Source organism: Protomyctophum bolini (genome assembly GCF_963924005.1).
Source record: "Protomyctophum bolini genome assembly, chromosome: 11".
NCBI lineage: Eukaryota > Metazoa > Chordata > Actinopteri > Myctophiformes > Myctophidae > Protomyctophum > Protomyctophum bolini.
The window spans coordinates 19714517-19786605 of NC_137872.1; the positions used below are offsets into that span (position 1 = coordinate 19714517).

Genomic DNA, 72089 nt, shown 5'->3' on the forward strand with positions numbered 1-72089 from the left:
AGTATGCCGTACGATATGGGCTATAGCCCACGGTCCAAAATGATGAGAAACGAGGCTAACTTTTTTTTTCAAAATTTCAAAAAACATGGGCTATAACCCACCGTTTTTTTCATTTTTCATTTTTTTCAAATCCTCAAAAATGATGAAAAACGGCGTACCATAGTATGCCGTACGATATGGGCTATAGCCCACGGTCCAAAATGATGAGAAACGAGGCTAACTTTTTTTTTCAAAATTTCAAAAAACATGGGCTATAACCCACCGTTTTTTTCATTTTTCATTTTTTTCAAATCCTCAAAAATGATGAAAAACGGCGTGCCATAGTATGCCGTACGATATGGGCTATAGCCCACGGTCCAAAATGATGAGAAACGAGGCTAACTTTTTTTTTCAAAATTTCAAAAAACATGGGCTATAACCCACCGTTTTTTTTCATTTTTCATTTTTTTCAAATCCTCAAAAATGATGAAAAACGGCGTGCTATAGTATGCCGTACGATATGGGCTATAGCCCACGGTCCAAAATGATGAGAAACGAGGCTAACTTTTTTTTTCTAAATTTCAAAAAACATGGGCTATAACCCACCGTTTTTTTCATTTTTCATTTTTTTCAAATCCTCAAAAATGATGAAAAACGGTGTGCCATAGTATGCCGTACGATATGGGCTATAGCCCACGGTCCAAAATGATGAGAAACGAGGCTAACTTTTTTTTTCAAAATTTCAAAAAACATGGGCTATAACCCACCGTTTTTTTCATTTTTCATTTTTTTTAAATCCTCAAAAATGATGAAAAACGGCGTGCCATAGTATGCCGTACGATATGGGCTATAGCCCACGGTCCAAAATGATAAGAAACGAGGCTAACTATTTTTTTCAAAATTTCAAAAAACATGGGCTATAACCTACCGTTTTTTTCATTTTTCATTTTTTTCAAATCCTCAAAAATGATGAAAAACGGCGTGCCATAGTATGCCGTACGATATGGGCTATAGCCCACGGTCCAAAATGATGAGAAACGAGGCTAACTTTTTTTTTCAAAATTTCAAAAAACATGGGCTATAACCCACCGTTTTTTTTCATTTTTCATTTTTTTCAAATCCTCAAAAATGATGAAAAACGGCGTGCCATAGTATGCCGTACGATATGGGCTATAGCCCACGGTCCAAAATGATGAGAAACGAGGCTAACTTTTTTTTTCTAAATTTCAAAAAACATGGGCTATAACCCACCGTTTTTTTCATTTTTTTTAAATCCTCAAAAATGATGAAAAACGGCGTGCCATAGTATGCCGTACGATATGGGCTATAGCCCACGGTCCAAAATGATGAGAAACGAGGCTAACTTTTTTTTTCAAAATTTCAAAAAACATGGGCTATAACCCACCGTTTTTTTCATTTTTCATTTTTTTCAAATCCTCAAAAATGATGAAAAACGGCGTACCATAGTATGCCGTACGATATGGGCTATAGCCCACGGTCCAAAATGATGAGAAACGAGGCTAACTTTTTTTTTCAAAATTTCAAAAAACATGGGCTATAACCCACCGTTTTTTTCATTTTTCATTTTTTTCAAATCCTCAAAAATGATGAAAAACGGCGTGCCATAGTATGCCGTACGATATGGGCTATAGCCCACGGTCCAAAATGATGAGAAACGAGGCTAACTTTTTTTTTCAAAATTTCAAAAAACATGGGCTATAACCCACCGTTTTTTTTCATTTTTCATTTTTTTCAAATCCTCAAAAATGATGAAAAACGGCGTGCTATAGTATGCCGTACGATATGGGCTATAGCCCACGGTCCAAAATGATGAGAAACGAGGCTAACTTTTTTTTTCAAAATTTCAAAAAACATGGGCTATAACCCACCGTTTTTTTCATTTTTCATTTTTTTCAAATCCTCAAAAATGATGAAAAACAGCGTGCCATAGTATGCCGTACGATATGGGCTATAGCCCACGGTCCAAAATGATGAGAAACGAGGCTAACTATTTTTTTCAAAATTTCAAAAAACATGGGCTATAACCCACCGTTTTTTTCATTTTTCATTTTTTTCAAATCCTCAAAAATGATGAAAAACGGCGTGCCATAGTATGCCGTACGATATGGGCTATAGCCCACGGTCCAAAATGATGAGAAACGAGGCTAACTTTTTTTTTCAAAATTAAAAAAAACATGGGCTATAACCCACCGTTTTTTTCATTTTTCATTTTTTTCAAATCTTCAAAAATGATCAAAAACGGCACGCTATAGTATGCCGTACGATATGGGCTATAGCCCATGGTCCAAAATGATGAGAAACGAGGCTAACTTTTTTTTTCAAAATTTCAAAAAACATGGGCTATAACCCACCGTTTTTTTCATTTTTCATTTTTTTCAAATCCTCAAAAATGATGAAAAACGGCGTGCCATAGTATGCCGTACGATATGGGCTATAGCCCACGGTCCAAAATGATGAGAAACGAGGCTAACTTTTTTTTTCAAAATTTCAAAAAACATGGGCTATAACCCACCGTTTTTTTTTCATTTTTCATTTTTTTCAAATCCTCAAAAATGATGAAAAACGGCGTGCTATAGTATGCCGTACGATATGGGCTATAGCCCACGGTCCAAAATGATGAGAAACGAGGCTAACTTTTTTTTTCAAAATTTCAAAAAACATGGGCTATAACCCACCGTTTTTTTCATTTTTCATTTTTTTCAAATCCTCAAAAATGATGAAAAACGGCGTGCCATAGTATGCCGTACGATATGGGCTATAGCCCACGGTCCAAAATGATGAGAAACGAGGCTAACTATTTTTTTCAAAATTTCAAAAAACATGGGCTATAACCCACCGTTTTTTTCATTTTTTTCAAATCCTCAAAAATGATGAAAAACGGCGTGCCATAGTATGCCGTACGATATGGGCTATAGCCCACGGTCCAAAATGATGAGAAACGAGGCTAACTTTTTTTTTCAAAATTTCAAAAAACATGGGCTATAACCCACCGTTTTTTTCATTTTTAATTTTTCTAAATCCTCAAAAATGATGAAAAACGGCGTGCCATAGTATGCCGTACGATATGGGCTATAGCCCACGGTCCAAAATGATGAGAAACGAGGCTAACTTATTTTTTCAAAATTTCAAAAAACATGGGCTATAACCCACCGTTTTTTTCATTTTTGCTTTTTTTCAAATCCTCAAAAATGATGAAAAACGGCGTGCCATAGTATGCCGTACGATATGGGCTATAGCCCACGGTCCAAAATGATGAGAAACGAGGCAAATTTTTTTTTCAAAATTTCAAAAAACATGGGCTATAACCCACCGTTTTTTTCATTTTTCATTTTTTTTAAATCCTCAAAAATGATGAAAAACGGCGTGCCATAGTATGCCGTACGATATGGGCTATAGCCCACGGTCCAAAATGATGAGGAACGAGGCTAACTTTTTTTTTCAAAATTTCAAAAAACATGGGCTATTACCCACCGTTTTTTTCATTTTTCATTTTTTTCAAATCCTCAAAAATGATGAAAAACGGTGTGCCATAGTATGCCGTACGATATGGGCTATAGCCCACGGTCCAAAATGATGAGAAACGAGGCTAACTTTTTTTTTCAAAATTTCAAAAAACATGGGCTATAACCCACCGTTTTTTTCATTTTTCATTTTTTTCAAATCCTCAAAAATGATGAAAAACGGCGTGCCATAGTATGCCGTACGATATGGGCTATAGCCCACGGTCCAAAATGATAAGAAACGAGGCTAACTATTTTTTTCAAAATTTCAAAAAACATGGGCTATAACCTACCGTTTTTTTCATTTTTCATTTTTTTCAAATCCTCAAAAATGATGAAAAACGGCGTGCCATAGTATGCCGTACGATATGGGCTATAGCCCACGGTCCAAAATGATGAGAAACGAGGCTAACTTTTTTTTTCAAAATTTCAAAAAACATGGGCTATAACCCACCGTTTTTTTCATTTTTCATTTTTTTCAAATCCTCAAAAATGATGAAAAACGGCGTGCCATAGTATGCCGTACGATATGGGCTATAGCCCACGGTCCAAAATGATGAGAAACTAGGCTAACTTTTTTTTTTCAAAATTTCAAAAAACATGGGCTATAACCCACCGTTTTTTTCATTTTTCATTTTTTTCAAATCCTCAAAAATGATGAAAAACGGCGTGCCATAGTATGCCGTACGATATGGGCTATAGCCCACGGTCCAAAATGATGAGAAACGAGGCTAACTTTTTTTTTCAAAATTTCAAAAAACATGGGCTATAACCCACCGTTTTTTTCATTTTTCATTTTTTTCAAATCCTCAAAAATGATGAAAAACGGCGTGCCATAGTATGCCAGTACGATATGGGCTATAGCCCACGGTCCAAAATGATGAGAAACGAGGCTAACAATTTTTTTCAAAATTTCAAAAAACATGGGCTATAACCCACCGTTTTTTTCATTTTTCATTTTTTTCAAATCCTCAAAAATGATGAAAAACGGCGTGCCATAGTATGCCGTACGATATGGGCTATAGCCCACGGTCCAAAATGATGAGAAACGAGGCTAACTTTTTTTTTCAAAATTTCAAAAAACATGGGCTATAACCCACCGTTTTTTCATTTTTCATTTTTTTCAAATCCTCAAAAATGATGAAAAACGGCGTGCCATAGTATGCCGTACGATATGGGCTATAGCCCACGATCCAAAATGATGAGAAACGAGGCTAACCTTTTTTTTCAAAATTTCAAAAAACATGGGCTATAACCCACCGTTTGTTTCATTTTTCATTTTTTTCAAATCCTCAAAAATGATGAAAAACGGCGTGCCATAGTATGCCGTACGATATGGGCTATAGCCCACGGTCCAAAATGATGAGAAACGAGGCTAACTTTTTTTTTCAAAATTTCAAAAAACATGGGCTATAACCCACCGTTTTTTTCATTTTTCATTTTTTTCAAATCCTCAAAAATGATGAAAAACGGCGTGCCATAGTATGCCGTACGATATGGGCTATAGCCCACGGTCCAAAATGATGAGAAACGAGGCTAACTTTTTTTTCCAAAATTTCAAAAAACATGGGCTATAACCCACCGTTTTTTTCATTTTTCATTTTTTTCAAATCCTCAAAAATGATGAAAAACGGCGTGCCATAGTATGCCGTACGATATGGGCTATAGCCCACGGTCCAAAATGATGAGAAACGAGGCTAACTATTTTTTTCAAAATTTCAAAAAACATGGGCTATAACCCATCGTTTTTTTCATTTTTCATTTTTTTCAAATCCTCAAAAATGATGAAAAACGGCGTGCCATAGTATGCCGTACGATATGGGCTATAGCCCACGGTCCAAAATGATGAGAAACGAGGCTAACTTTTTTTTTCAAAATTTCAAAAAACATGGGCTATAACCCACCGTTTTTTTCATTTTTCATTTTTCTCAAATCCTCAAAAATGATGAAAAACGGCGTGCCATAGTATGCCGTACGATATGGGCTATAGCCCACGGTCCAAAATGATGAGAAACGAGGCTAACTTTTTTTTTCAAAATTTCAAAAAACATGGGCTATAACCCACCGTTTTTTTCATTTTTCATTTTTTTCAAATCCTCAAAAATGATGAAAAACGGCGTGCCATAGTATGCCGTACGATATGGGCTATAGCCCACGGTCCAAAATGATGAGAAACGAGGCTAACTTTTTTTTTCAAAATTTCAAAAAACATGGGCTATAACCCACCGTTTTTTTCATTTTTCATTTTTTTCAAATCCTCAAAAATGATGAAAAACGGCGTGCCATAGTATGCCGTACGATATGGGCTATAGCCCACGGTCCAAAATGATGAGAAACGAGGCTAACTTTTTTTTTTCAAAATTTCAAAAAACATGGGCTATAACCCACCGTCTTTTTCATTTTTCATTTTTTTCAAATCCTCAAAAATGATGAAAAACGGCGTGCCATAGTATGCCGTACGATATGGGCTATAGCCCACGGTCCAAAATGATGAGAAACGAGGCTAACTATTTTTTTCAAAATTTCAAAAAACATGGGCTATAACCCACCGTTTTTTTCATTTTTCATTTTTTTCAAATCCTCAAAAATGATGAAAAACGGCGTGCCATAGTATGCCGTACGATATGGGCTATAGCCCACGGTCCAAAATGATGAGAAACGAGGCTAACTTTTTTTTTCAAAATTTCAAAAAACATGGGCTATAACCCACCGTTTTTTTCATTTTTCATTTTTCTCAAATCCTCAAAAATGATGAAAAACGGCGTGCCATAGTATGCCGTACGATATGGGCTATAGCCCACGGTCCAAAATGATGAGAAACGAGGCTAACTTTTTTTTTCAAAATTTCAAAAAACATGGGCTATAACCCACCGTATTTTTCATTTTTCATTTTTTTCAAATCCTCAAAAATGATGAAAAACGGCGTGCCATAGTATGCCGTACGATATGGGCTATAGCCCACGGTCCAAAATGATGAGAAACGAGGCTAACTTTTTTTTTCAAAATTTCAAAAAACATGGGCTATAACCCACCGTTTTTTTCATTTTTCATTTTTTTCAAATCCTCAAAAATGATGAAAAACGGCGTGCCATAGTATGCCGTACGATATGGGCTATAGCCCACGGTCCAAAATGATAAGAAACGAGGCTAACTATTTTTTTCAAAATTTCAAAAAACATGGGCTATAACCTACCGTTTTTTTCATTTTTCATTTTTTTCAAATCCTCAAAAATGATGAAAAACGGCGTGCCATAGTATGCCGTACGATATGGGCTATAGCCCACGGTCCAAAATGATGAGAAACGAGGCTAACTTTGTTTTTCAAAATTTCAAAAAACATGGGCTATAACCCACCGTTTTTTTTCATTTTTCATTTTTTTCAAATCCTCAAAAATGATGAAAAACGGCGTGCCATAGTATGCCGTACGATATGGGCTATAGCCCACGGTCCAAAATGATGAGAAACGAGGCTAACTTTTTTTTTCTAAATTTCAAAAAACATGGGCTATAACCCACCGTTTTTTTCATTTTTCATTTTTTTCAAATCCTCAAAAATGATGAAAAACGGCGTGCCATAGTATGCCGTACGATATGGGCTATAGCCCACGGTCCAAAATGATGAGAAACGAGGCTAACTATTTTTTTCAAAATTTCAAAAAACATGGGCTATAACCCACCGTTTTTTTCATTTTTCATTTTTTTCAAATCCTCAAAAATGATGAAAAACGGCGTGCCATAGTATGCCGTACGATATGGGCTATAGCCCACGGTCCAAAATGATGAGAAACGAGGCTAACTTTTTTTTTCAAAATTTCAAAAAACATGGGCTATAACCCACCGTTTTTTTCATTTTTCATTTTTCTCAAATCCTCAAAAATGATGAAAAACGGCGTGCCATAGTATGCCGTACGATATGGGCTATAGCCCACGGTCCAAAATGATGAGAAACGAGGCTAACTTTTTTTTTCAAAATTTCAAAAAACATGGGCTATAACCCACCGTTTTTTTCATTTTTCATTTTTTTCAAATCCTCAAAAATGATGAAAAACGGCGTGCCATAGTATGCCGTACGATATGGGCTATAGCCCACGGTCCAAAATGATGAGAAACGAGGCTAACTATTTTTTTCAAAATTTCAAAAAACATGGGCTATAACCCACCGTTTTTTTCATTTTTCATTTTTTTCAAATCCTCAAAAATGATGAAAAACGGCGTGCCATAGTATACCGTACGATATGGGCTATAGCCCACGGTCCAAAATGATGAGAAACGAGGCTAACTTTTTTTTTCAAAATTTCAAAAAACATGGGCTATAACCCACCGTTTTTTTCATTTTTCATTTTTTTTAAATCCTCAAACATGATGAAAAACGGCGTGCCATAGTATGCCGTACGATATGGGCTATAGCCCACGGTCCAAAATGATGAGGAACGAGGCTAACTTTTTTTTTCAAAATTTCAAAAAACATGGGCTATAACCCACCGTTTTTTTCATTTTTCATTTTTTTCAAATCCTCAAAAATGATGAAAAACGGTGTGCCATAGTATGCCGTACGATATGGGCTATAGCCCACGGTCCAAAATGATGAGAAACGAGGCTAACTTTTTTTTTCAAAATTTCAAAAAACATGGGCTATAACCCACCGTTTTTTTCATTTTTCATTTTTTTCAAATCCTCAAAAATGATGAAAAACGGCGTGCCATAGTATGCCGTACGATATGGGCTATAGCCCACGGTCCAAAATGATGAGGAACGAGGCTAACTTTTTTTTTCAAAATTTCAAAAAACATGGGCTATAACCCACCGTTCTTTTCATTTTTCATTTTTTTCAAATCCTCAAAAATGATGAAAAACGGCGTGCCATAGTATGCCGTACGATATGGGCTATAGCCCACGGTCCAAAATGATAAGAAACGAGGCTAACTATTTTTTTCAAAATTTCAAAAAACATGGGCTATAACCTACCGTTTTTTTCATTTTTCATTTTTTTCAAATCCTCAAAAATGATGAAAAACGGCGTGCCATAGTATGCCGTACGATATGGGCTATAGCCCACGGTCCAAAATGATGAGAAACGAGGCTAACTTTTTTTTTCAAAATTTCAAAAAACATGGGCTATAACCCACCGTTTTTTTTCATTTTTCATTTTTTTCAAATCCTCAAAAATGATGAAAAACGGCGTGCCATAGTATGCCGTACGATATGGGCTATAGCCCACGGTCCAAAATGATGAGAAACGAGGCTAACTTTTTTTTTCTAAATTTCAAAAAACATGGGCTATAACCCACCGTTTTTTTCATTTTTCATTTTTTTCAAATCCTCAAAAATGATGAAAAACGGCGTGCCATAGTATGCCGTACGATATGGGCTATAGCCCACGGTCCAAAATGATGAGAAACGAGGCTAACTATTTTTTTCAAAATTTCAAAAAACATGGGCTATAACCCACCGTTTTTTTTCATTTTTCATTTTTTTCAAATCCTCAAAAATGATGAAAAACGGCGTGCCATAGTATGCCGTACGATATGGGCTATAGCCCACGGTCCAAAATGATGAGAAACGAGGCTAACTTTTTTTTTCAAAATTAAAAAAAACATGGGCTATAACCCACCGTTTTTTTCATTTTTCATTTTTCTCAAATCCTCAAAAATGATGAAAAACGGCGTGCCATAGTATGCCGTACGATATGGGCTATAGCCCACGGTCCAAAATGATGAGAAACGAGGCTAACTTTTTTTTTCAAAATTTCAAAAAACATGGGCTATAACCCACCGTTTTTTTCATTTTTCATTTTTTTCAAATCCTCAAAAATGATGAAAAACGGCGTGCCATAGTATGCCGTACGATATGGGCTATAGCCCACGGTCCAAAATGATGAGAAACGAGGCTAACTATTTTTTTCAAAATTTCAAAAAACATGGGCTATAACCCACCGTTTTTTTCATTTTTCATTTTTTTCAAATCCTCAAAAATGATGAAAAACGGCGTGCCATAGTATACCGTACGATATGGGCTATAGCCCACGGTCCAAAATGATGAGAAACGAGGCTAACTTTTTTTTTCAAAATTTCAAAAAACATGGGCTATAACCCACCGTTTTTTTCATTTTTCATTTTTTTCAAATCCTCAAAAATGATGAAAAACGGCGTGCCATAGTATGCCGTATGATATGGGCTATAGCCCACGGTCCAAAATGATGAGAAACGAGGCTAACCTTTTTTTTTCAAAATTTCAAAAAACATGGGCTATAACCCACCGTTTTTTTCATTTTTCATTTTTTTCAAATCCTCAAAAATGATGAAAAACGGCGTGCTATAGTATGCCGTACGATATGGGCTATAGCCCACGGTCCAAAATGATGAGAAACGAGGCTAATTTTTTTTTTTTTAATTCAAAAAACATGGGCTATAACCCACCGTTTTTTTCATTTTTCATTTTTTTTAAATCCTCAAAAATGATGAAAAACGGCGTGCCATAGTATGCCGTACGATATGGGCTATAGCCCACGGTCCAAAATGATGAGGAACGAGGCTAACTTTTTTTTTCAAAATTTCAAAAAACATGGGCTATAACCCACCGTTCTTTTCATTTTTCATTTTTTTCAAATCCTCAAAAATGATGAAAAACGGTGTGCCATAGTATGCCGTACGATATGGGCTATAGCCCACGGTCCAAAATGATGAGAAACGAGGCTAACTTTTTTTTTCAAAATTTCAAAAAACATGGGCTATAACCCACCGTTTTTTTCATTTTTCATTTTTTTCAAATCCTCAAAAATGATGAAAAACGGCGTGCCATAGTATGCCGTACGATATGGGCTATAGCCCACGGTCCAAAATGATGAGGAACGAGGCTAACTTTTTTTTTCAAAATTTCAAAAAACATGGGCTATAACCCACCGTTTTTTTCATTTTTTTAAATCCTCAAAAATGATGAAAAACGGTGTGCCATAGTATGCCGTACGATATGGGCTATAGCCCACGGTCCAAAATGATGAGAAACGAGGCTAACTTTTTTTTTCAAAATTTCAAAAAACATGGGCTATAACCCACCGTTTTTTTCATTTTTCATTTTTTTTAAATCCTCAAAAATGATGAAAAACGGCGTGCCATAGTATGCCGTACGATATGGGCTATAGCCCACGGTCCAAAATGATAAGAAACGAGGCTAACTATTTTTTTCAAAATTTCAAAAAACATGGGCTATAACCTACCGTTTTTTTCATTTTTCATTTTTTTCAAATCCTCAAAAATGATGAAAAACGGCGTGCCATAGTATGCCGTACGATATGGGCTATAGCCCACGGTCCAAAATGATGAGAAACGAGGCTAACTTTTTTTTTCAAAATTTCAAAAAACATGGGCTATAACCCACCGTTTTTTTCATTTTTCATTTTTTTCAAATCCTCAAAAATGATGAAAAACGGCGTGCTATAGTATGCCGTACGATATGGGCTATAGCCCACGGTCCAAAATGATGAGAAACGAGGCTAATTTTTTTTTTTAAATTCAAAAAACATGGGCTATAACCCACCGTTTTTTTCATTTTTCATTTTTTTTAAATCCTCAAAAATGATGAAAAACGGCGTGCCATAGTATGCCGTACGATATGGGCTATAGCCCACGGTCCAAAATGATGAGGAACGAGGCTAACTTTTTTTTTCAAAATTTCAAAAAACATGGGCTATAACCCACCGTTCTTTTCATTTTTCATTTTTTTCAAATCCTCAAAAATGATGAAAAACGGTGTGCCATAGTATGCCGTACGATATGGGCTATAGCCCACGGTCCAAAATGATGAGAAACGAGGCTAACTTTTTTTTTCAAAATTTCAAAAAACATGGGCTATAACCCACCGTTTTTTTCATTTTTCATTTTTTTCAAATCCTCAAAAATTATGAAAAACGGCGTGCCATAGTATGCCGTACGATATGGGCTATAGCCCACGGTCCAAAATGATGAGGAACGAGGCTAACTTTTTTTTTCAAAATTTCAAAAAACATGGGCTATAACCCACCGTTTTTTTCATTTTTCATTTTTTTCAAATCCTCAAAAATGATGAAAAACGGTGTGCCATAGTATGCCGTACGATATGGGCTATAGCCCACGGTCCAAAATGATGAGAAACGAGGCTAACTTTTTTTTTCAAAATTTCAAAAAACATGGGCTATAACCCACCGTTTTTTTCATTTTTCATTTTTTTTAAATCCTCAAAAATGATGAAAAACGGCGTGCCATAGTATGCCGTACGATATGGGCTATAGCCCACGGTCCAAAATGATAAGAAACGAGGCTAACTATTTTTTTCAAAATTTCAAAAAACATGGGCTATAACCTACCGTTTTTTTCATTTTTCATTTTTTTCAAATCCTCAAAAATGATGAAAAACGGCGTGCCATAGTATGCCGTACGATATGGGCTATAGCCCACGGTCCAAAATGATGAGAAACGAGGCTAACTTTTTTTTTCAAAATTTCAAAAAACATGGGCTATAACCCACCGTTTTTTTCATTTTTCATTTTTTTTAAATCCTCAAAAATGATGAAAAACGGCGTGCCATAGTATGCCGTACGATATGGGCTATAGCCCACGGTCCAAAATGATAAGAAACGAGGCTAACTATTTTTTTCAAAATTTCAAAAAACATGGGCTATAACCTACCGTTTTTTTCATTTTTCATTTTTTTCAAATCCTCAAAAATGATGAAAAACGGCGTGCCATAGTATGCCGTACGATATGGGCTATAGCCCACGGTCCAAAATGATGAGAAACGAGGCTAACTTTTTTTTTCTAAATTTCAAAAAACTATACGGTGGGCTATAACCCACCGTTTTTTTCATTTTTTTCAAATCCTCAAAAATGATGAAAAAATGGGCAACGCAATTAAATTAGGCTTTATTGCCATGGATCATAGACATGATAAGAGCATATGTTTTCCTATAATAAAACGGTGAACAGTGCTGAATCTCATATTAAACTTTATTTCCATTCTATTACACAGTAATAATCCCATTCCCAATCAGAGCAAAATGTCCATGTGCATCCGTACAAAAGGGGCACATGTGTAGTTTTAATTGGGAAAACATAATTATTAGCGGTATTTATTTACCGTTTCATCCAAAATAAACAGATTACACCGTGCCATTACAATGCATTCATAATTAATACAAAATAAAACAAGATGATCACAACATAGACCTTGCATAAAATAAGATGGTACATTCCTGATTAGCAATGCATTGTTGATAAAACAGTTAACAACTTCCTATGAAACAGCAATGTTCGCTCTGAACACACACCATGAGTTATAGAGCAAGGGAATTTCAACACAGAACAACAGACTTATAATTTCCAGTGGCTTGATTTCAGTGCAAAACCATACATAAAAACGATTGTTCAGTCAGCTACACATCTATAGAGCGTTGCAGTCCCGCCCACTTTCATGACGACGCCAGGCTCAGGAATTAGTTCCCAATGCATTTTTCTCATTGACATTTCAAAATGTATTTATTTAAAAACCTTATAAGCGTCATACAAAGCCAAGAAAAATTGTGTTTGTTGTCATGATTTGTAACGGCAAGAGTTGGCTTTGTCCGCGGCGCAAACGTATTTAAATAAATACTTTCTGAAAAGTCTATGAGGAAAATGAACGGGGATTTCTTTTCCGGGTCTCTCGGGGGGGGCGGGACTGCGACGCTCTATAGGGCTGCACAGTTATGGCTAAAGTGACCATCCCAATTAATTGGTCTACAATGCCGTTTAGCCCATTAAGACCGGAGGTCAATTCTAAAAATGCCTTCTAAATAAGTAGTTTTCAAGCCGTTTTGTAATTCTAAATCATTCAACATTTTCCAAACACTTTCAAGATTTTTCAAAAATCGTCAAAAATAAGATACGAGCTTGTATAGCTGCTATTTTTGAATAGCCAACGCTAAAACGACACGGATGCTTTCCCAACATGAATGGGTTAGTTCTCCGTACCTCTGGGAAGGTGCTCCCTCAGATCGGCTGAGTCTATCAACAATCACATCTTAAAAAACAAAACAACACCTCAAAATGACTTGCTTTCCTGACTTGCGTTAGATACAACAAAACCCCAGGTTTTGTTGTATCCAACAGAAAACGTATGTTGTTCAGACGCTCGCGTGGCACAATGGTGACGTGCCTGCCCACCACTGGGGAGTCATGGGGGTTCGAATCCACCGCTCTGCATCGGGCTTTGCCGAGCATCTATATTTTACGAACACAATTATCTCGTGTTCGGGAGAGGGAAGCCGGGCGTGGAGGGCGATATTTGTCACACCACATACACAGGGAGTGTAGGGTGCAGGCTCTACGTCCTCTCTGTGGGGGCTCCTCACTGGCAGGTCAGAAGGATACAAGAACAGCAGTGACAACACAGAAGTGTGTGGAGAGTAAATAATTGGCATAACGACTAAATTGGGGAGAAAGTGGGGTATGTAAATGTGCTTCCTGTGCAGCACTTAGTAACTTTGTTTCGGGAAGATCAATAAAAGCTGATACAGCAATGATAGAAGTTGCAACAGCTGACCAAATACAGCATCTCAATTAATTGCCAGCTTTCATGATTACAAACTTTTTTGGTAATAGTGCAGCAAGTTAAAATGAACTTGAGTTGAGGCCCTCCAGAAATAGGCAAACCTGACATTATCAATGTAATTTCCTATCGCAATCCTATTAACCACGTAACCACATATACTTACGTTTGTAGTGGACCAGTGCAGGACTCCCCAGAATAGGGACTCTAGAGTTCTTGTGGTTAAACAATCTAAATAAAGTCAAAACTAAATCACAGACTCTGTGCCTTAAAATTATTTTTTTAAAGGAAAAAAGAAAAGAAAAGAAACAGTATACACTATTAACTGCTACAGCACAAATGGACAAACATGGAGGTGTAACAAGCCTTGCATGAGGGCAGCCATCATGCTCATGCCCCACAGTACATAACTTTACATTAACAAAGAGCACAAGCACCCGATGCTTCCCAGAATCCCATGAAACCCCTCGAGTGTGTATATAAAGTAGTACAGCATGACTGCATGGAATGATTGTACTCATCTACATTCATTTCTTCTGGAGGTGTTTGGCGTAGTTGTTGCAGGCCTTCTGCATGTCCGTCAGGAAACCCGGCACTCCAGTCTTTTTTAAAACACAAGAACGTCTCGTCACCGAGCATCATGGGTAGATAATATCCCGTCACCGTCAGGCGGAAACCTTGTATGTCCAAAACTTCTACTTAAATGTAGGAAGTAAGTCGACAGTAAAGAACCTAGGGGTTATTATCGATTCAGTTCTGAATTTTAATGCGCACATTAATCAAGCTACCAAGACAGCTTTCTTTCATCTCCGAAACATCGCACGTATTAGAGCTTATTTGTCTTTAGATGATGCTAAAACATTGGTCTATGCTTTTGTTTTTTCTCGATTAGACTACTGTAATGCCCTCCTCTCAGGCCTGCCAAAGAAATCAACGGACAGACTCCAACTCGTTCAAAATGCGGCTGCTAGAGTATTAACTAGAACTGAGAAATGAGAGAACACATTACCCCAGTTCTATCATCACTGCATTGGCTCCCAGTGGTTTTTAGAATCGATTTAATTGATTAATTGATCAAATTATTTTACTCGTTTATAAATCCCTAAATGGTCTTGCACCTTCGTACCTCCGTGACTGCCTACCTAGATATGTCCCTAACCGCTCCCTCAGGTCCTCCACTGCTGGCCTGCTTGAAGTGCCTAAAATACGGTAATGTGCACAAAAAAATATGGTGAGGCAGCCTTCTGCTTCTACGGCCCAATAGCCTGGAATAAATGACCATTCCAGCTCAGACACGCACCCTCTGTAGACATTTTTAAATCCCAACTCAAGACTCACCTCTTCACTCTTGCTTTTAGTTGAGTTTTAATATGTGCGTTCCTACCCTGTCCTGACTGATTTGCTGTGTTGCTTGCTCTATGTTTTTATACTCTTATTTTGTTCTTTGCCATTGTTCATTGTCATTTTAACTACTTGTTTTATTGTACTCTATTTTTGTGTCCTGCCCTGTGAAGCACTTTGAGCTGCATTTATGTATGAAAGGTGCTATACAAATAAAGTTTATTATTATTTTCAGAATTGATTGATTGAATACTGTATTAACAGCTTGCAAGTACAAACAGTACAGTAGGTACTACAGTTATACAATAATGCTAAAAGGAAAACTGTAGAAAACTATAATGTTGCATTACTACCTCACGCTGTCAAGTCTGATCTCTCTTTATATTAGTACAGAACATCGGTAGTTTGATCAAAACCATGGACAGCTCCGTATAGATTCAGAGATAATAACAAGGTTTGTTGGGCCGTAAACAAGAAAGTGAATGGCTGCGCGCATGCACATACTGCTATAAATATATTGTATTTTTTGGCTATAGTACGTGAAATAACCTCACAAGCTTGGCAAGCTTCCGCATGTGTCCGTGTGCGTCACAGAAGCTTGCCCTCCCTGTGAGATACAGACGAAGGAGGCGTCTACCTTTCTATGTCTATGGTCGTGACAACCATGAACATGTCGACAGCAGACACACCCAGGAGGGGAAACAAAGAGAGGAACCTCTGACATCACCAAGACACACATCTGCTAGCAATAAGGACAGAGAGATGTGGACCACATCTCACAAACATACACACACCTCTTCAGTCCCTTGCACATAAAGCCTGGTTTAGTCAGTGTGTGCAAAGACAAAAGTCTTGGAACGCAACATATCAGGCCAGTTGCTTGCACAATGCCCTAATCATACATAAAAGATGACTTTTTGCTGCAAGGTGTACACATAAATGCAATAAATAAATCAGTATCTATTTGAACATTTGTCAAGTTGGTCACATGGCCAAAAGATGTGCGCAAAAGATGTGCGGCCCAGCTATTGAAAACCTGTGCGGAAAGATGTGGCAAGCCAATCAGTCACCAGCTCTCAGCCCACACCAGGCCCGCCCCCGGCTCACACGTCACTGCAGCGTTCTCTCTCTCCGTCTCTCCGCTCGCAATCGGCAGCCATCTTGCTTTTTATTTATATGGGCGAGTGGAAAATGAATGCAAATAAATTAATTATAGGTCCAGCAAGCAAATCATGATGGTCTGTTTGTGCTCAATAGGTCACAATAACATTCCGATTTTAGGTGTTGTGTTTTGTATGACATTTTGGCCAGTAGTTTTATATCTATCTCAGTTTTTGCCTAGCACACATGCTAACAGTGGTGACCACAACGTTAGCAGCATTTGATGACAGGTTGCCATAGCAACGTACAGTGTGCGCAGACCTAACGTGAGTTGTTTACCACAGAAACACACAATGTAACATTATAAACTCATGTAACCTTGTGTGCCCGTTTTTTATTTGACCAAGACAGACCATGCTAACGGTGTTAGCGCATTAGCATCACACAGCTTACAGGCTCAGTGTTGCATGTAGAATACTTTCAAACATGACAATCCAAACGTTTTTAATGTGAGATGTTCTGGTGAGTTGGTGATCACAGAGGATTGTGTATTATATCAACCTGGGATTTTATAATAGGCTATAAATTGCATTTTAGATTTATGTTTGTCTCATGAAAAGCGTTGATGACCTGAAAATGAAAAACCATTTATTTTATTTCAATTGAAGTTTGCTTTGGACGAATGCAACTACAACATGCGCGCCGTTACTACATGTGGAGTCAACTCCCGCAATTTCCTTCTTCCCATAGTGCGCGGCAACGTAATCTGGAATAAAAGTCCGCGAAGCGGGCATGAAATTCTAGTTTTAAAACAATCCCCCAGGAGGGGGATTGTTTTAAAAACATGAGGTTTATGGCATTTTCATACAGTAAATGCCATCAATGCTATTGGACCTCTAAGCTTTAGTGTTTTTTACAAAGTAGCAGGTCCAAAAGCTCGAAACATAGCTCAAATTGGGGTGCAAAGTGACGTGTTTCGACTTTTGAATCATGAAAAGTAGAAAAAGAAAGAAAAGGTTTTGGACATTATGAGGTTTCCACTCGACAGAGGTTCTATTTATTTTACATTGCATGTGGATACTTTTCCACACAGTGGACCTTTGCTTTCAGTATTCAACTTATAGATAGGAACATGACAGAAGCACATTGAATGGTCCATACATACCTTAGCTCCCCAGTTCACAAGCCAGGTAGGAATCATGCCCCCGGGGTTATCGAAGTAGTTCAGGAAAACTGAAAGAAAAGTTAATGTTCATATACAGCCATTAAACCAGAATAGTATCTCAATTGCCAATGAGATCCATGGTGCTGAGGGATCAAGGCAGCAGCTCATGTAGCATGCAGTAAAATATTACAGGTCCAACACATATCATAGATATTTCATATAGATGACTGACATCTCATGTCAAGTTAAGTCCTAGATCGAGACATTCCCATGTGGATTCCATGATCCCTGTGAATCAAGTTCGTTTCGGTATCACCAAATGAAGCAAGCCGAGGCGAAAAGCTGAAGCAAAAGGTGACATGTTGCCATTGTGATTTTGTGTTGTACACAAATAAAAGGGTTGGACATCACTATAGCAAGCAGCTACATTGATGGAGTAACTGCAGTGGAAAACAAAGGTGCCTGGTACCAAAAGCAAGGCGAGGGAGTAAACTCCATAAGTAATGAACTCACATCTGAAAGGTTTCGTTAGGCCATGCCCCAATCTGCGATTTGTAAAAACAAACCACCCCTACACATACGCTCTGCTTCCAAAACAACAAATAGTACAATATGTAAAATTAGGTTTGGCATTATGTTCCTGCTGTTCTGCACAGACAACCAACCAGATATCACAAATTGAGTCGTCAACCTTTGTTTTTACTGAAATATCTTGGACCATTAGGGTTTTATGTAAGATGTTTCTGAACATGTATTCTATTGCTAGTTTGACCAATTAAAGTTTTTTCCCACCAGGTTTAAGGTCAAGTCGCTTCTCTGCCACTTCACAAGACACTTGGCTTTATGCTGCGCCACACATCAAAAGTAGCAGCGTTGTTGTGAGCTTGTTCATCAGCTATTTTCTGTGCATGGCACAGGGCATGCCAAATATAAATCATACCTAAAAAGATTGTACATTTGTAATTCCACACGAGTCAAGTGGAATCAAGATGGTAAATGCAGTGGAAAAGCAATGTAAGTCGATTGGAATCCTTTAGAATTCTAACATTTTTGGTTCCTTCGGGGGATCCATATGGACCCTTACAGATCTGCAACTCTGAGTGTCCGAATGGAACCAAATGGACCCATAAGGGTCCAGATCTGTAACTCTGAGTGTCTAAATGGACGCAATAGTCCACTGTACTGACAGTAATAAAACCGCTTCCGGAAACGGTTCCAAAAGTGATGGAACCGATTCCGGTTTCCATCACTGTTGTTTCCGATTCTGGATCCCAACCCCTAAATGGTAAGTGGAGTTTACTTCGAGTGCCACTGTCTCCATCGCTCTCCATGGCCAGACTCTGCTTGTAGTCCTTCACCCTTATGACGCCACTCTTCTCCAGACACGCCGTGCCCGAGGAGCTCCGCGCCAGGACGACCCGGACCTTCCGGTCGCCCACGTCCAGGTCTCGGCGCTCCCTCACATACACATACTGAGGTCGGAAATGTTAAAGCGCAAATAACATGCATTTTAAAACTGCTTTTAATATGTAATATCATATTGTCTATGTCCCTCAACGTTATTTCTAATGGTTTGAGCCTCAATCACCACTGATATAACCAGTTTCTTTCTGGACTTTTTTTTTTCTTCCAATTATCTAATGTGATCCTGGGCTCTACACACCCTCCGCCAACCTAGTCCCCATACATGGGGGACATTCCAACCAGTTCCTTTCCCCTCCATCAGGCGCCCCGGCTGGCCAGGGGGAGGCAGTTTAGAGACCAGGATTACTGCATGTTTTTTGTGAGGGCACCTACCCTAGGGGACACGGGGAGAACATGCAAACTCCACACAGAAAGGCTCTTTCGCCAACCCCGCCTCGGGTATGGGCACTGATGACACGGAGGAGGAAACACGGCGCCAGCACCCACAGCGTCCCGAGCGGGAATCGAACCCAGGACCTTCTAGCTGTGAGGCGACAGCACTACCAACTGTGCCACCGTGCCCCCCCCTTTCTGGACTTTGAAAGCAGTTTTAGCTGCAGTACCACAATGTCCTGAGGTGGTGGTGGGGGTGCTGATATGCAGATTATTTAATATTTGAGTCATTATAATACTGTTGCTAGATAAAACCAGGCTTGTTTCCATTCCATGCGAGCTTGGAAAATCAACAATGGTGGACATTGTAAACAAAGTGGAAATGCAAATTTGGAACTGAAGACTGAGGAATTGATGACATCACGATGTGGACAAAATCAGTTGAGCTGTACCTGAGAGCAATTTCCATTAAAGCACCTGATATGATATGAAAGCCTGATTGTTCAAAATTGAAAAGGTTGAATGTTATTATAGGTCCTTTAAGGGCATCGGTTCTCAAAGTGGGGTGTTCCAGCAAAAGGTGTTTCTATTTTGTTTTGACCTGCATGTTAAAAATAAAGAAAAATCTGATCAAAAAGGTGTGAACTAGTAGATGTGATATACACCTTTAACGATGACATGGCTAAGGCTGTCACAATTACAATAATTTAGCTGACAATTTACTGTCACACACATATTTGCGACCATAGGTTTCACTGCATTTCCAAGTCCACTGTCACCTCCCCATAGAATTCTACACTAAATATAATCAAACAGCAGACATATTTTATCATGGGGTCCCTGCCCCTGGCACACTATGGGGGTCTGGGGCCTAATATGTATCAATTTGGTGGTCCTGGACAGGAAAACGTAATGGAGACGGAGAGATGGAAACATGGTCCGCACCCTCCCCTCAGTGTAAAAGGATCAGTTACCTTACCTCTTGAGGAGACAATCTCACTCCTATATTGATTCAGCCTGTGGGAGCAAGCCTTGGCTCATTGCAAGTCTATAAACCATGCGCTGTCACTTCAATTCACTGTAGCCATTTTAAGAAAGGTAAAGAAAAGGAATAACATGTCAAGTAAATATGATTTTGTGCACAACTGAGGATCTCCTCCCTGTAAGGTTGTATATGGTGCCAATGTCAATACGTGCAAATGATTAGCATAAGAAGGATACATCTCTGTTCGACAGAGGGAACGGGTATTTCACTTCCCAGTAGATCGCTGGGTGCCCATCAAAGTCCTTCTCATACAGCTCTGCGCACACACACACAAACACATGGTTGAAAACAATACAATTGTAACATCAAATGTACAGTCCTTTAATCACGGTATGATTAGAGGCTACACAAAACCGAAAACAGATGGCGAGAACCCAGATTCATTTGAACCTCTTGAGCCCTATATAACTGTCACATTGCTTGAAAAATTTGATTTTTTTTATATATATTTTTAACATAGGTAAGATCTTATTTAATGATAAAAGAAAAGAAAAGAGAGCAGGTTGAACGTTGGTAATAAAGATCAAGGTACAAACAGTCTGGACGTACGCCGAATTAAAAGTGCTTGTCCGTAAGTTGAATAGATTGTTGGCCTTCGTATCCTATGGTCAGCGGGTTTTATGCAATTGGATGCAATCCAGCTCTTGACTACACAACAAACGAAGCCTAAGGCAGCTGACAGGCTGTTCAACTCTCTTTGCTCTCCACGTTCCAAAACAGAGGGTTAAAAAAAAAGAAAAGGAAACTGTAACACGTTTCAGATCTGTCAAATTAAACTGATGCAAGCCTCTTTCAAGTGATTTCAGACATCCAAGAGCTGGAGCCAAAGATGTGCTTCCACTTAGGAAACAAAAAAGATCAACCCCCGCTCACAAGTCAGAGATGTGTGGGGCTGTTAGTCATTTACTACAAATCAGCGTCCCACATGGTTCTACAAAAGGACAGCAGACAGAGTTGGACAAAAGTAGATACTTCGAACGATGGGACTTTTGAGTTCAACACAGATTACGATTTGAGTCCTAGCCAATTCATAATTTGCACGACAAGTGTCGAACGGCATGGTGCAAAGCATAAATTAGCCTAAAAGCAGAGCGTGATGAAGCCAAGGATCGAACCAGGCACCGTCTGAATCAATGGCTTTCCTGATTCCAAGGCAGGCTGCTCTACCTCCTGAGCTATTGCAACCCTACAGCACATGGCAAAATCCTGTTAGTTTAGCTCTTACCCCGTAATGGTCACTCTCAGAGCTAAACGAACACTGGGGATTTAGCACAGTATACAAGCAATTACCAGAATATACAGTAAGAAACAACAAAACTAGGAAAAGACTAAACTAGTGTACACTTTAATCTAAACCAGTGTTAAAATAAGTACTTATTTTTTACTTAATACCACAATGTAGAAATATTGCATCAAAAGTAAATGTCCTGTGCTCAAATTGTAATTGAATAAATGTGCTGGTATCATAATAGTGTATACTTATTACTTACAGTACCAAACCAAACATAAGTATGGTCCACTTCAAAATATTGTAATTAGTAATGCATTAATGTGTTTAACCCTTTAATGTTGTTGCAGCTGGTAAATGTGAGGCTGATTTTAATGACTGTATTAACCTATATAATAAATGAATAATACCTCATGTATCACTCAATGTATGTATTTTTTAATAATTTCACTCTGGAAAGTTGTCATGTAATCAAAAAGTACAATATGTGCAAACTTACTTGGCAAATACCCCAACAACAATTAAAAGAAGTGGACACAGTTATTACTATGCACATGTTATATTTGCCTCCGAGATGTATAATGAAGTATAAGCACCTCGAAATTGTACTATCACTACAGTACTTGTCTTCCACCACTGGTCTAAACCCAAATACATCCTACTCTAGTACTCTAGTGTCTACATGACTACAGACAGCGTCTACATTGTCACTACTGTTACCTTGTGGTTACTGTTGGGATGGAGACAGAGGCACGTTAAGGATGAAGGCAGAACACAAATGAGATGGTTATTTCACACTGTGGTCAAATAGTCTAGAGAAGGGCTGATATAACTTATATGGGTGATATGACTATAAGACAGTACTAATGTCACACATGAGTCATGAAACACTTAAACCCTATACGTGGTTGACCAGAGTCCTGCAGGTCTCTAAACTAGTGACTGGCCATATATGGAGCATGTCGTGAGTGTACAGGGTTTGATGAGTTCAGATCAACATATGGATGGAATGTCAGAACAGGTCAGCTCCATATATGGAGATCGAAGGGTGGCTTGAGTGTCCAGGGTTTGATGAGGTCCCAGGTAGGGTCGGGCCTTAAGTTTCGGGCCTGTTGAGAACTCTACCCTAGGCTACTAATAACTTTGGGGCGGGCCCGTCTGGAGTCAAAAGGGAGACATCAAAGAGGAAGGACGGGTGGGGAGGGATCAACATATGGACAATCAGAACAGGTCAGCTCCATGGAGATCTAAGGGTTTGAGGTCAGATGTAGAGTTGCTGGCCAGCTCCATATATGCAGATTAGGTTATGACGGACAGGTTTTGCAGGTTTTCATATTAATCTGTGACCTACAGTCACAGTTATTACCTTTGACATATGAATCCCATTGTTTGCGGTAGTCCAGGTCCATGTATACATCAGCACACAGCTCTGGGGTGCAGCTGGCCAGAACACCAAATACTTTGTACTCATAAAGGCCAGTTTCCTGCAAACAAGCAAACAGTTTTCGTTCTTTACACACACACCCACGGTATGCAGCTAATCCCTGCACACCACAGAACTGACATTATTATAGTCTGTAGAACAGAACACTCAGGAAACTAGTGCTGGTTCAGATTCTGAGAAGGGTTAATAAAGTTTCCTACAGCTTTAAGTCTAAACAAACTTATGTCTGTCAAGCTGAGCTCACACCGGTTCATAATAAACTACATTTTTATTAGAATAGAAATCAAGACATCAAGTTATTTCAAGTCACGTTACATGTAGAGCAGGTCACACTTTAGAGACGACACACACACACACACACCAAATGTAAACGTTCAAATTGTATCTAATAAAGTCTAATTCATTTCCGCATGTTTCACACAAACTGGCCGCTAGGAGGCCACCACCAGAAAACATAATGAATGATCATTGAAATACATTCCTAGGCCATATTATAAATGAAAGTGATAAGGGGGGACCGAGATGTGGACACTGGACAAAATGGTTTGTTTATTTCCCTGGACACCTATAATTCATAAACCAACTCGTTCCAATCACACACTACGGTAATAAGTGACTACAGCATCGTTTAACTTCGCCCTGTGAGCTTATTGTATCTCGGCTATTTCTGGGCTACGTTCGTTCGGCTGTGTTCCAACAACATTAATAACGCTGTTACCTTGTCTAAAAGCCGGTATATCTGAACGCCCATGGTCTCCGTGAAGAGCTCCCACCCTCCCTCCAGCTGGGGTTCGTCCAGCTCCTTGCACGCATCGTGGAAGTCATCATCTGTGAAGCCACACAGTGACATGTTGGATGTGTTATGTACTCTCTCTCTCTCTGTATCACTGACACTGTGTGATCGAGTCACGTGACCACAGTGCAGCGCAAGTGGTCACGTCACGTGACTGCCTGTGTTCTGCGCGTTCTGCGTCACAGAGACATTCCTGTGTGACTCTGACTGAGTGCTTGTTGTGTGTATGTAATAGCCTGACTGACAGAGCTTTCACTCTGAACTATCACAATTTTATTTTATTTTACGTGCGTGCGTGCGCATGCATGCAAGTGTGCGTGTGCGTGTGCGTGTGTGTGTGTGTGTGTGTGTGTGTGTGTGTGTGTGTCTATGGCCGTTTTTAGCCCAAGGAGGTCTTTTGTGCAAAAGCAAAACTAATGCTTGAAATGGATTCAGAATCATGAAAACCCCCTAGTTTGACATGTCACGTATGCTAGGCCTACTTAAAGCACAAGAAAATCTAGAATTTGCCTTAACTATAGCCTAAGTGCAATTTTGAGGTATGTTTACTTTATTGACTCTGTGTGTCCATACTTTATACATTTACTACTGCATCTCAGAGCGGCAAATATTGTACTCTAAATCAACTACTAGTACTAATTTAAGCTTGTTTGCAGATTAACCAATTAAGCCCTATTTTGTAGTCCAGTGATTCTATAACTATTGTGTATAACCCGAGGCCTAGGTTGACACTGGTGTCTCGTCATAATGGGACACCAGTCTGGTCCCTTTTATTCAAGCTTTTTGCCGCTCAATATTCAGGTCTTGAGAATAAAAACTATACATCACATTATCAGCAGGGTTTCTTATCTTGTCAGCAAAATATATGTTATATGTATAGTGGCAATCCTGATGACAGCCCTGTTATGAATCCACGTGGTATCAGAGTTAAAATTAATTTAATTAATATTAATAATAAAAAGTTGAACCAATCTGGTAATTCTACAGATTTTTGATTGATTGATTATTAATTGATTGAATACTGTACCGTATAGTAACTATACGGTACAGTATTCAATCAATTAATATTATAGTTATAGCCTACTTGCAAACTATACTATAGTTTGCAAGTAGGCTATAACTAGACTCCAGACTTCCCAAAACAAACTGGTCTCTTCCCCCCCCCCCCCCCCCCCCCCCGAACCCACCTCACCCCTGCCCACTTTGACAGGCTGGAATGACTTAGGGTCGACGACAGAGTACAACATCTTGCAATGGGTCTGGTCCACAAGATTCAATACACCACCAAGATTGATAACCCTGTCTAGATATACTTCCTTAATGTTAACGAAGTCCACACCCACAACACCAGAGGGAGTGCAACGAACCATGTACAACCCAGATTCGGCACAAACAAGGGACTAAATAATTTTCGCTCCTATGGCACCAAAATGTGGAACGCCCTACAAACAGTCATTAAGACCTATGCGAATCCCTTGACTCCTTCAAAACTGCTCTCAAGGGGCACCTACGGACGGCTGCAATTCGAAACTGGCCCCTGTAAAATCTGAATCCCCCCCCCACCCCTTTCCCCCCTCACTGTATATGTTTCTTTTCCCTTTTTACCTCCTTTATGATGAATTCCTGTTCTGTTCTTTGACTAGAAGTGTCTATTTGTACTTCTCTAAATGTTTTGATGAATTGAACAATTAAGGTGGACCCTTTTGTAAACAAGTTATAATGCTTAATTGGGTCGTCCACTCACTGTCAACAGTCTTTGTATTGAGTTTGTGCTTGAAATGTAGCCTACTGTAATTCTACAAACTGTTAATACATATTTCAATCAATCAATCAATCAGCATGTAATGTAAGTGCAGTGAGTGGTTGAACATGCAGTTGGTCTCAATTATCAAATTCCGGGCATGCCCATTTCATGACAAATAGCCTATGGATTGTGTTTTTAACACTTAGGATTAAAAACTAAGTGTTTTTTAGTAAGCTTTTCAGTAGCCAGTCTCCAGACTCCAGACTAGCTCTGATCCATAGCTCTAATGCGTTGCATAGAGCTATGGACCAAAGCTAACTCCAGACAAGACTTTGGCGACGCCAACATATGACTCCAGGGGCCCATTCCATTTCCATTCACCATCAATCATCGCACGTTGACTTCAGTGCCTAATTGTCTTAAGGGTTCAAGTTCTTCCCTCCTTTTTCAAATTTAAATGGGCAATAAAATGTTGGACACCGGGTGACGATCAGCTCAGCTGTCACGACCCACCCACCCTACCCCAGGCTATACCCGGTCGGACGCACAGCGCGCACTGCAGCAGGCTGCACTGACTGGCTGCAGACACACTGACACAGACAGTCCTGCTGCTTCCAGCGAAACAGACCCATTCTCTCACACACTTCCAGCAGACCTGCCGATGAATGGGAGTCAAATTCCAGCAGAGAGAGAGAGAGCGAGAGAGAGAGAGACAGAGAGAGAGAGAGAGAGAGAGAGAGAGAGAGAGAGTCCTGAAGACAGTAGCTTCCTTCCTAACCTACCTGCCTTCCTTGGACACTGCCTTGCTTAAAATCAAACCAAACACACATGGCTACACAGACTGTAGTAGACTATATAAATTAATGTTCTGTGTCGTGAGACTTTTGATCATCGGTTGACTTGGATAAACGAGACGAGATCGGCACCTTTTAAAGTTGTGCGGCATGGAGAACGCGCAGTGCGAGGTAAACTAGCTCTTTCTTTCTTTCTTTCTTTCAAAGCCATTGTCTAGCATGTATTTTCCTTCCTTCTGCAAATAACCATACAAACCTTTAGGTTTCATTTACGTATAAAGAAATAGCATTCAGCCGTACATTGTCACGCATGCCGGTTATCAATTATGCATAGCCCGCCCCAATGGAAGTTTAATATTATTAAATTCAACGTTGAGAATGAGAATGCCTGCCTATAGATTGTGTAGGCTAGCCTATATTGACAAACTGAACAAATGAAAGTCCATTCAACCTATATCTCTCTATAAGACCAATTACGTTAAGTAGGAGTTTAATAAAATGCAAAATAATTTGATACAATATGAAATATATAGGATACTATATTTGCTCAATATACTGTTTTAAACTATTAGGGTGTTGCAGGCTACGTTTAGCATATTATTAGTTGTTGGCTGCATGTATACGCAGTAAACTGATCTATACATATAAATACGCTGCGAACTTGCAGACCTGCTATATTCAAAATGTTTGACTATTTTTTCTTTAATGTTTTTGACTATGTTTTCTTTAAAGGGACACTTCACCCTTTTTGCAAAAACATATATGTTAATGACGTTTATAAGCTTTATATCACTTTCCTGGGGGTATTTATGTGTGTAATATGTGGTTTTAGATATTTTAGATTGTAGCAGTGAGCCTGTTGTCTCTGATGTCATGGACACTGGTCTCACTACCTTCCCGGACTACAATTCCCATAATTATTTGGTGCACTGCTCCTCCTCGTGGATAGGGGGGAGAGCTGTCTTACTGAGACAACATGTAGTCCAGGAAGGAAGTGAGCCCAGTGTCCATGACATCAGAGACAACAGGCTCACTGCTACAATCTAAAATATCTAAAACCACATATCACACACATAAAGACCCCCAGGAAAGTGTTCTAAAGCGTCTAAACGTCATTAACATATATTATTTTGCAAAAAGGGTGAAATGTCCCTTTAATGTTTGCCTATAATGACATCCAAATACCGGTATGCAAGTGGATACCTGCTCCACTGAAATGTAATGTAAGATGCATGTACAGTATGATACAATAATGATTTAAATAATCTTTTAGATTTTAAAGTCCTATTCAAAATGGTAAAACTAAAAGTATACAATAGTAGCAAACGAAAAAGTACCTCCTCATTATGCAGAATATGTTCAATTGGACAACCACATGCAGCTGTATGATTTTTCACCCTTCTTTTTAATTGACTAGCCTACTTTATTAGTCAGAAATAATATAAACAGCAACGTGAGACATTAAGGCTAAATGGATAACACAACCAAGTCTTGTCCCTCTCTCCCTCCCCCCCCCCCCCATTGTGGTCTCTCTATATTCAATTCATCAACATAGCATAAAGGCGGGAATGCTGTTTGACCTCATCATTTTACCACTTAATTAATATGTTTTGTAATCATGCAAAGCAGCAGATTAGGGAGATGCTGTGGAGAGTACTATATCCCCCCCCCCCCCCTCCCCCATTCTTTCTAAAATCACAGTTTTGGGGCTGGGTTAAAAGAAGAAATGACTATAGTTGTGAAAGTGCTCATGATTTGGAGCGCTCTCATGTTTCCAGCAGTAGTTTGTTGTAATGGCATAGCCCGGCGCTCTCCTGGGAATGTCTCAGCTCGTGCTGGCTATGAGAGCTCCTGCGTCATTCGCCTCCAAACTCTTGAACCCCATTTACAACCTCGTCGTCGTGGTACGACGGTGTCGTGTCGTCCTCGACGCGCTGTGGGCTCGGCGATCGGGCTGACCAGTAGTAGCCTCTATGTCCCTGCAGGGATTGTGCAAAGAGCCTGGCTGCCTGCCATGGTGTCAATAGTGTTGTTAAAGGCACTGTGTGTGGGGGTTTGAATTGTGAAACACAGCATCAATTCTAACTAGAAACATCTGCCCTTTAACCATTAAAAGCTGCCATCCATGACCCCCCACCCCCCGCCCTTATTTTTTATCAGGCTTTGAAAGAGTGTAGCCACTATATAACCGTGATTCTCAACCTTGTTATATATTTCTTGAACACAGTTTGATATGCATTATGCATTTGATTAAAAATTTATAATAAAATAAAAGGAATAATACCTGGAACCCCAATCTCTATCCTCAGGGCCCGGGGTCCATATGGTTATTTGCCCACTCTCTCAGAACGGTGAGGATTTGACATATTTTTGGTTCAATGTGTTACAGTACAAGTGAGAAACCAGTAAGAGTGAGAAAAACGGAACGGGGGAGGCCGTGGACGGGTCTCTTTGAGGCCGGGCTCCACCAAGAGAAACGAAATGCCCGCCCGGCGATCGCTGGCCGTCACGATCACCGATCGCTGTCTGTCGGCATGCAAGCCCCGGAACTTGTAGATCTGCTATTTCCGCTATTTTGGAACATTTTTGATGCTTGGATGAAGGTGTTTAACAGATTTTTGCTTTTGCGTAAAACTGTGCTGAAAAATTGGGCAACCATTATCAGTGCTGATGTATTCCATTGTTCCCTTGAGTGTTACATAATGCATGGCTTATTTCTCCACATAGGCTGTGGACCGCCGACAGTAACGAGAAGAGAGCAGCCAATCGGGACCCGCCACTCTCTCAGTCAGCACAAACAAAATCAGACATCGGATGCTGTGACATCCCTGCCATGCTAGACGAACCCAACGACAAGAATGCCATGACAGTGCCGGCAGCAGCCCCAGAACGAGCCCTTGCCGAGAAGGCGGCCAACGGCAACAGCGGCCAGCCTCCGGCTGAACAGGCCGCTGCCGCGTCCGTCAGCATTCCCTTGGTCAACGAAATCCAGCTGACAGCGGCCACCGGCGGCGCCGAGCTCTCGTGCTACCGGTGCACGGTCCCCTTCGGCGTGGTGGTGCTCATAGCCGGCATCGTGGTCACCGCCGTGGCGTACAGCTTCAACTCCCACGGCTCCACCATCTCCTACTTGGGCCTGATGCTCCTGTCGGCCGGCCTGGTGCTCCTGGCAGCCAGCGTGGTGTGCTGGAAGGTCCGGCTGGAGAGGAAGAAGGAGAGGCGGAGGGAGAGCCAGACGGCTCTGGTCGCCAACCAGAGGAGCCTTTTCGCTTGAGCTTGCGGTTTGAACTATAAGAAAGCACCAACTAGGCCTGTTATATGGCCCCGGAAACAGCAGCATACAAGCTGGTTGGGGGGGGGGGGGGGGGGGGGGGGGGAGGAAGAAAATAGCAGATCTACAAGCTCGCAACATGTCACGAGGCGATGCATTGTGAGCATGTAGATCCGCTATTCTCGACTAGTGCCGTCGCCGTACGGCGGATTAGAAATCAGGCTTCATGACTGGATGGGGGTTGGTTCCAGAGATTGAGGCATGCACTCGCAGCTGTGCGCAGATGTTTCTCATGGACCGGATGGCTTACATGTGGCGGCATCTGCTGACCCGACGAGCCTTTTTAACCACAAGCTTTCGAAGGCTCGAACCAAAGAGCCAGAAGAACATCTTAAAAAGCTTTGAGGATAGTACAGTGGTTTTTTATCCGTCAAAGAGACGCATTGCAGCTGGGGCGAGCCGGGCACGCGGCCAACACCGAATATATCACAATTAAGATGAATTACCGCCGTGCAAAGCAATGCAACGGGAAGTGTCACATTAATCTCCCTGCGGTATCGGGTGGCTCTGATTGGAAACGGGAGGGACTGTGCGTTTTTTTTTTCCTTTTCGAGAGCCTGTTCCCCGCGGAAGGAGAAGGAAATTAGTAAATCCAGAACAATGAATCACGCCTAATTTTTCCATTCTTCATCCAGCGCATACGCTTTATGAAGTGGCCTCATGCTCGTTCACCTCAGTCACAGGGAAATGACTTGTCATGGAAGTAAGGTACTTAAACTATGTTAACATGTAGCCGGTGGGTGAGGAGGACTCATGGACACAAAAAAGCATCATGTTTTGAAGTCTGTCAGTGTGTTCTGTGCCAGCCCTGGTCGGCAGTGAAAATGTACATCATTGTACTTCACAAAACAAACGCTGAAACTGGACTTAATTTCGTTTTTTATCCCCAAAGCGTTGCATGTCACTGTTTCTAAAAGCGAACCATGTGGAATCAGTCCTAGATCTCTTTTTGTTCATTTTGAATTGTTTGTTTTTGCATTAACACTAATTATAAGTTATAGTTTTCTATTCTCTGGCCATCAACATGCAACTCGAATAGCGCTGAGTCGTGCTTTTGAGAGGCAGGGTTGTTTTTCAGAAACATACAATGACAACGTTTTTTCTCTGGCGACTGCTTCATCTTGGGCTAGTGGTTCTTAAACCTTTTCATGCCAAGGACCCCCCATTTGAAAAGATTTTGTGCCAGGGACCCCCTCCGCCCAGCCAAAAAAAGAAGATTTGTGTTTAAAAAAAAATCTAAATAACTCAAAATCTTTCAAACATTTTGAAGATTTTTCAAATGAAAAATCACACATTTTCAGACAACTTTCAGGCAAAGACCAGGAAAGCGTGAAGAGTTGGAATGGAACATCTGTAGCACATATACAAGCTTGCAGCACGGCACGAAGTGGCACATTGTGAGCTTGTACAGTACATGTGCTATTTGTTTGAATGTCCAACGAATAAAATATGGATAAAGGGGTTACAGGACTGTGATGCTGTATCAACTAATTTGGCTGGGGACCCCCGCGGAACCCACCCCAAGGACCCCTGGACATCAACATGCAACTCTGGCCTATGCAGCGGAGGCAGACTATTATTGCACACAATAGGAACAATGTTGTAGTACGTGCTACAACTATAATACACGGGGGAGGGCATGTTTACTGGAAGTGTAAGTTACGCTCAAATACTGTATGTATTATCTTAATGCACTTTGATGACAAAGCCGTTTGAAAACAATGGCCTCTTACTGGCATTTAAGCACCATATACTACACTCTGTTGACCAGGGTCCTCCACGGCTCTGTACTTGTTCTGCACCTTTTTATTTCTCTACACCAAACCTTCGCCAAAAATAGCAAAGACATTTTCAGATTCATTTTGGCGAATGTTCGCACCCGCTAGGGTTCAAAATGGTTACGGCATATTGGAGACTTTTTTTCTTTTTCATAATGGCTCACTATCCTCCACATTACTGTACTGTTACACCCATCAGTTGAAAGCACTATTGTTAACTGCCATTGACTCAAACATGCAGCATATCATGATCACTGTACTAATGTCAGTGGTATATTTCCATACCGCTGATATGAAACTGTATAGTGTTTTAATGAAGCCATTAATTTGGCCTGTATATCCTCAGCACATTTACTTGTACTAGGACTGTAGGACATGATGAGGTTTAATAAACTCGTTAATTTCAAGATGTCTTGGCATTGTAAAGCCAGATTTATATTCAGTCATTTCTGAGAATCACTCGCTGTGTTTGTACAAAGATCGCTTCGATTCTCACAGCGAGAAGTGAAGTATCAAAAATAGCCCACCTATAAGCTCAAGTTGCATTGCGATGCGTTGTGAGCTTGTAGATTGGCTTTTTCTGTGCTGAACAGAAGAAACAATTTATTTCTCTTGACGTACAGCAGTGATGGGCTCAAATCCCTTTGCTTTGGGGGGGTCCTATTGTGTATGTAGACAAATGCACTTTGCTTGCCTTTTTTGTTTCTCGTTTAGTCCCAAGAAATGACTAGCCTACTCATCATTCATGATTCATGTCATACTCACAACTGTGAAATTCAGCACTAGAACATTAGCCTGGTCTCCAGTCTGATTTGCTGCCTTCCGTCAAGTTCCGTGATTTGTTTTGTCACTTCGCTACTCAGTCTGGGAAGTCTCCTATCTCCAAGGTAGGCGGGACATGCCAAAACTGAGAATCAACCCGAGGCTTCTAATTGGTCTGTGGTGCAGGTTAGGACAAAAAAACACAAGTTTGACGTTGTATCAATGCGCTACTGCTGTTGCCCTGCAACGTCCATGTCCCTTTATCATTCACTACACTCACACCCGGCGGCATTTTTTTCTACTAGCCTACTGAACTAGTGGACTATAGTGGACTATAGTGGATCCAAATAGTTTACCTGTACCGTAGGTTTTACTCTCGAGTCTCAAACTGGTGAGAAAAGACTGGCGCTGGCTGGTGACGTATCAGCAACAATGTGGCTACGTAACGGGTGACGTTATGAAAGGAGGCTGGCCAGACCGAGTATAGCGAAGTGACAAAACAAATCACAGAACACAGCGAATCAGGCTGGAAACCAGGCTAGTAGAACATCCGATGTCAAATACAATGATCACATCCTTTTTTGAATGCATTTTGATTTTATTGTTATCATTATATCAGATATCATTATACATTTGTTTGTTTTTAGTTTAGTGTCAACTATTGTCCAACCATTGTCCATTTTCCTCCAAGGAAAACACCCTGATTAATCCCTTGTTACAAGAGTCATAATCTGCTTAGTTTTCTGCTATTTGCGTCCCTCAGAGTGTACAATAGCACTGTGTATTTGGATTATCAGGTTCTATTAACAGACTCTTGGCACAGTTTATTACACAGGTTTGTATAGAATCTAAATAATCAAGTGAGCCTGGGGCACCTGACCCACAGTTAATTCAACATTTTAGTATTGTCGCCGTCGGGTGTAAACCTTATGCATGTCCAAAACCGTTACTTTTCAATAAATGGAAAAAGGACCATTCATGGGTTATTTAGTCACAAGCTATTGTTAATAGTCTACTTTTAAATTGTTCAATATGTATAAACCCCACAAACAGAATTAATCACACATTCTGAGCTTGTTTTTTTGCTACCATTGTGCGGCGCTCCCCTGAAATTTGCGTGTTAATTTACGGGCAGAAAGAAACTACGATAATAAAACAAGCATACAAACTGAAGGTTCCCCCCCCCCCCCCAACATCAGCAACGAATAACGATATATACATTCCCAAAAGGTAAAAGGAAGTTGAACTCTCGGGTTTGACTCGGGGTGTTTAAAATAGAGCCTGGACGTGAAAGTTATATTTATAGTCAGCATTTGCGTTGCTATGCGTCTCTGTGACACCAGACACTACAACTAAATGGTTTGCTTGCGTCAGAGGAGCGTCCTACAACACACTTTGTCACTTTTGGGAGTTCACCCCTGCCACGCGCTTATGGGGGAGCGCGTGGCGAGGGGGGAGGGAGGGGAAGGCGAGGGGCGCCTCTGTGTGCCTGCCTGGCGTGCACTCTAACAGCTGTCTGTCAGATCACATTATTGTTACACTGTGGAGTACGTTGTTAAAACTGACTTATTTGCTGTGTCCAGATTCTTTACTTAAGTAAAAGTTGTACAAAAGTACAAAAGTTTTGACACCAACATACTTAAAGTAGAACGGTCCATATTTCACAATCATATATTATTGGATTGGTAATGCATAATGTACATCACATTTATGTTGCAGCTGATGGGGATTTTAATGACATTATGTGCTGCTGGGTAATAGTAGAATTATTTATAACTTAATATATAGTTTTGATGATCTAAATCCTGAAAGTAGCTATAGTAACTAAAGCTGTCAAATAATTGTAGTGGAGTGAAATGTAGGCCTACACTATTTGCTTCCGAGATGTCGGCTAGTAGTACCAAGTATCAAGAACTATACCAAAGTAAACTTAAAGAGGCGGGGGGGAAAAGTCAAAATTGTGCTTAAGTAGTCTACAGTACTTGAGTAAATGTACTTAGTTATGCTTATTTTCAGTGTAGACTCTTTTTTGTGGCGATTATAGGGCACGCCTATGAATTAGCTTTAGGAATGTCCCTCCCCCTGCATGGAAGCTTAAGCCTAATTTATGCTCCATCGTCGCAGGCATGCAAGCTCACTAAACGCATTGTGGATGCAACACTTGTGAGCTTTTAGGTCTGCCATTTTTTACATGCAATACCGTCGTGTGACAAAGTATACATTGGGCATTTGCCAGATGCCGGGGCAAAGATGGACAGAGAAATGGAAAAAGGGGCTATGTGATATGATATTTGACAGGTGCTCCCTGCCGGCCGCCATAGCCTCTTCCTGAGCGCCTGCTGGCACCTCACGCTGGCCCTGCGTGCGTCACTTATTTGTGCCTTTACACAGTAACGCATGCCTGTCATTCCAGGGAATGCCAAGTTGCTGGGGGTCGGGTTTGTCTACAAAACAAAAGCCCTGCAGCACTCAAGGAACTTTGTTGCTTCTTAACCAATTTAGCCCTGGAGTCCCCAATTTTGGGGCATATGTGCAGAAAAAAGAAACCTTGATTTATTAAGTAAGTAAAAATAGTTTGAACATAAGAAAACGAATTGCAAGTTCACAGTGTCGTGAAATTGTAAATCAAATTTTCATGTGGCAAAGTGTTTAAAGCGGAATGAAACCCTAGACTGCTTTTGTAGTTTGTTTTCCAGTTCAGGTTACAAACTACAGCAGATTAATTAAACACATGGGATGGCAGGCTAGTGAGAAACCCAGCTGCGGCTCATAAAATGAATATGAGTGTGTTAGATTCAGGTGTCCACTGAGCCACACCATAGAGGCATAGACAGTAGTTATATTGCACATTTACAGACCTATAAGGCCCCTTTTACACGAGAACGGTTTCCATAGAAAATGGAAAAATAACTGGTTTTGGGGGTTGAAAACATAAATTAAAAACACCAAAGTGGAAATCTTTGAAAACGCTCCGCCTCCCGGCTCTATATAAACGGGAAAAACGATGAATCCGCAAAACTTGTGACATCATGGCTAATGTCAGCTTATGTCTTCTATGAGCAAGTGCTCCCTCGCACCGCTCATCCTACGAATACAAATGTAGCGAGCCACGGAACCGTGCACGCTGCATTGTTGAATGGAAACAAAAACAGCCTTGTGAGGAAGTAGAACGGAAGTGCAGGTTCTACTATGCATGCATGCCTGGTCTATCTGGCAGTGCCAGTGTATCACCACCTAGCCACCTGGCATGCACTGCATTACAATGTGTTTAATCATTGTTGCGTCTCTGTAAATGCTGAATAAAAAGTGAGAACGCAACGGGACTTTGACATTTTCTGTAGAGACCGTTGTTGCTGTGTAAAAGTGGCCTCACCATTATTAATTTGATTAGCTGCAGCTGTGTTGCTTACGTCATGTTGTACTCTAAGGTCAGTCTCATAGCGTTCAGACTATTGTATAATAGGCATCACCTTTTTTCATTAAACCCTATGAGAGAGAGACGACCATGCAAAGTGCTAGACATTAACGGACACTTTTAGAACACTTTTCACCCTGCTGTAGTTTTTGCAAAACAAGCTGCAAAGTCAGGCTATAAACAGTAGGTAGGGTACTTATTTCTACCCCATGAAAATTAATTTGGGACTTCCAACTCGTGATATTGCACATTGTGCAGACAAGATGGGCCGAAGAAGCAGACTTGAAAAGGAAATTAACTCAATGTTTCTTAATCAGCGGAGTTAAATCTGATCTGAATCAAACGCTAGCTGTGCAGATGAAGCATGTCTAAAGCAGAAACAGCTTGAGGCAGAGCCTGCGTCAGAGATTTCTGGTGAGCACTGGAGCACACGTCAGGAGACCAGGCCTTCCACTAATGGGTTTTATTATCGGACCTGGTTTCAGGTCATCCTGTGGGAGTGTTGTGTTGCTGGGATATGAAGGAACAAATGTTTTAGTGATTGGTGAGAGTCTCTTCCAAGAAATAAGGCCTATAAACATCTATCTATCTATCTATCTATCCATCCATCCATCTATCTGTTTTCTTTGCTTTGAACAATTTGTTCAGATTTTATTATAGCACAGTAACCACTTAAGTCCTATACTTTATGTATGTTATAGTTTCCTCCTATAATGATATGGCCAAAATAGGGAGGCCGGGTTGGAAGTGTTTAAGTGTATGCATAGAGAGTGGACAAGCTGGAGTCTTGTTGCTTATTGACATTCAGGAGGTCCGTTTTCACCGCGCATGGCATTGCGACACACTGTTTTATATACAGTCGGTACAGACGGTCTACACTACAAAAGCTCAGCGGAGACAGCATATGAAACCAAAAGCCTTGACAGCTAAACAAAAGCTTTCTCTGTGGTCTGGCTCAGTCCACGCTGCCCCACAGTGATGCTGAACTCAGTTAAACCTGAATTATAATAAGGATGAACTGCAAAAACCTCCACTAAAAATCTCCACTTGTAACAATGCATAGGAGAGAGAAACGACTGAGATATCATTACTATCGCTTTCTTTTCAAATCTTTGTATCATGTTAAGGAACCATAGCTTCCCTATTATGGGGGAAATATTCTGCCAAAATACCGGATACTGTACCAGCCATAAAGTTATATATATACATCATATCATATATAATTTCTTTGTGAGCGTTATGAGTGGTGAGTCTGCCAGCATTCACACAAACATCTTAAACTGGTCCAGAATGCCGCAGTATGCCTGGTATATTCAACCTCCCAGAGTTTCACATATCCCCCCTTTTGCGTTCCATTCACACGGTCTTCCTGTTGTGCCTGCATCCAATTAAATCAAGTGCACGGTGACGGAACGGAACCCCCTTTTACCTCCAGGACGTGTACAATCCGCCCCTGTGCCCCGCCCCCTCCCAACACAATTATAGATGAGCCAAAACAGGAGGTCTGTCCAGCCCGCCTGGCTAACCCTCACCCTCTATAAGTGTCCTAGACATAGACCAGTGGTTCTCAACCTTGTCGGGCCACGACCCCCCAAAATAATCATATTTGGGGGGACGACGACACCCCACCCTGACAAGAACTAGGAATTACAGTAGGCATTACATTTAGTTTGACAGATAAATATTGTGAAACTAGCAGATCTACAAGGATTACCAGCCTATAGGTGCCCAGACAGTTACACCAGCCGCCCGGGCCCCCTTGTGGGACTTTGTCAGAAATGTGGGAGGCTTCTGCAGAACAAATTTATCTGCAATAGTAATTGTAACCCTGGCATCCTAATTTGGGCAAATGCTATGATTTTCTTTTTTTCCACCACAAAATAGCAAAAATAGCCTTTTTGCAGGCATGTTTCACAGTGCACTGTGAAACATTCTCCATGATGTGTAATTGTAGGCCTATGTGAGACTATATTACAGTATGTGAGTGATGAATTCATATCATTTTAGAAGCAGATTAATTAGAGAGATTATGTTTTCGGCTATGTGGAGATTATTTAATAATCAAAGTGCTGTTGTTGGTGTCTGATTTAAAGTTTGTTTCTCCGTTAAAGACATGCAACCATTGCACAAGATTTATGGGAGATAAATATTATGGCACTGCAGGGTGGAAAATGAGTCTTGTTGTTTGTCAAGAAGCAGTGCTGTCCATCGGATGATCTCCTCAGAGAAAACAAATGAACAACAGGACTGTATCAAGACACGTTGCTGTCCGGCAGAAACCTTGTATCTCCATATTTCAACTATTTTTTCAAGGTAGGCCTATAGCCCGCACACTGAATAGCTGAGCAATACAATGTAATCATAGTATTTGGACCTGATTTTGAACACAACCCATGATTGCTTCTTGAGAAATGCAGTTTTATATTATTATAATTTGCAATAGGATATTTTGGAAGCAGAACTCTGGATTTTCACTGTGTTGCATTGGGTTGGGTTGGGTTGGATGCATCTGCTTTTGATAGCCCTTTCTGCTCTTTTTTTTGGGGGGGGTGTTTTATCCTTGCTTGGTCATGCATGTGATTAATTACATGCATTCCATTTTGAGAAATGGAGACCGTCTGATATACTTTTGATAACCCAATTTAATTATTGAATTATAATATTAATCATGGCAAACCTCTATGGGTAAAGTTTCAAAATTTTACGTTTTCCAAATTACCCTTTTTTAAAGTAGCAAAAAATAGCAGTTCTACAAGCTCACTCGGTTGCGAGCTTGTAGATCTGTACATTTAGCTATTTGTTGTACGGCAAGGTATGGCTTAAGTGCTTAAGAAGCACCCCTCCCACTCCTGTTTATATTACAAATGGAACGGTGTGCGTCAGTATAGCTTGCTGACCCGCTGTGTTTCCCCCCATGGCGGCTGTTTCATGTTGACTTGTGACATCATGAGGATGGAGAGCTATCTCCATGGGTGATTACCAACGCCAGCTCAGGAAATCTGTTTCCAATCTGGCCTGCCAGTTTTTTCACAGGGATTGAGAAACACACTTACAGGATTTGTTGGTCAATCGAGGATTTCTTTCGTGCTCTGATCATAGTCTCCCTCTCTGCCTATATTACGTCACTGCCTCTGTCATTGTTGCGTTAAGTCTCCGTAGGGGATACAGTACGCTATGTAATTAAAAGGCTGTTGTCACTTAGGCATGGTGGTCTTTTGGCAGAGCTGCAGTTGAGAACATGTGCTTTCAAGCTTGTGAAAGACAAGGCGAGCGTGGTTCTGATTAGCGTGTTACATTTGATGGCAACACAACCAAAGAATCACCCGCTTTGGACAGTAAAAGTCACCGTCTGTGCCACAAGGTGAAGGTCAGGTTTTGGCGCGCCACACGCAACAGTAAATGTTTTGTTAAGGCAAGCGTTTCTCTCCTGATTTTGCCTGAGACACGTCTAAAGGCCAGTCCATACCAATGCAACTCTTTGCAACACACAACTATATATTTGCAACTATTGCAACCATTATCCAATGGCAGTTGCAAGGAGTTGTATCGGTATGGAGTGTGCACAAATGGAACCAAATGGACCCATAAGGGTGCATTTGGTTCCATTTGTACACTCTCAGAGTTATATCACGTGTTTCATATCTATACTTTCTCTGAGTGTCCTTCCCATGTAAGTATAGTCACATGTAAGGCTGTACAAGGGAAACAAACGGACCCTTACGGGTTTGTATAGTTCCATGTGTTATAGCCATCATCGGCAGCCTCTTTTTTTCCTTTCTGTCCTTTTTCCCCTCAGCAAACGAACAAACTACTTTGAACTCTTCCCATCGGAGGAAACCGCAAAGGTGTGTCTGACAGCTGTGGAGGCCGTGCAACAAACGCAGTGATGTCATGGGAAGTAGCTTCCTCACAGCGCTCGGTTTCCTTTCATCCGAAACAGCTGAGCTACTTTGTAGAGTTGGATTTTCATGTCCGAACCTCATAAACCCTCCATCCTAGCCCCCCCCCCCCCCCCCAACTGAACGATGTGTACAATTACTACATGTTTTAGTTTTGTTCTGTAGCTTGCAACAACACTTGAGAATAAAAAATCATATTCATACTCTTAAACTAAAGCATGCAGTTAAAGGAGTAGTTTTAACTGCATGCGCAAAACACTTATTTTATCAATTGCACAGCCGATGGAGCCTTGGATTTATTCATTGTGATGATGATTATTACCCTTATTATTATTATTTTGTACAGTGAGTACATTCCTAAACCAATAATCCGATCACCGTCTGAAAGGTGTTCATGTTGCCGTTAGGAGTCATCAAAATGATTGGCTTAGGAATGCAACAAAAACTAAAATGAATTCAAGGCTTCATGGGGTGTTGATAAAACAAATACGCCATTTTAGGTGTGAACTGCTCCTTTAAAAACCTTATAAAAAACTTTGTTGACCAGTGTCGTCCAGGGATCCCCTCTACACCAAACTCATGTTGCAGAAAATGTATGATCTACAAGCTCTCTGTGACACGTTGTGAGCTTGTGGATCTGTAATTGTCGTCTAATGTTCGCCTACTATATTCTTCATCTTTTACCAAATCTTCCCCTATATGACAGCCTACAGGTACAGGCCCAGAAAAGGTACGCTATAGGCTTCATGATTCTGCCTGAATTACAGTCAATTATACGATCTATGTGACAAAAATAGATGATCTACAAGCATGTAGAATAGATCTTCTATTTTTCACATAATGACAATCCCAACTAGGACAGCACACAGGGTTTGAGTGGTTTGAAATTTTAAATATGCATTTATACAGTGCTTTTATCTAAGATTGTGCATACATTCATCCATTCACACACACACATTCATACACTGATGGCGGAGGAAACCATGCAAGCCACCAACCTGCTCTTCGGGAGCAATTAGACTTGCTCAAGGACACTTCTACACTAGCCTCGGAAACCCAGACGTTTTATTTCCTCTACACTAACGTTGAAGGAGCTTGGAATTGAACTGGGAACCTTGTGGTTCCCATCCGGCGGCCTGTATTGCAGGCTGAAGTTCAGCTCTGATGAACACACCTACTATACCAGACATTCAGCACAAGGTCTTTTTACGTTTCCCATCTCAAAAACGAATGCAATGCAACAGTCATATATAGAGCAATGAAAGAGTTGCATAGTCTTCCATCACAAATCAGACAGGCAACAAGTAAATCAGACTTCAAAAATAAGTTAAAGAAATATCTCATGTCACTTGCTTTTGATGATGGTCATTAAACATTGTTTAAAATATTTCATGCTGTAACGGTAGGCTACTCAAACTGAAATTGTATTCATGGTTGCGATATATATTAATTAATATGTTTATTAATCACTTGTTTTATCAGTTGTATTTCTTAAAAAAAAATTAACTGTTTTTCTTAGTCTTGTAAAATGTATTTCATATGATGTAATGCATTTTATGTGTGGAAGAGTAGCTGCTACTATGGTAGTAGCTAATGGGGATCCAAATAAACAAATAAAGCACAGATTGAGTATAGAAATAGAACATGCATGCAAATGTCCTAACATTTGGGTACATGTAAGTACTGTATATTTGCTCAGGTACTGTACATCATTTTAGTATTTCTAGTTTCCAAATAGGCCTACTTTGTGCTTCTACAGTATACTCAAATGTATATCTACACTAAATATCTCCGAGCCACATGCAAGTTTACTCCACTACCATTATGACATTTTTTTGAATCATTGAAATGGAGTGCTTGTTCAGTAATTAGGCGTCTTCTCATCTCTCCATGCAGCTTAATAAACAGAAACCGATTATGAATTTGATAGTGTTCCAGTTTCAATTGTGTCTTCACAGTTATTTGTCATAATGTGATTGTCCCTTCACTTGTTCCTCCTAAGTTCTCTCTCCTGATTGGATAAAATTGGTATCCTGAAAATGCATGAAGGAAGACAGAGAGACTTTACTAAAGAAATAAAGGGAGACCCCTAACTAAACATACACTCTATAGTCTATCTATAGTACCAATGATTGCTGTCAGAATTTAGAGCTATTTTATCTAAGCATCACTTACTGCACATTAAGTAATTTGCTATTTGTTAGGGATTATAGGTGATTTTCAGTGGTTTTGTATATTGTGAGTTCATGGAACTATTTAATTGCATTTAGTATGTTGCAGGACCACATTGGTCCTGCAACATACTACATTTTGTGTATATCCTGTTGTTTTTTTTGTTTTGTTTTTTTGATGACTTGTATACAGCATGTTCCAGCAGGCTGGAGAGCTGAATGCCCTTATGTTTGAACCAGGCACCAACATTCTCCTGAGCGTTGCGTAGGAAAGAGAGTGTCAGTGTAAGTGCTTGTGGTGATGGTGGTGTGTGTGTGCGATTATACTCTAAGGTGCGTGCGTGCGCGTGTGTGTGCGTGCACGTGTGTGTGCGTGCACGTGTGTACAAGAGAGAGAGAGAGAGAGAGAGGTGAATTACAGCTGGAATTCCTCAGGCTGGGTTGCTTACATTCCAGTAGCAACGCAAGACACCCTGAGTGTGATTTAAAGTCAAAGTTAACAGCCGAGAGACAAGAAGCCTTCACATGACGTGCACAGCAACATGTGTCTTTCAGCCCTGGAATATAATTTACAGCTTGTGCCCACGTACACCACACGCACGCACACATGCACAATATACTGCCCCTTTTATGCTCCTCGTTCGTACTTATTACTTTCGTATTATGTTTTTTCTTATTTTTATTATTATAACAATAATTATTACGTATTACTCCGTGAAGCACTTCGACCTCATTGGAAATGTGCTATATAAATATTTTATTTGATCCATTTCATGCAAAAGCTACTCAATTTGCATGACAGGTTAAGCTCTTGTGATTTTAGGGCGTGGGCGACCAATAAGGCCTCTAGAAGTCTCTATATAAACCTTGCGGTAGTGGGTGAGGAGTCGGGTCGCAGGTGCAGAGAACATACAGTATGCCAACACATAGCGATGCATTGCACACACATTCTAGAGCTTATTAGACACACAGAAGTACAGTATATACAGTAGGACAGTGACGTCCCAGATTATGGAAATCATGATAAGAACAGGAACACGCATGCGTCTCATCATATAACACATACAGTCAGTCCCTCTGATGCAGTCGTAGACAATCATGTCATGGTTATCAATATGCTTATGCAGATAAATATTATGTCACTGAGTCATTATGTCGCTGAGGCCATGAATTATAACACTTGTGGACTGGTGGTTGCAAATTATGATTATATTATTATATTTAATTATAAGAATCAAACATACAAGACATCATAATGCATTGATGCATGCATTGTAATGCACTACGAAGGTATTTATAATGCATTATATTGATACAGGCTTCACAGTAAGTGCCACCGTTGAATCTCAAAATGACACCCTGTCTGTGAGAGTGCACAGGGCTCAAATTGTGCCGTTTCGTATTAGTATAATATTTTTTTGGAAATATGTTTAAACATATTTGCCTATAGATCTTGACATGCCCAAAATAGGCACGTGCACGAAAACATATATTCCTGCTCTTCAACACAGCGGGGTTTCATATTTTTAAGTGAAGCACAGGCCAAAGAACACGCCACACAAGCTGGTGGCAGTGGGTCCTTGACTAGAGGAAGCCATGAGCAGTGGGAGGGGAGCGTTCCCACACCCAGAAGAAGAGACGGGAGAAGGCGCTAACACAAACAGTCCCCGGCACTCAGGAAGGAAAGGGCTCTTTAGGCTCTTTATCAGATCTGCTGCTAAAGAGGAGGGCCCTCCCGCCTGTCACCCACCCACCTGACACTGTCACAAAGAGACACACACACACACACACACACACACACACACACACACACACACACACACACACCACAGCTCCACCCATGTGCAGTCTGTACTCTTGCTTCTACAGCACTGGAATGGATCAATTCTCACCATCGTGCTATATTTATAAAGGTCTGGTGAGCTCAATTGCACCCAAAAATGTCTGTGGTTTTCTGAATAATTGGGCTCAAACAAGTGCTCTGATTTGCCTGTGGACTGTGATGTAACAGTCCACAAATCCCATATACGACATAACAATTTGCCAGCAGATGTTATGGGATTTTGCCTGTTTTTATTGGAGCTCAAAAGGCTTCAGAACACAGAAAAACCCCAAACCACAGAAAATCAACTGAATGTTCAAAGTTCAAGTTGTGTAATTGAGGTCATAAAACCTAAAAGAAAAAATGAATATCATGAAACTTATATAAGAACTGAAGAGGTCCTAAAAAGAACCTGAAAACTTTCCGGAAAACCGCCAACAGCACATCCTCAAAGGAAGGTGAAAAGAAAGAACAGCCAAAAGATGAGGAGGATGAGGATGATGATGAAGAAGGAGATCTTTCTAAATACAAGATACGAACTCTGTGCCTTTGAGGGAACTGCTGTAAAACGTGCAAGAAGGACTTCTCTACGTCACACAACCTGAAGCGTCACCTGCATATTGTACATGGAGAGAAACCAACAAATATATGAAATACTGCAAAAGGAACCAACGTCATTTCAATACGAAAAATTCTAACTTACTGAAGAAGATAATCAATTCACACAAATCACACGTGAATATGAACGGAGGACGAGTTTTGAACCAATTCAAAAACATTTGAGGCTTGAATGGCCTTAAAGGCCTCACCGCGGGTTTGTTGGGCTTCTTCCTCACGGAAGACACAGGCTGGGGCGCCAACCCCTACTACTCCCGGGTGCCGTCTAATTTCCGGCTGCCACCCATCTCTCCGGTGGTCACCAGACTATTCCTGGTTGTCACGTAGTCTATTCCTATGAGTCTCTCGGAACAGATCCAGTTCAATCAGGAATATCTCCGTGATCCCCACACACAGATTCTCAGAAAGTACCTCGCCAGTCAGTTGCTGAAAATAGAGTGCGATGGCAGGTCCTACTAACAGCCCAAAAACCTTTGAAGTGGATAGTGAGATGGAAAATGAAGCAACGAGAACCATTGAGAAGTCTTGGATACTGATGATTTAATGTGCGACAATGACGAGGACTATGATCTGGAATGCAATTCTGAACACGATTTGGACCAAGAGGACCACATTACTAGCTCCGTGAAGCTCAAGGAAGAGGACCCCAAAAGAGCAAGAGTCATGAGTCTTGAAAAGACACAGAAAGGAAATTGGGGATTCAAAGCACTTATACAGATGTTCAACATCAACGACGATCAAGAAATGAAGAATCAGTCAAGATATACAGTACATGACACATACTGTTGGTGACAGGTTAGACAGCTCAATGGGTTGCTATGGTTACTATGGTCAGGTGGTGTTGGGTCGTGTCAGACAGGTAGTAAAGTCAGCTTTTCACCGGTGGCATTTCATGAATGGAAGGAGAGGGGGTGAACGACGGGGAGGTCCAACTTTGCTGACCGCTTTACAAACGCAAATGCTAAGACAACACCATGCTGCTATCTGTATGCTGGAGAAGTGAGTCCTTGGCATGCAGTGTGTCTGGCAGTACATTTCCCCGATTTTAGCCTCTCGGTGGCTTAATAAGTTCGTCGCCATACACATATACTAAATACTAATTCAGATGGAATATGAAAAGAAATATAAAGAAATTAATGTCATAAGAATACACAACTGTATTACATATAACTTTGCAAGTGCTTTTATTTTTATGAATTAATTTATTTTTAACATAAATAAGGCTCTTATGTGTGGGACATGTTTTTTCCACTTTTGTCCCTCATTTCAAGAATGAGTGCTATATACGTCTGTATACATTTAGATGTCTACATTTAGATTAGGTTAGGTTTAGCTAACAACTGAAGAAAAAACAAAATGGCTACATTGTACTACAGAGGGTTAAGATGAAAACAAATGCCATTATGTCAACTCCGTCAGACGTCAACTCCGTCAGGTTTTGTGTCTGACGGAGTTGACGTGTATCTGACGGAGTTGACGAAATGGCATTTGTTTTCATCTTAACCCTCTGTAGTACAATGTAGCCATTTCGTTTTTTCTTCAGTTGTTAGCTAAACCTAACCCTAAACTAAAATACTAAACATTATTTTGGAATTCTTAACTCATAATAATGTCCTGACGGAGTTGACATGTAAAAGCTGTGACCACATCGATAAACATTGTTTTTTTTAAATATCAAACAATTGAATGCTTGTCAGACCAGGTGCTCCACTGTTGCAACAAATATAAACAGGACTTGGAAAAGGGGTCTTCAGGCTAAATCTGTCGACAATATTTTCTGATTAATTTAAGACTTTTAAAAAACCTGACGGAGTTGACGGAGACGTGGGACACACATTTGATATGAGATATTTATTGGAAAATATAAATTTAAATTAACTGTGTATATTTTTTGCTATGTTGTTGACAATCTACTTTCATTTAGTATGTATATTTATGTGATTGTGACAATATTAGACACTTTTTTGGCTGTTTGAAATTGTGACCACTTGCTGGGGACAGGCTAAATACAGGCATTTTTGGGTACAGAGCCTGCTTTTAAATTACCAATTATCTTTGTTTAATGGCTCATTTAGAAATTAATTTCAGTAATTGTTTATAATGCACAATTAGGGGCCGGAATGTAGAAGCCTAAATGGTTGTATTATTGCTGTTATTAGTTAGCCTTAGATAATTCAATTGAATGTTTTGGCTAATAAACTGACACAGAGGGCACACCTCCTAATTGACTGATAGTGAGAAAGCATATTAAGGCTTGAGTGATTGGGATGGGTATGCACCTGGGTGGAAACACGGTTTTTACCAGCAGCAGAGAGAACACAGTGAAGGAATGTCATGTTTGTATATGCACTTTATTGAAGTAAAGCAAAGCAAAAAATGACTTTCCACCGTTGCAATGTGTGTAATACTTGGGAGCCTTGCCAAAGACTGTGATGTAATTCGGCAGAGCAAGGCAGGGCAGGGCACTGCGTGTAATGTAATATGTGACCCCGGGGACGGGAACCATTGTCCACTCCACTTCCACACACATGCGCACACACACACGCGCGCGGTGTGCATACGCACATGCACGCACGTGTAACACCCAGGAATTGAACCCGCGTGGAAAGGGAATCTAAACCAAAGGGATATCCCGGCTTTGACTTGGGGAAATATTAGACTTTTAGACCATCAGGCTGAGGTTGTGAGCCACTCTGCTGCACGCATGCTTTATTAAAAACCAGGGATGATGATGATTATGCTGGGATGGATTTATCTCAATCTAAGCATCCAATGTTCAGGACACAGGGGATCATGCATGTTACCTCATGGGTGTTATTGGGGTTCCAGGGGATGGCAATTGCAATTTAGGGCTTTTATTCATGTTTCTGAATGTTCTTGTACATCTAATCTGATTATTATAAAATAGCCAACGTTTATAGATGTCCACTAATAGTTCTCAGGTCTTGTTTTTGTCCTCTCTCTTTTCTCATTGTATGGATTTTGGCCAGGCGCCTTATTGTAGATACGCCTCTGTTACTTACTTCTGACTATATTGAATATGTTTATTTTTTTGTGTTAATTGAAGAAGAAGTTAAATTCATCCAGTTGTCAACAGTAAGTTGTCAAGAACAATAACATTCTGGTCTTGCTCCACATTGAGGTAGGCTACCTTTTTGTGTGTCCTCAGCTGTCTCTCCATTGCATAACTTGGTCTCCCTTAAATACGTGCGCGCGCGCACGCACGCACGCACGCACGCACAGTTCACAACATCTGCAGACCGTCTTCTCAGTGACCTTTCCCCCCATATCCACCTAGAACAGTGGTCAACAGTAACTCACTGTCAGCGAGTCGCTGACACTGTGCCGTTTTATTCAAGTACAATTGAGACATTTTTGTTTTACTTTACTAAGGTTAGGTTTTTCTGTTTTCTCATGTCTTTATTCTAGTACGGCTATATTTTTAATTGTATACATTTCATATTTTATTTGAAGACTCACATCCCCATATCGATAAAGCCCAATTGAATTGAATTGAATTGAATTGAATTTTGAATTGGGCCCAGAGAGTAGGCTATGTGTTTTAAACCTGCCAGTGGTGGGGAGGTGGATGGTAGTCGAGGTTCTCGTCTAGACCGGAGCCAGTGCCCTGATGGGAGGTCGTCTCTCTTTGGCCATTTTTAAATCCCCGTCTGCTCTTGCATGCTGAGATGCTGAGATGTTTATGTTCACAGTGTTCCTCTTCACATTGTCAGTATCCTGCCTGCACCCCCCACCCCCGCAACATTACCTATACCACCCTCACACAAGGCCAGCACCCAACACCACTCCCCATTTGACCTTTAAATGCTGTCATTAAAACCACGAAGGGTCCATTCACACCAAGTGGAATGCAGAGTTTGTGACACCACAACTATTAATGACAACAGTGGTGAACAATAGAGTTATACAGTATATCGTCACATGCGTTACCTTACTTACTTCATTGTAAATGTTCATAAATAATGTAGCAAAAATAGCAGATCTACAAGGTCACAATGCATTTCGAGTCTAATGTTTCACTTTAATGTTACAGCTGGTAAAGATGGGGCTGATTTGAATAACTTTACTGTTAGATTAAACAGTTAAACTTGAAGTAAAACACTAAGTACATCCACAATGAACACAAATGTAACGCAGTGATATTTTTCAAAACAAGGTCCATTTTGTACCGCTTGTTTGCGTCAGTCCTGGTGTGTAACGACTTATAGAGTTAGATGTGGCTCAGGGAAATAAGGTACAACAAATAAGGTTTTGTCCACATAATATATCCTCTCTGTCAACCCCCTCCCATCACCCTGTCCTCCTGCTGGTCCTACGGGACTCCCTGGCACCAGGGCCTGCCGCCGGGGGAGATCTACCCCTGAGATATGAACGGGAGAAGACTCCACCCAGGGGCCCCCGGTAAGTGCACACACGCACACACAGAGACACGCACGCACGCACGCACGCACGCACGCACGCACACGCACACACACACAGAGGGAAGACACAGACAAACCTGATACATCCTCTCTCACTAATCACAACCAGAGAACATAACAACATAAACATCCCCAGGACAGAGCAGAGCAGTTTCCCCCTCGGAGGTAATACACAACAACACTGCGTTTTGGATAGTGTTGTAGTCGAGTCCACCTAAAGCGAGTCCAAGTCAAGACTAAGTCTGAATGGGGGGGGGGGGGTCCGAGTCAAAACAGAGCATAGGAGGGAGTCGAGTCCGAGACGAGACTAAGACCGACGGGAGGCGAGACCGAGTCGAGACTGACTGACTGAGACAATGTTTTTCTTCATTTTTCAGACAGGGAGCAGACAGGCACCCAGCTACACTCTTAACAAGATAGCTGTCAAGATAGATGTCTCTTACATATGTGAATGATCTCCTCATAATATGTGTATAATACATTTATTTCATTGCATTGTAGTGACTCGTGACTCGAGTGGACTTGGGGAAGAGTCCCTTGGTCCGAGACAGTCAGGTCCAACTTGTCAAATTAAGTGCGAGACTAGACAGAGTAAATTAAAATGTGGACTTGAGATTGGCCCGAGCAAGTCAAATACTCAAATACCAAATGAATACTCTCAGAGTTATGGGGGCCTGCGTGCGGCCTAATGCTGAGTAAACTGGTGGTCCTTGAAAAGAAAAATGTTTGAGTATGATTGCATTACAGAACCATATTGCACAGTCTGTCTCTAATCACCAGACAACTGTGAGGCGTTACAACTCAAACATTCATCGCGAAGACATTGTGAACGAGAGCACATGCAGAAGAAGACAGCCACGCCGCCCTTCCGGGGCTGAGGCGACTCGGGAGGCTTTCCAGATGTTGTGTTTTGGAGTGGGACCAGGACAATTGACGCACATAGAAGGTCCATCGTGTTCCAACGAGACACGATTAGTCAGTGTTAAGGCCCATACATGGTGTGTGTTACAACTCATTTTGACAGGCTCTGTAGCCTGACACAGTCTGAATTTTCATTTCGCAGTACATATTTTTTTAATGGTAGCGATTCAGGGCTGGAGCCAGCCAGGCTAGTGTCTCTGAGGACCACACTGTTATATTTGCTAAGTTATAAGATTGGAGTTGTGTGCATTCAGACTTTGCCAATAGCAGATCTACAAGCTTGCAACATGTCGTGCTGACCACCGATGTATGACAAATGATATAATATAAAAATTGTCAATAAAGTATTCAATCCATCAAATATAAATAGCACATTCATATCCGAATATTCCCGACTGAGAGACATTGTAGAAATCAGACTTGAATCACATTTCAAATCACCTAGAAAAGAAAAAAAAAATCCATATCGTCTGTCGTTTGAAAACGTCCAAAATTGTTTCTTTTCACAATTCAAGTAAAAAAATTGCAAAAGTAGCAGATCTACAAGCTCAAAACCTTTTACAGTCTATTCTCAAAACTCATCGCTTAGATCAGCTACTTGTGATACTGTTGGGTGACGCTCTAGTATGATCAATATGAAAACCAGAAAAACCGGTCTGTCCGTTAGTCCATCTGTCATGCCACCATATATGGCCAACAGTCCGTCAATCTGTACGTAAAAAACACAAAAAGTTAAAATATGGAGAGATAGGAGTTTTCTGCCCGACAGCAACGATATGTGATCTGATCTAAACTGCCAGTGTAAACAAAGCCTGAATGTCCGAGGGCCTGTTGAGGTCAGGCAGTATGAGGGTCAAGCTGTGGTTTTTGACATCCCTTTCCTTTCCTGGACATAAAGACGGATTATGGGCCTGAGTGCGGCAAAACGAAAAAACGCTGCTAAAAATCTGAAAAACGAAGCAGAGAGCATTTTACGGATTTTTAGCAGCGTTTCTCCATCGGTTTTCCGAAAAACGCGTCCAGTGTGCAACCAACCACCTTTACTGATAGAAAAGAGTGACCGTAGGACGCATATTACTATGAAAACCTGAAAAACCGGTCTGTCCATCCGTCCGTTAGTCGATCCGTCATGCCACCATATATGGCCGACAGTCCGTCACGCCTCGTGACACGCTCCATATATGGCCGTCTCCATATATGAAGATCCTTCCACTTCGATGTCTCCCTTTTGACCAATACTGTCCATTCAAACTCTAGACGGCTCAACTGAAAGTTATTAGTGCAGCCGCTAGCCCGATAGCCGGTGAAAACTAGAGTTCTCAACAGGACCGAAAATTAAGGCCCAGCCCTACTTCGGCCCTCATCAAACCCTGTACACCCCTGTACATTCCCCCCCTGCCACCATTAGATCTCCATATATGGAGGTTTGATGAGGTCAGATCAACATGGAATGTCAGACTAGGTCAGCTCCATATATGGAGAGCTAAGGATGGCAGTGGGGGCAGTGTCTTGAGTGTGCAGGGTTTGATGAGGGCCCAGGTAGGACTGGGCCTACATTTTCGGGCCTGTTGAGAGACTTTTTATGAATAGTTTTGCTTTGGAGAAAAAAAGAAAATATATAGCCTATATAATCATGATGCCTGGCCTGTTCGCCTCAAGACAACTACTGTAATGTAATGTAATGCATGCTGTAATGTCTTCACAGCGTTTGTCTGACGGAGTGCTCGAAAAAGAATGCTGCAAGGCTCACTTTGCCAGAAACTGTAATTATTAACTGTAAAATACATACATTTCCGGTGCATGTGCCATTATGGCACGAGGCTGACACTCGCATATTCAAATTGTGTTTAGAGTGAAAGTGAAAATGACTTTAGGATAATGGATCTGTCATTGAACGTCACTCCCTCTGACAGTGACAGTGACACTGCCTTCATCCAACTCAACAGCAAGCATTTTTAATCGGCTCAATCAAAACGCAGTTGTTGATCACAATGCCGCGCAGCGGCGACTCCAAAACATTGTAACATTGCAACCTATAGGTCTGCATGGTTAGGCTGCATAGCCTAAATCATTCAATGTCAAACCCACCATGTGACTCATTGTCTGCCTATATGTTCATTGTTTCTCATTGAAAATGTAAATGTATATTCAATTGTCTGAGCTCATTGAAACAAGGTCCATTCCAATCAATGCTGCTGTTCTCCATAGCTTAATTCTGCCCTCTGCTGGCCCTCACTATTATTCCACCTGTGTCACTATTATTCCACTTGAGTGTAATATAACGGTTACAATAATAACAATTAAAAAACCAATTATAGCAAAAAAAAAAGAGGGAGGTGGTGGGTCAGTTCAGAATAAGAATCTAAAGAAATCAGTAAATAAGTTTAACGGTGCTTTATTAACTCAAAACAAAATAAAGTTTTCAATAACCAAAAAGTCACTTAATGAAATAAAAATAAAATAAACTAACTCAAAAGGGATGGGTGTGAAGCTCAAGTGTCCTGGCACTGTCCAAAGCTAAACTTAGATGTCCAAAAAATAAATCCAAAATGGAACCCAGTCAATGCTGTGTAGTGGTAAGTCTCCTCTTACCTCCCTTTACACTGTTACGCAAAGTCCGTCCTCGATCGAAATCCAAACTCCAGGAATGGAAAGAAGGTCTTTAAATCCAAAGGTAGAATCCGATTTCAGGAAAGACTTGGGAAATATTCCTCTTGCTTCCTCAGTAGACTGTCTGTCTCTCTGCACCTCCACTCTGGACTGACAGAGTCAATCTCTCCAGGTGGCTCAAACAAAGTGATTGCCCATCACTCCATCAGCCAGGTGAGCTGTGGGCGGGGCTTCCCAATCACTGCCTGTTGCCATAGCATCTCACTGGCTTATTGTGGCATATAGGCCAGCAGATAACTAGAAAAAACTCATAGCGTAGCAGATTGGTGGAAAATAATAAAATATATGAAAATGGTGCATAGCAAACAAAAAATGCATGGAACCAATCTGACTCTGGGCACAGATGTTACAGTAAAATGAAGTATTTATAAACAATATAAAACGGGAGGATGGATACCCAGGCCAGAAAACTGTATATAAGTGAAATATGACAGTGTTGATTTAATGCTCCATGTTTTGTATTGCATCCGAGTATAGTGTTAATCCAAATTTGACAACCGTTAAAAGTTTAAATTCTACCCTGTATAACAATCATAAAGTATTGCATATATTAACAGTTTTAAGAGTTATTTTATTTCAGTGTAGGCTACTGTGCATCCATAAGCCACTACTTTTATAGATAATTATGCCTTGATGTGTTTGTAAAGCCAAATGATGAAACCATGTCATGCCACATCTCAGTTCTGTCTTAGGTTGGTAGAATAGTACAGTGACTTCAGTAAAACATTGAGCAGATATGACCTATCTGCTCAATGCAACAATACAGAGCATAGTATATGGAATGGTGTGAAGGCTGCAGGCTCGGTGTACTGTAACTGTAGTCCCAGTGTTCAGAAGGTGGCCGGCATACCGGCTTCCTGTTACAGTTAATTTTCCCATAGCTTCATTTGTTTGGAACAATCAATGGGGTTCCACCACGCCTCAAGCCAAAGTACAGACAGGTCCGGTGCATCTCAGGAGCAGGACGACTAGTAGATATGAAAGAAGGAACTAGACGAGTGGTTACCTAAAACGCCTGCTTTTAGGGTTCTTTTAGCTCAAGCTATGAAAATAGCTGCTATTTCACTACCTCTTAAACTTTTTTATCGTTTGAAATTGTATGAACTGCAAACACGTGGAGATTTTGTGTGCGTTTTCAGATGAAACCTAATGCTCAGCAAAATCAAATGAAGCTACTGTAAAATGAACTGGAAGAGGAGACAGACATGTGCCACCTTCTGAGAACTGGGACTACAGCCGATTAGATTAGTGTGTGTGTGTGTGTGTGTGTGTGTGTGTGTGTGTGTGTGTGTGTGTGTGTGTGTGTGTGTGTCAAAGCTCCGCCTCCCTACCAGACTCTGCTGAGAGACATCAAGACAGAAATAGATATATAGAAATAGTGTTGTATATCCTTACACTCCTCACTAACGACATGGACAGATGATGAGATTCACCTTCAGATCACACACACAAAACTTCCAGTGAGGGAGGACGCTGTCTTTCCACATCTACAGGAGGGAATACTGCCCCAGACCACTGGAACCTGCTGCTGAGCTGACTGATGAACTTTAAGCCAAACCGGGATTCACTGTCAAAGTAAACTACAGGGAACATTCTAGAAGAGGGAGTAAGGTAACGACTGATTGAGTGTTTGAAGCTTCACTCGGATGCAGGATGGCTTCCAAGTCGCCCCTAGAAGAGGATTATTCCTGCCCTGTGTGCTTGGACATTGTTAAAGACCCTGTCGTCCTGTCATGTAGCCACAGTTTCTGTAAAGCCTGTCTGCAGGAGTGGTGGAGAGAGAAGGAAATAACAGAATGCCCTGTTTGTAAGGAGAGACATTCAGTGGATCCACCTCATAACCTGGCTCTGAAGAACCCGTGTGAGGCCTTGATACAGGAGCATCAGATGGATCCACCTCATAACCTGGCTCTGAAGAACCCGTGTGAGGCCTTGATACAGGAGCATCAGATCGTTTCAACAGGTTCTGAGGCTCTCTGCAGTCTGCATGCTGGGAAACAGCTCTTCTGTCTGGAATGTCAACGGCCAGTGTGTGTCGTCTGTCGAGATCCTAAGAAACACATCAACCACAGATTCAGAGCCATCGGTGACGCTGCTCTGGACCACAAGAAGGAAGTCCAGCAGAAATTACTGAAGCCTTTACAAGATAAACTGGAGGGCTTTAATGAAGTTAAAATGCACTATGACCTAACAGCAAAACACATTCAAGTCCGGGCCTGGCACACAGAGATGCAGATGATGGAACAGTTTCAGATGCTTCATCAGTTTCTACAAGACGAAGAGGATGCCAAGATCACTGCACTGAGGGAGGAAGAGCAGCAGAAGAGTCAGATGATGAAGGATAAGATTGAGGATCTGAACAGAGACATATCAACCCTTTCTGACACAATAAAGGCCATACAGACGGATCTGAAAGCTGAACACATCTCATTCCTGCAGAACTACAAGACCACAGTGAAAAGGGCTGGGCAGCTCACACTGCAGGAGCCACAGCCGGTCTCAGGAGCACTGATAGACGAGGTCAAACACCTGCAGAACCTGACCTTCAGTGTCTGGGACAAGATGAAGGACATTGTCTCCTACACTCCCGTCATCCTGGACCCCAACACTGCTCGTTCGTGCCTCATCCTGTCTGACGATCTGACCAGCGTGAGACGCGGAGAGAAACAGCACATTCCCGACAACCCAGAGAGGTTCGACTGGTGGTACGACGTCCTGGGTTCCGTGGGCTTTAAGTCGGGGACTCACTGCTGGGATGTGGAGGTTGGAGACAATGCAAACTGGACAGTGGGTGTGTTAGCGGAGTCTTACCAGCGGAGGGGGAGCGGAGGGGGTGGATTCTGGAGAGTAGGGTTACGCGACGGTAAATACAAAGCGATGTCCTCGTCGGGGTCAGGCACTGACGTCACGTTGAATCAGAGCCTCCAGAAGATCAGAGTCCGGCTGGACTGGAACGGAGGGAAGCTGTCATTCTCTAATGGCAATACTGACACCCACATACACACCTTCACACACATGTTCACTGAAACACTCTTTCCATACATTAACACTGGGCATGCTGTCCCTGTGAAGATGTTACCGGGACAAATCTGTGTGACTCTGGAACAATGCAGTTACAGATAATGATGATGATGAACATGACTATAAATAACTATAAAATATAGTTATTTATTATATTTAAAAAGTCAATAGATTACAGTGTGAAAGCCTGAAAGACCATTTAATCTGCATTGGATTTAAAAGATTTTTCAAGATATTTTACGTTGGAATTTTTTTCAGTTTCAAAACACACTGTGCTGTGAGCTTGTAGATCTGCTATGTTTGCTATCAATGCTAGAGAGCTAATAGCATGAAGTGTACAGGCACCCGTTGCATTTGTCGTTTTAATCTTCTCCATCTACCGCTTTTTGTAGTTCTGTGTTAACTGCAGTCACTTGGCATAATGGCCAAGAAACAAATCTTATTCCCAATGGCCAAATACTAGCAATCACTTGAAATATATATTATTTATCCTGTTGGCTTATTGTGCATATTGCTTGGCCACTGCGGTTTGCTGCTTGCAGGTTGTATTAGTTAGGTTAGGCCCCAACGGTCCTCAAACCTTTTTGTCCGTGCACCCCGTTACCTCCTGACCTAGCTGACCCCCAATAATATATTTTAAAATTATTATGGCAAAAAATCACAGAATGTCACTGCACTGAGAGACATACAACAGTGTTTTACCAAAGTTTGGTGTAAAAGAGGGCGTTCACAGCACGCACCACACGTTTGGGAACCCCTGGTAGGGTAATCTGAGTTCCCAGAAGTTGTTAGGGTAAATTGAAGAACGTAGGGAATCGTTGGTTTAAGGTATGAATTCAATCAATCTTGAGTTGGGGTATTTCACTATGAAATCAGAATAATGTAACTTTTATTGTTATTTTCCTCATTCATATAGATAGAATATTAATCTAAAAAAAAAAAGGGTGAGGGTGAAAGACATTAACAAGACTCCAACTGGAACTTGAATGGTTTACTCAAATAAAAATGGTTGTTCCCAAAATGTAAGCAGGTACAAAATTGGTTTCAAAAGCCTAAAGGCCAGTCAATTTACAATTTAGACATTTAGCAGACGCTCTTAATCCAGAGCGATTTACAATAAGCAAGGACAAAAAACATGGCAGTACATCACATAAAAAGTAGTTGTCATGAAACATGCGTAAGCTAAGAACATAACAGTGGAATATCTATTTAAGTGCTATTACTACATACAATGCAATTCTAGTGCTGTCTACGTAACATGCAGTCTGTATACAATGCTATGTAAATCTACATAAAGTTCTATCTAAGGGTGCCATACCTTTGGTTGCTTTGAATGCCAGGATCAGAGTTTTATATTCTGTCCGGACAGCGACCGGGAGCCAATGGAGGGAGCGGAGAAGGGGAGAGACGTGTGAGAATTTTGGCGAGCTGCGGCATTTTGGATTAGTTGGAGAGGCTTAAGTGCACATGCCGATAGGCCAGTCGACACCAATGCAACTCCTTGCAATTACCGCCATTGGGGATAATAGTTGTAGTAAGTACAGTAAGTACCGGTAATTTAGTTGCAAGTAGTTGCAAATAGACAATTGTGAGGACTGACCTTTAGAGCCAAAACACAATATCACATGATAAAATGGTACCAGCCTAAACATGACACCAAGACACAAGCTCACAAAGGGTAGTGTGATGAAAAACTGATGACACAGGGGAGTATAAATAGACAAGGAGTAACTAGATACAGGTGAACTCAAGACAATCAGCACAGGGATAGGCTAGGGCCGGAACTAACAGGTTACAGCAGGTGACTATGGTTAGCAATAATCAGGGTGGTGACGCTGGTGAGAGACAACTACCAGAATTGATTTTGACATAATTATTCTTCTGACATTCAATATTTCAACAATATGTCTTGTCTGTATGTTAGCTTGTGTTCATCGAATTCTGTGATGACAGTTGACTGTCAGCTAGGTTCAGGGTTGTCAACTGCATGGTGTGAGACATAAACTTGTCACAAGTGGTTTTGAGGTACTTGTTTTGTTAGTCAACACATTCATCCTCTTATTGATGATTGTATTAATGTTTTAGGATTTATATTTCTGATTGTGAAAATAAACAGAAAAACGAAACAAAGTCACACCTGTGTGAACTGAGCGGTGCAACTATACATTTACTGTTATGTATACAGTGCTCAACATCCAGACCCCCAAGAACGGTACCGGGCGCCAGTCCGGTTCCAACAGGCCGCCCACGTCCGAAACGGTCGAGAAATGACAGTTACCGTGTGGGGGTCCATGTGGGTGTCCCCGGAACGCACCCAGGGCTCTACTGTAGTGTAGGGCATACAACACAGAGTAAAGTGGCACAGGGTATAGTCTACAGACTCTACACTGCAGGCTATTCTGTGCCACTTTACTCTGTGCTGTACTCTACTGGCCACTTTAGGTGTTGCAGGTGTCGGACGGACGGATGTACATATGGTACATACATAGGCTACACGTATGTATGTATTTGGTTAAAATGGGTAGGGTTTAAAAAAGGTATAAAGTATGTATGTACAGTACGTAAATTGTGCCATATTAGATTAGCGTGACAGATAGATGACACATTCATCCACTCATTGATGTTTGTAGTGTTTTAGAATATATATTTCTAATTGTGAAAAAGTGTATCCATCTGGTGAATGTTAGAGTGCACAAGCACAAAGTAAGAAAGGTTATGCTGTCATTGTAAAGTTGGATGTGTATGTGCTCCTTTGATGATGCGGATAGGATACTGTGCTGATTTAAAGCTTTATGTTTTGCATTGCATCTGACTTTAATGTGGGAATTTGAGTTTTAAAATACCGTAAATGCTCTATGACAATGATTCAAATGTAGACTAGGCCTACTGTAAATCATTTTAAGACAATTTCATACTACTGTAGAATTGGACATACTGTAGCAGTTAATCACCATATGAAATCCTAAATAAACTAATTTGGGTCAAATCAGTCTAGAACTTTGCTACTCATCTCCATACAGAGCTTTCTCTGACAGCAGCGATGTTGTCATCCGATCAAGCACTGCAATCTGATCCTCCTTGTTAGATGTTCCGTGACTTGATATATAGGGTCTTTTAGGCCCCTGCTTTGGCTGAAATCCAACGGCCCATTTGTACAGATGGGCTTTTACGTGGGCCATTTTAGCAAAGCACCCTCCCCATAAAGCCAAAGTGCCTTGTGGCTTCATAATTGTGTGATTATGGTCATTTCCTGTGGTCGGGGTGACAGGTACTATCCTTGTCAAACAGATGGTTTTGTCAAATTCTTAGGTCACTGCTTGCCCCTTAATCAGGGATAATATTTCACATAAAAGGCTGGTAATTAATGTGCATTACAACTAGGCATGCATGGCAGGTAGGGGAGGATTACCCAACGGGCCCGGGGGTCCTGAGCTGCATTTCATACAATAGCATCATTATTTCTATGTATTTGACAGACAATTGGACTCGAGTCATAGTGACTCGACTCGAGTCGCATATTTGACGACTTGCGACTCGACTCGGACTTTGAATGTAAAGACTTGCGACTCGACTCGGACTTGGAAGGTAAAAGACCAACGAGACTTGAGACTTGACTCCGACTTGCTAGCCAATGACTCCCGACTCGACTCGACTCGAGACAAGATGACTTGTGACTTGTTTTGTTTCCGAGCATATGGTATTTGAATACCGCGTCGGTGTGCAGCGCAACTCCACTCGCACACTAAGGCAAAACCTTTATTTTCACCACACAGCTGCAGTAGATTGAAAAGTTGCTTCCTACCTTTGAGTTAGTGTTGCTGAAAGACACCCAGATCCAATTGTATATTCCATATTTCCATATGTACTAACTAAGTGTGAAGTTGTGTCTGTAAACTAGTGTCAACACGGCACACAGTGACAGTTGTGAGCATGCGCAGATTGCACTACCTCTGCTCCAGCGTACAGGGACAAAACGGCCATTAGGGGGAGCCATAGTACAGTGAAATACAGTGGGGAATATCTATTGATTCATTGATTGAATACTTTATTGGCAGAAATGTAATCGGTATAGGGTACAGTCAAACACTGATAAAAAAGGGATCACTGAAAAAAGTCCTTTCTGTCTTGTTTCCATTCGGTCCTGGGTAATCAATTCATAATCATGACAAGTCACATAACAAAATTCAAATTCTAGACTTGACACAATCTTGTGACTCGACTTGTGACTCGGCTTGACTTGCCCACAACAGAAAGACTTGGGACTCGACTTGGACTTGGGACCAAATGACTTGGGACTCGACTTGGACTCGGACCGGAGCGACTTAAACAATTGTCTGGTATTTGATATATCACCATGTGTTGTTCTTGCTTTGTAAATTGTATAAACTTGCCAGTAACCCTATACCTGGCTGGGACAAGTGAGATTCCTATAGCATAAACATAAAAACCCTATTGTTAGCAAATGTATAGGGGCACAACTCTCGCAAGAAACCTGCCCTATTTATGATTAAGTGCTAAAACATATTTGTGGTTGAGTGTGGTGTATTTGGTTGGCTTCATAGCCAACAGCATTTTTTTTTGGTAAATCCTGAAATGCAGGTGAATGTTGCTGCTTGTCGCAGGCCTACACTATGTCATAATTATGTGTGTGGGCATGAAAAAAAGACCGTTATCTCATGGTCTGGCAGGTCTGCCTATGACAGGACACTGAATGGCCTTTGATGGGAGGTGGCATGATTAACTCAAATATTGGAATGGGCATAAAAAGGGTTTTGTATGATATGTCTATGATGCCATCTAGTGGCAATACCCCTGCATTGCAACCACTTGGAAAATACCCCACAAAATGAATGATGGCACATTATAACAAATTGACATGTCCTAATGATAATTTCAAAACATCTCCAAACCTCAAAATAGTCTTAGTAGTCTTAGTATAATTCATTTCTGTGTATTTGGTTTAAATACATGCCTAAAACTTGTACACCGTCCATCATGCCTATTCTGTGGAAGAAAAAACAAATTAAAAGACAATCAAACTGTGTGGTTACTATACAAGTATACATTTAAGCAATGAACAGTGTTCTCTCACAGAGGCACCCACCACTCAACACAGCTGAGCTGTCAATGCTGGTGACGCACTCTGAGCCCCCCACCACAACTGTACTTTTTGGCCAAAAGGGGATTTTGTTTCCACCGAAAAAAAAAACATTTTTAGTTACTCCGCTGCGCCCTCTACTGATATTGCCCAGAGAACTGCCTCATAGAGAATATCTTTCCTCCGGTGGAAAAAGATCCCTTTCTGGCCAAAAGGTGTACCGTTTATACGTGTGGTGGGGGGCTCAGAGTGCTTCCACTAAGGAAAGTAGTCTTTCTATTGACACAACCCGTGTTTGTATTGGTGAGTAGGTCAAACGTTTGTGAGATTTCCACTAAAGAGGAGAGGCTGGTCTGATTTCGATTTGAGATTTAAACCGGTAAGTCGCATAGCCTTACTGCAGGGCAGAAATTCGCAGAATCGAAGCAGGAAGGCTATGGAACAGAGTTGTATCATTATTATTTGTAGATCACTGCATTGTTTAAGGGGTTAATGGCTGGATATTTTTTCCTCCAGGGGGACAGTGCAGCTGTGCCATATATGGTCTAATCAGGTTGCGGACTGCGGAGTAATATACGGCAGTGATACTCAACCTCAGGCCTGCGGCGGGCCACATCAGGCCTGCGGGACCATTATGACTGGCCCACCAATGAAAATCTAAAAAAAAGAAGAAAAAAAAATCTGGAAAATGAAATAAAAATAAATAAATCTGAATGAAGTTATCTTTAATTACATTATTATAAGTAATACTATTAGAGTTGTACTATTACTCGAACGAAAATAAAAGCTTGGGGGGGGGGGGAGATGCAATGCAAATGAAAGACATATACTGTGTATCCCTATTCCCTGACATAATTTTATAGCTAAACGGACAGAATTCTATTTTATTTGAATGATGAAACCCAGCTGCCATTAATAGTTGGAAATGGAAATTGCGGAAATTGTAATTGCAGAAATTGCGGAAATGGTAATTGCGGAAATTGCGGAAATTGTAATTGCAGAAATGGTGGAAATTGAAATTGCGGAAATGCGGAAATGAAATTGCAGAAATTGCGGAAATGGTAATTGCGGAAATTGCGGAAATGGAAATTGAGGAAATTGAGGAAATGGAAATTGCGGAAATTGCGGAAATGGTAATTGCGGAAATTGCGGAAATTGCTCTTCACTTATAGCTATCTATTTTCAGGTAGATTGTTTTATTTTACTCAGTCAGCCATATCACTACTCATTTTTTTTCATGAAAAAGGTCATAGCTGGGTAATCTATTTTCAGGCAAATTGTGTTTATTGTATTTTATTTTACTCAGCCATAACAATTTATTTTCTGTTAACCAACTTGCTGGCTGGCAGGCAGGCAGACAGCTACTCATAGACAGGCAGACAGACAGACAGCTACTCATGGAGAATTGGACAGGCAGGCAGTCAGACAGCTACTCATAGACAGGCAGACAGACAGCTACTCATGGAGAATTGGACAGGCAGGCAGACAGCTACTCATGGACAATTGGACAGGCAGGAAGGCAGACAGCTACTCATAGACAGACAGACAGACAGCTACTCATGGACAATTGGACAGGCAGGAAGGCAGACAGCTACTCATAGACAGACAGACAGCTACTCATAGACAATTGGGCAGGCAGGCAGACAGCTACTCATAGACAGACAGACAGCTACTCATGGACAATTGGACAGGCAGGAAGGCAGACAGCTACTCATAGACAGGCATGCAGACAGCTACTCATGGACAATTAGGCAGGCAGGCAGACAGCTACTCATAGACAGGCAGACAGACAGCTACTCATGGACAATTAGGCAGGCAGGCAGACAGCTACTCAGACAGGCAGACAGACAGCTACTCATGGACAATTGGACAGGCAGGCAGGCAGACAGACAGCTACTCATAGACAGGCAGGCAGACAGCTATACTCATAGATAGGCAGACAGTAAGACAGCTACTCATTGACAGACAGGCAGGCAGGCAAAGAGCTACTCATGTTATGTTATTATGTTATTATAACAGCTACTCATGTTATGTGCAATAATTTGTGCAGTTATGGAAACAGCTCTTTGTGTTTATGCAAGAAAATGTAACACATTTATTTATTTACATATTGTGTGCATGCACATTGTACTTTGATACATTTTGCGAAAATAAAGCAATTGAAAGAGAGAAGTTATCAAGTATCATTAATGTCGTAATTTTATCTACTGGCCCCTGGCCCCTTGCCATTTTTGTAATGTGGCCCACAGGTAAATCTATTTGAGTATCCCTGATATACGGTATTAATGTGATTAGGCCCATGGTTAGGTGTGCCGGCATGCTCGTTTGAAGCACGGGAAGAGATAGCCATTTCAACCAATCAGATTGCTTCGTTGGAACTATACCAGTTGTATAATCCTCCAACTGTCCTTACGTATAGGTCTATGTGGTATCCAAATTTCATGATATTCATAATAACCATATTCTATGTCAAATATTTTGGTCACTGTGCTAATTTGATGGGGGTGCATACTAGTTTAGACTAGTCATTGGTTAGACATGGGTTAAGGTTAGGTTTAGGTGTGCTGCCCCGTGGGAGGTTAGGTTTAGGGTGAGGGTTTGAGATAGGTTGTAGTTGTAGGACTACTGACTGGTCTAACCAATGACTAGTCTAAACCAAAAACTGTCTAAACTAAGGAGTACAGCATCCAATTTGATGCAGGTTAAGTGAGACACATTGTCTGGTCAGAGAAGCTAGGTCTGGGGATCTTCCTTCACTAGAGGTTCCCAGCCATACCCTGTGGGCAGGCATTGTCTCAAAGTCTTTGAGGCTCTGCCAGGTGTGGGATAAATTTAGCATTCTATTGTCTCAAGGGACCTTTTGAGATGTGCCATATTATAAATCTTTAAAAAAAACGACATATTGGTGCCGTGTGTCTGTTTGTCAGATACGACATGTTGGTTAAGTTGTGTGAAAATACACGACACCTACAAATAGCATCACAGCACATCTTTTCCGGGACAGACCCGGACATGCACTCTGTGACGCACACTCGTGCTTCCGCGGTGCTTCGCAAGGTATCTCAGCACATATACGCTCCAGAGCCGAAAGGCCATAGACCTTTATGTCTATGGCACTTCCCACCAGCTGCTCAAAGCCCCGGAAGTTTAAAGGAACGGGTGCCACATGGGCTTGTGACCCGCTGGCTCACTTTGTGGCGTATGTATGCTTGTACCTTACGAGTGCTCACAGGGATCAGGTGGAGGCGAGTGCTGTAGGTAAAATGGTCGCCAGGCAGGTGCACTCCATCTTGTATGCCAGAAGGGTGCAGGGCAAGACAAATGGCTCCAAGTGTGGCCCTGCCCTAACACTCTGCCCCCTTCACCCCCCCCCGCTACACACACACACACACACACACACACACACACACACACACACACACACACACACACACACACACACACACAAACAAACATGTAAGCAATCACACATGGGGGGGAGACAGAGACTACAAGGTTCAAGTAGACAAGTTTTTATTAATGATAATCATGATGACGATGAGAATGATGATATTAATAATTAGTCATAATTATAATAACGTTAATGTCATAATAAATAGAACTTTTCATCTGAAGCACGTAAGGAAGCGTCATAGAAAGGAGAGCGAGAGAGAGAGAGAGAGAGCGAGAGAGAGAGAGAGATAGAGACAGAGAGAGAGAGAGAGAGAGCGAGAGAGAGAGAGAGATAGAGACAGAGAGAGAGAGAGAGCGAGAGAGAGATAGAGAGAGATAGAGAGAGAGAGAGAGAGAGAGAGAGAGAGAGAGAGAGAGAGAGAGATGAACGGAACAGAACCAAAACGAGGAACACAAGAACAGAAGGGGAGGGGTTGGGATTGGGGTTAGGGTTGGGCGAGCTTCGAGACATTTTCACCTTTGTCAATATATCCATTTAAGCTTTTTTACAACTTTTTAAACTTTTTATTAATTTTACCCGAAACATTTACAAAAAGGAGAAAGAGATAGATTTTTTTTGTACTATTATTTTTTGTTTCATTTTTTTCTTCTTCTTTTTTCATTATTATTATTATCTTTTTTTAGAAAATCCTTATAAATATTTTTTTTGTCATTATAGAGCAAAATACAAGATTTTGGGAGTAAGACGGTGCGTTTTTTGTTTTTGTTTGTGTGTGTTGGGGGGGGAGGGGCGGCAGAGGGGGTGGGAGTCGGGGTGCTATTATAATACAAGTACACAGGAAATACAAAAAGGTGTTGGGCAGAGGGCGGGGGGCAGAGGATTGGACTCGTAGGATCAGTGTGGGGGGAGGGGGGGGGCATCCTGCTACTGTCACAGCTCAAGCAGTTGTGCTCTGGACTCAAACACGGTTCTTGATGGCGAGGGGGAGGGTGTATAGGTTCTCAAAGTGGGGTCTCTGAGGGGGTTCAGTGATGCATCACAATCATTTTAACCCCTGTATCCACAATTAAAAAAAATATATATATCTTGAATATATTGGAAAACTTTAAACGCAAATCTCCTCTTGTTCCCCCTGTCAATCAATGGGACATGGGAGTTTGCGGCCTAATATAAGACTAATTTGGGGTGGGGTGGGGGGGGGGGGGGTCTTGACACAAATAGGCTTGAGAACTGGGGGGGGGTGGGTATCATTGCAGCGATTCTCAAACTTTGCGCTTTCAAGGACCCCCCAGGTTGAGTGTGTTCATTTCAAGGACCCCCTACCCCCAGGTTGAGTGTGTTCATTTCAAGGACCCCCTACCCCCAGGTTGAGTGTGTTCATTTAGAAAGTGTCTCCAGGGGGTCTGCCCCAGAACCCCCACTTTGAGAACCACTGAACCAAAGGTATATGACGGTGGACCTGGCAGTAAAACTGTGTCACGTTGCCCAGCTCCATCTGGAAGAGCCTAGACCAGTGGTTTGTTCTTTTTCTTTTTTCTCTTTCATTTCAAGGACCCTCATAACTCTGAGAGTGTGCAAACCACATTAACTGGATTGATTTGTATACACTCTGACTAACACCGGGGCTCCACCGGGCGCGTCAGCGCCGCGTCTCCGTCACCGCCAGAGAAAGTTCCCTTTTTAATCAATGAAGGGTGCATGGCTCCACTGCCCGCCTTGCGTTGTGTTGCGTGACTGCATTAAAATTGCCCCGGTTAGTTTTTTGACGCACGCGACGGAGACGCAACGCGCCCGGTGCAGCCCTGGTGTTATTGTACCTGTAAGGGTCCATTTAGAGAACCACTGTTCTGGACTAACGATATTTTTGTCAAAAAGAAAAAAAAAAGAAAAGAAAAAAAGAAAACCTTAACATCAACATTAAGTATTATTTGATTTGATTAAATATTCTATTTGAGAATACATAGAAGACCAACAAATAAAAAAGTTGTATTGTGACTGTGAACTATAGATCTCGATTCCGGGGGAAAAAAGTTAAAGATGGAGTGCCACGATTTTTCAGGTATTACTTTTTTCCGAAAAGTGTACAATATTTGTTAAAATCATGCTTTTAAGTGGACACGCCCACCAGTTCATTAAGTAAGCCTGGTTTTCCTGGTGGGTGGTGATGGGTGGTGATCCACCTGAACTGAAGCCACACCCATAGCTGTAGTTGTATGATAGGGGGAGGGGTTAGGGGAGGGGCTGATAGTGTGATGTCACTATATTACTGTTTATTTCATTGGCCTGTTTGACTGTCAAGGGTTCAGCCTCCAGGAAGAAACCCTAAATACAAAGTTAATACACCATTGCACATAAAACGTCTAATGAAGTACTGTCACCTCATAGACACATGAAAAACTGTAAAAATACAAAAATTGTGGCACTCCATCTTTAAATAAGAACTGATATGTTGGCCATGCAGACCAATGTATCGTTCAGGCTCTATAGTGTGGTGCGCGCAAACTAAAATAAAGCAAAAAATACAAAATTACTGACTCTGATTAAACAATGTGGCCTAGATGATGGTTTAGGGATATATATTTACGGTATTATGAATAGCCGTCTATAGATGGAAATGTGTGGGCCGTGTTGGGCCCTGATTCATGACGTAAGTTAGTAAACCTGAACAAGATGGAGTCGACGCCAAGCCGTAAGTGAAGATAATGAACAGTGAGTGCTAAGTATTCACAATTGTTTAAGCTTTCCACCACTTGTTAATTTGAAACATAGTCGACCTAGTGTTACCCTGATGTTGATTCACAACAAAAAACAACAGCCAACCAAGTAAACGGTACCCTGAACTCTTAAAAGTTGTGCTTCACCCAAACCCACTAGCCTCCGGTGGAGGTATTCTCCCTGGTGGATAGCGGGTCATATCCAATGTATTGTACAATGAAACTTCCCTCCAGGCCCCACTCTGAGCTTCTGGAAGCACCCGGTTCAGTTGGCCACGCTGCAGGGCGCCTCCGTCTGTGGAGACGAGACGCGCTGACTCGCACAACTTTCAAATGTTTCCGCCTAACAGTCTCTATGTCGGAAGCCCTGAAAAAATAAATAAATCTGTAGAACATAAAACAATGTCCCACCTCCCCCCACTTGCGTGTACACGCCTTTACGCCTGCCTTTGCAGTCGCGTGAATAAGTCCTTACGTAACCAAACGATTCGAAGCATATATCTCTTAGCTAGCCGCTTATGAGAAATGTAAATTCCCCCAAAAATATATATTGTAAAGATATTTGAAAATATATATCCGTGAACAGAAATGACAAACTGGATGACGACTTCCTGTGCGGGACGTACACGAGACAGTTACAGGCTCTCTGTAGCATTCTAATGTCCGGCCTGAGAGACTATATGGAAGCTATCGACTTCATCTTGAAAACATTTAATCAATCTAACCTCTTCAATTTAACTCGGCTAATGATTAGCGTAACAACGAATCTATTTCATGTCAATACACACCATCACCGAGTACCACTGTCTCCTGATCAAAGAACACAGAGTGTGTTTTCAAAAGCATATTTTGGTGCAAGCGAGCAAACACAACAAAAGAAAAAAAATATATAAACATTTATCTGACACCCTGCACAAACTTAATTTGTGAGCATTCTCCCAGTCCCAAAGAGCCAGGATTATACATTTTGTTGAAACTCTACTACTCCGTCTCTGAGGCGCTCATTGTAATCTGTTAGCAATCAGTATAGCTCTGCATGTATTGCATCTAATGGGATACATACGATAGGACTACTAAGCTCGTGTTTTGTCTGTTCCAGACATGAGATAATGTGTGCGTTTGTGGGCATGTGCAGGTGGGCCACTTGTGATTTCCAGGCCCCCTTCATAACTGTAGCATATTCACACCGGAATTATAGATTACATTAAACTAACCCTTATATTAACCACTTAAGCCCCATTTTCTACTTCCAAATGTTTTCAAAAATAGCACATGTACATGCTTGTAAACCTGCTATAGTTTTGCAATTGAAAACCAAAACAAACAAACTGAAGATTTCTGAAAACGACTGAAATTATTTGGGGGAAAGCCAGGTTTAAAGTGCTTAATAAACCATAGCACAGTTGGAGCACAGGGACCCTACAGAATCCACCTCACTTTTCACCCCTATAGCCAGCAACCCCACGCGCGCGCCTGCGTATGTATGTGTGGGTCTATCTGTGACTCTTCTGTGCTGTGTGGGTATCCTGTACGGTTGTGTTTGTGGTGGTAAAGGGGCAGCGGGGCAGCAGGAGGGGGTCAGTTCACGTTATCACCGTCACACTTTTTCAATCATATAACACATGATCACATGGTACAGTATATATCAGGGATATATATATATATATATGCGGTATAGGAGGGAGGGGGAGAGGGTGGGAGGGGGAGAGGGTGGGAGGGGTAAGGGGGGGGGGGGCCCGAAGACAAGGCGTTCTTGCCCACCCCGGTACTCCCTGACATCACCACAGCCCATAGAATAGATATGTATATATATATATATTTATATACAGAGAGAGAAATTAAAAATAAAAAAAAGAATACATACTTGCCGGACACCCTAGAAGACATTAAAGTACATTCAAAGAACTGAACCAACATTCTTGATTTTTTTTAAACACATTTTACAGTGACTCTCCCCAATACAAATTAAGGTTTCCGCTTCATCAAATTAAACGAAACGAAACAAAAATAAAAAATCCCCCCCACGCTTTAAAAGTTATTTCAGTGTTGCAAAAAATCACACAATAAATAAATATTCTCAGAATACAGTGACAAAAAAACAACATTGTAATTGACATTATTTCAGCCCTCGTTCCTTATTATCGTCGAATGGGCACTACTGTGTTCCTATAATGTTTTCTTCCTTTTTTTTGTTCTGTTTTACATTTTTTCTTCTTTTTCTCTAGCGAAGTCAAGTCTAAATGCCTCAGGCTTGTGTTTTGGTTATGCACCTGCTGATGTATTACAATATGGTTACTCGATTATTATAATTCAATTGTTAACATGGACATGGATGAGTTCTTCTTGGTTCTGTGGAAAAACGTGCATCCTCTGCGGGTATACTTGTATGCACCTTCTCGGCCAGTGGTCCGGGGTGTTGCTGGGTGTGTGTGTGTGTGTGTGTGTGTGTGTGTGTGTGGGGGGGGCGGGGGGGTGGAAGAGGGTGGCGGGGGAGGATGCAGCGAAGCAAAGGCCTGGTGGGTCAAAGTCATAAACCAGGGCGACCCGATGCTGCTGCCCGCCAGTGGGGTCCTCCCCACCTCCCCCGGGGGGGTTGATTGATTGACCGTAGTATGTACACCCCCCTCACCCCGCCTCCCCCCCCACTGTAAACCAGTGACACTGCCGTGTGAGTTTTGGGGGTCTCGCTGTTAGGAGGAAGTGACATCATGACTGACAGTATCTGCAGGATGCCAACAGTGACAACTGTATAATTATATATATAGTATATTTTTATTATATAATTTCATATTTATATATATACTGAAGTCGCGTGGCAACGCCGCAAAAGGAAGGGGGGGGGAGCAGCGTCACCATTCTCCCCCCATGAGGGAGGTGGGTGTGTGTCAGCGCAGCGCACGTCGGGAGGGAGCAGCATCCCCCCCCCCCCCCCCCCCCCCCCCATGAGGGAGGTGGGTGTGTGTCAGCGCACGTCGGAAGGCTTCGGAACGGAAGATTAGCGGAACGGGGGGAGTCGGGACCACACATGGAGGTGTGATCCAGGAAGTGAACTACAGAGAGCCTCTTCTCCCGGTGATGGGAAGATGGAGCCATCCGGCCACCGCACACGGAAGTACAATGCGGCGCTTTGGCCCCGCGGACAGTGACCCCCCCTCCCCCCTCCTCTTCCCAGTCAGTCAGTCCCAGTGTACCGTTTATCAGTGGTTCTCAACCTGTGACCCGGGTTCCACTGATGGGCCCTATTGCAAGTGGGCCCGCAAATAATTGGCAAAACACTAGGCCTATACGATTTTAATGATAATAGTAATATATATATATATATATATATATATATATATATATATATATATATATTTTTTTTTTAACCTTCAAAAATCTGTTTTCATTGTGATGGATATGAAATGTAAGTATATTATCATTAAAATAAACATGCTCTGAAAAAAAAATGAAAAGAAAAAAAACACGAGGCCAACCCATCTGACCAACTTAATCAAGGTAGAAGTGGTCAGATGGGTGAAAAATTTAAACAAAAAAACCCTTTTGAGACATTTTGCAAGTGGGCCCTGAACCAGACTAAGGTTGAGAAGCGCTGCAATGAAGTGAAAGCCTAGTGTACCCATGACCTCCTCCTACAGTGTCTGTGAGCATCAGGAGCAGTGTTGGGCGTTTGGGAGAGGACGAGGGGGAACTCACCCATGACCTCCTCCTACAGTGTCTGTGAGCATCAGGAGCAGTGTTGGGCGTTTGGGAGAGGACGAGGGGGAACTCTCTCCTGGCCAACCCCCCTCCTCCTTCCTGCATATACCGCAGAAAACAGCATCGAGGGCCATCGTCAAACTGTTCATCTTTACCCTTACCAAAAAACATAAAAACATATTTGTACATTATATACCGTTTTATACACACTTTTGTTTGTTTGTTTAGTTCTTTTTTGTTCTGTTTGCCACTTGTAAATCACAAAAGTATAGAAAAATAAAATGTTTTATAATAACGGGACACTTTTCGTTTACGTTCTGACGCTCTCTCGACCCATCTTTTTCTTCTTCCTTTTTTTTCTCTTCTTCGTCATTTTTTTCCTCTACCCATTAAAAAAAAGGTGGTCCCTGTTGGAAACTGGCTCACTCTGTCAGCTGTCAAGCCCATGGCTGGTTCTGACACCGCCGCTGCGGTGCAATTTTAGTCGTCCCATCTTTTTTCCATCGCCAGCCTCAGTAGAGGGACTTCCATCTCGCCATTGTCTTCTTCTTCCACTTCTCTACCTCTTCCTCTTCGTCGTCGCATGTTATTATTCTTAAAGCTAGTTGTCCTCCCTTCGTTGTTTTCATCTGTGATGTCCATCAATACAGTACAGCTCTTCCCCTTTGTATTTACTGGGAAACAGGGGGGGAGGGGGGAGAAAAGAAGCAGGGAGATGTGGGTAAATATATGCAGATGTCATGTTTCCGACAGTCATACATAATGAGATGTTTATGAGGCGCCGTGGCCAGTGTGTCACGCGGGTCGAGCGCTCGTCTAGAATTGTTTACTTCGTTTCCGAGTTGATAACTGAACTGAGAGAAGATACCGGGTAGATATAGCAGAAAATATACTTTGAATTGGAGCACGTACAGAATGTAAAGCCTGGGAGTTGTTTTGAACTACTACAAGTAAACATACTAGATAACGTATGGAGGTACAGTATACTGTATGCGGTGCATTCCCTGAGAAAGTGAGAAAACGGGTTGTAAGGTTAAGGCGCCAGACCTGACTTGAAAAACAACCATGCTTAAAACATAAATACAGAAATCAACTAAAAAAGAATACAGCTTCATTCCCTCACCATGCTCTCCTCATAATGTAGCGTGACAGAAGCGAGAGCAAAGATGCTTCCAAATAATAATAAAATAAAACAAGGACTCCTCGCCTCCTGTTCAATGAGCAGGCTTTGTAGCAGAAAGCCTAGCCATAGCTATCCCCTCAGAGGGGAGGGATGGGGGGAGAGACAGAGTGGAAGAGGACACCATTAGAAAAGACGGCAGAGTAATTGTTTTTATTTTATTTTAAATTTTGTCATTATTATTATTTTTTTTATTTTTTTTTGTTTGCATATTGTGTCCAATATTTGATTAATTTCTTCTTTTTGAATATGTATATTTGTATGTGCCTTTTATTTCAATGTATCTTGTTAATGGTACAAGACACCGGGGTTGTGGCTCTTTCAGAGCGGGAACTCTGGGGGGAAGGAGGGGTCAAAATCTCAACCATTTTTGTATGCTATTTTTGACTCATTTTGTGACTTGAAAAATTAATAAAGAAACTTTGATAAAAAAAAAGAAAAGACGGCAGAGGCCTGGGCCAGCCGAGCGGTCCAGGCACCTAGGCTGGTAATGCAGCCTGACAGCGTGTCGTGGGTTCGAGTCCCGATCCTGACGACCTTTGCTGCGTGTCTTTCCCCCATCTCTCTCCCCCTTTCCTGTCAAACTACTGTTAATCTGTCAATAAAGGCAAAAAGCCCAAAGAATACCTTAAAAAAAGTGACGGCAGA

At 41.3% G+C, this 72089-nt stretch overlaps 4 protein-coding genes across 12 annotated transcripts in view; 2 read left to right on the forward strand and 2 right to left on the reverse strand.

The window, feature by feature from the left end:
• Positions 1-12460: 12460 nt before the first annotated feature.
• pctp (phosphatidylcholine transfer protein) lies at positions 12461-24050 on the reverse strand. Of its 6 annotated transcripts, none has more exons than XM_080776164.1 (7): positions 23897-24050; positions 23101-23218; positions 20683-20762; positions 18965-19136; positions 17665-17732; positions 15200-15256; positions 12461-14659 (listed from the first exon to the last, which is right to left on the reverse strand). In XM_080776164.1, exons 1-6 carry the CDS (start codon positions 24026-24028, stop codon positions 15224-15226), a joined length of 603 nt encoding a protein of 200 aa, XP_080632290.1. In that variant the 5' UTR covers positions 24029-24050; the 3' UTR covers positions 12461-14659; positions 15200-15223. The 6 variants fall into 6 exon arrangements, with proteins under 6 accessions (XP_080632290.1, XP_080632292.1, XP_080632291.1 ...); XM_080776166.1 differs by having other exon boundaries at positions 12461-14752; XM_080776165.1 differs by having other exon boundaries at positions 12461-14755.
• Positions 24051-26257: 2207 nt separating this feature from the next.
• On the forward strand, positions 26258-35698 carry tmem100a (transmembrane protein 100a). 4 transcript variants are annotated; one of them, XR_013964956.1, is made up of 3 exons: positions 26258-26680; positions 29237-33293; positions 33580-35698. XR_013964956.1 is itself a non-coding variant. In XM_080776923.1 (3 exons), exon 3 carries the CDS (start codon positions 29343-29345, stop codon positions 29781-29783), a length of 441 nt encoding a protein of 146 aa, XP_080633049.1. In that variant the 5' UTR covers positions 26258-26680; positions 28819-28860; positions 29237-29342; the 3' UTR covers positions 29784-33357. The 4 variants fall into 4 exon arrangements, 3 of the variants coding, with proteins under 3 accessions (XP_080633049.1, XP_080633048.1, XP_080633047.1); XM_080776923.1 differs by lacking the exon at positions 33580-35698 and adding an exon at positions 28819-28860 and having other exon boundaries at positions 29237-33357; XM_080776922.1 differs by lacking the exon at positions 33580-35698 and adding an exon at positions 28899-29112 and having other exon boundaries at positions 29237-33357.
• Positions 35699-53798: 18100 nt separating this feature from the next.
• LOC308324222 (E3 ubiquitin-protein ligase TRIM35-like) lies at positions 53799-57390 on the forward strand. Its single transcript, XM_080776216.1, has one exon. The coding sequence runs from the start codon at positions 53992-53994 to the stop codon at positions 55459-55461; it is 1470 nt and encodes a 489-aa protein (XP_080632342.1). The 5' UTR covers positions 53799-53991; the 3' UTR covers positions 55462-57390.
• Positions 57391-70032: 12642 nt separating this feature from the next.
• LOC308323615 (RNA binding protein fox-1 homolog 3) overlaps positions 70033-72089 on the reverse strand; it is a 52277-nt gene continuing 50220 nt past the window's right edge. Inside the window, exon 10 of the mRNA XM_080775373.1 lies at positions 70033-70935. Coding sequence (XP_080631499.1) covers positions 70933-70935 — 3 coding nt within the window. The 3' untranslated portion in view covers positions 70033-70932. The remainder of the gene's footprint in view (positions 70936-72089) is intronic.

What these genes read in the sequence shown, in the direction of transcription:
- pctp (XM_080776163.1), bottom strand. Translation starts at nt 24,028, where the DNA reads ATGTCACTGTGTGGCTTCACAGATGATGACTTCCACGATGCGTGCAAG. An exon ending in ATGGGATTCATATGTCAAAG is followed by an intron (nt 20,763 to 23,100) that starts GTAATAACTGTG and finishes GTGTGTGCGCAG; the next exon opens with AGCTGTATGAGAAGGACTTT. An exon ending in TCCCTCTGTCGAACAGAGAT is followed by an intron (nt 19,137 to 20,682) that starts GTATCCTTCTTA and finishes TTCCGACCTCAG; the next exon opens with TATGTGTATGTGAGGGAGCG.
- tmem100a (XM_080776923.1), top strand. Translation starts at nt 29,343, where the DNA reads ATGCTAGACGAACCCAACGACAAGAATGCCATGACAGTGCCGGCAGCA.
- LOC308324222 (XM_080776216.1), top strand. Translation starts at nt 53,992, where the DNA reads ATGGCTTCCAAGTCGCCCCTAGAAGAGGATTATTCCTGCCCTGTGTGC.